At 43.3% G+C, this 54421-nt stretch overlaps 6 protein-coding genes across 9 annotated transcripts; 2 read left to right on the top strand and 4 right to left on the bottom strand.

Moving 5' to 3' along the window:
* Positions 1-5831: 5831 nt before the first annotated feature.
* On the bottom strand, positions 5832-6660 carry LOC124194037 (histone H3.3-like). Its single transcript, XM_046588046.1, has one exon. It carries the CDS (start codon positions 6567-6569, stop codon positions 6129-6131), a length of 441 nt encoding a protein of 146 aa, XP_046444002.1. The 5' UTR covers positions 6570-6660; the 3' UTR covers positions 5832-6128.
* Positions 6661-6793: 133 nt separating this feature from the next.
* LOC124194036 (DNA (cytosine-5)-methyltransferase 3A-like) lies at positions 6794-12264 on the bottom strand. 4 transcript variants are annotated; one of them, XM_046588043.1, is made up of 15 exons: positions 10624-12264; positions 10387-10484; positions 10211-10315; positions 10026-10137; positions 9757-9957; positions 9546-9676; positions 9419-9466; positions 9283-9347; positions 9059-9209; positions 8640-9000; positions 8448-8568; positions 8314-8382; positions 8104-8242; positions 7546-8026; positions 6794-7418 (listed from the first exon to the last, which is right to left on the bottom strand). In XM_046588043.1, exons 1-14 carry the CDS (start codon positions 10784-10786, stop codon positions 7580-7582), a joined length of 2211 nt encoding a protein of 736 aa, XP_046443999.1. In that variant the 5' UTR covers positions 10787-12264; the 3' UTR covers positions 6794-7418; positions 7546-7579. The 4 variants fall into 4 exon arrangements, with proteins under 4 accessions (XP_046443999.1, XP_046444000.1, XP_046444001.1 ...); XM_046588044.1 differs by having other exon boundaries at positions 6794-7415; XM_046588042.1 differs by lacking the exon at positions 6794-7418 and having other exon boundaries at positions 7441-8026.
* A 2213-nt stretch (positions 12265-14477) lies between these two features.
* LOC124194035 lies at positions 14478-15254 on the top strand. The gene is made up of 2 exons (XM_046588041.1): positions 14478-14724; positions 14782-15254. Exons 1-2 carry the CDS (start codon positions 14488-14490, stop codon positions 14959-14961), a joined length of 417 nt encoding a protein of 138 aa, XP_046443997.1. The 5' UTR covers positions 14478-14487; the 3' UTR covers positions 14962-15254.
* A 2333-nt stretch (positions 15255-17587) lies between these two features.
* LOC124194034 lies at positions 17588-19477 on the top strand. The gene is made up of 5 exons (XM_046588040.1): positions 17588-17916; positions 17975-18218; positions 18276-18901; positions 18960-19203; positions 19261-19477. Exons 3-5 carry the CDS (start codon positions 18828-18830, stop codon positions 19438-19440), a joined length of 498 nt encoding a protein of 165 aa, XP_046443996.1. The 5' UTR covers positions 17588-17916; positions 17975-18218; positions 18276-18827; the 3' UTR covers positions 19441-19477.
* Positions 19478-28911: 9434 nt separating this feature from the next.
* Positions 28912-29856, bottom strand: LOC124193929 (NADH dehydrogenase [ubiquinone] iron-sulfur protein 2, mitochondrial-like). The gene is made up of 4 exons (XM_046587908.1): positions 29573-29856; positions 29339-29514; positions 29081-29221; positions 28912-29012 (listed from the first exon to the last, which is right to left on the bottom strand). Exons 1-4 carry the CDS (start codon positions 29854-29856, stop codon positions 28912-28914), a joined length of 702 nt encoding a protein of 233 aa, XP_046443864.1.
* Positions 29857-29867: 11 nt separating this feature from the next.
* LOC124194033 (protein sax-3-like) lies at positions 29868-54082 on the bottom strand. Its single transcript, XM_046588039.1, has 9 exons — positions 53190-54082; positions 45854-46207; positions 35921-36098; positions 34518-34648; positions 33558-33844; positions 31916-33407; positions 31728-31843; positions 30499-31662; positions 29868-30425 (listed from the first exon to the last, which is right to left on the bottom strand). Exons 1-9 carry the CDS (start codon positions 53359-53361, stop codon positions 30009-30011), a joined length of 4311 nt encoding a protein of 1436 aa, XP_046443995.1. The 5' UTR covers positions 53362-54082; the 3' UTR covers positions 29868-30008.
* Positions 54083-54421: the final 339 nt, after the last annotated feature.

Below are 54421 nucleotides of genomic sequence, written 5' to 3'. Positions count from 1 at the left end.
GAAGATTATTTTCCCTCTGTTTTGGTAAAATTCTTTGCCGGCGTTTAAAAGTCCTAGGTAATTTTTTCATAAACATTTTTATTAAGAATTCATATTGTATTTAATTTTGACGTTTGCCAATTGAAAAAGCAGAGAAATCAATTGAATCATTGCAATTGAATAGAATTAAGCAGAGTGTAGAGATGAAAACGTACACTAGAGGGCAGGACAAGTAGTCCAAGATTGGAGAAATCGGAGGAAGGGTAGCAAGAATGTTGGCGACAGTTGGCCATGTTAATTCTCTTATTGAGAGAATCAACCAGTGGTCTTTATCTGTGCTTGAAATTATATCTAATACAAAATAGGATGAATATACTTCTTGGTTAATAAAATGTGGGGATGTTCTGTTTTTCTTGAATAGTTTTCTTGAATTTGAAGTTGGAAAAGCTTTTGAATTTCTATCCTCGAATGTATGGGGTGCCGTTGTACCTTTTTACCAACAAAGAAATATTAAGCAATAAATTAAACATTACAATAACTTAAATCAATCGTGATCTTGTATTCTAACAGAAATCTAACATTCATTACACAATTCTAACATTCATTTAACATTAATTAAATACCAATAACGCCGAGTTAACACTCTTTTAATTCAAATAAAACATACAAAATGAAATGTAAAATTAATCAAACCATCTATCGATTAACATTGGAGAAAACAATCAATCTTTCGGGTAAGCTATTATTTAATAAACCATGTATTGGCAAACCTAACATTAAATCAAACGTCATTCGCAATCTAACAGATAAATTGATTGCGATAAATTAATCAATCATGTAATCAAACAGTTTATTTTAATAACAATTTAAAGGAAATAGATATGGTTAAAATTTTGAAAATGAATATTTAATTCTATTCCTTGAATCAATCAATTAACAAATGAAGTGTAGAGGCTAACCTAAAAATTAGAAATAAAGAATCATTAAAATTGTAATGTAATTGAAGTTTGAAAAACAATTAAGGAATCAGCAAAGCATTTTTTTGTTGGGTAATAGACTCATTAGCTTTGTGGAATACTTCTCTGTCAGGCCACTAGAGGCATCATAAAATAACAGAAGTCCGCAGAAGTACTCATACGCACGTAGTAGCCTACTCATATTATATATACGCAACCGTCCGCAACAAGCAAAATTTGTCCCGCTCATATATAGGGCGAATTAAAATAAACGTGGAAACTCAGCGAGAGGACTCCAACAACAACAAAAAAAAACGAACGAACATGGCAGAATTTCTAGATAGTTCCACAAAATTGTAGGAAAATGCATTCATGCATTTTTTGCCGTGCCGATATCGAAAGCTATCACCGGAAATCTGGAGAAATTGTCCCATCACAGTTGCGCATATTGGTTGCATTTATTCGTTTTTATATCACGCTCATTTTCTGATACAAAATATATTTGGGAACGTGGATTTAAAATTTGTATTCGTTATCAGAAAATAATTTTCATATTAAAACGAATGTGAACCAACACGCGCGAATCCAGGGACACGTTCCACCAGTGCATTTTCAAAAATAAAAAAAAATTGATTGATGACTGACGCACCTTGTTTGCTACTTTAAAAGTTGTCCCTGATCTCTGCGTGAAGCCAGTCAATTTCCCGATTCCTTATTTCTGGTACATGTATACGATCTGAAATAATTTTTCGTAAAAATGATGGGGGCGAATGGGGATGATGGTAGATCGCCATTCTAGACATAACGAAATGGCATGAAATATAATGAAAATCAAGTACAGAAATCAAATTACAAAATTAGAAGTGCAACAGCATCATAATTGGTGTTTTGTGTTGCGTGATTCTAACCGCTAGATGACAAAGTTTAAAAAAGGGGCGGGGAGAAAAGAATGGAGGCAAAACCATTCGCCATATCCCATATGAGTTGTTAATGCTCCGGGGTTAGTATAGGCTACATTATTTCTGAATTTTTGTTTTATTTTTAATTTGCCCGATTGAATAATAGATAAAAGGTTTGATGCAGGTTTACGGAGCTATTATTTTACATTTGATTTTAAGGTTAGGTTTGATTGCAAGTTAGATTTGATAAATCTAATATCCCTTGTTTGACGCTATGTTACCCTTTGATGTTTGTTTAGATAAGTGTTTTATATAATGTTGTTTGTTTAATTATAGATTGATGTTAAATGATAGGTTTGTTGTTAAAAAGGTACAACGGCACCCCATACCCCATACGAATGCGACGTGCTAGCTCAATTTATCCTTGGGCAATAGCATTAGCTACTTTAACATAATGTAATAGCTAAGGAATTTATTTTCTCGAGCCATCCATCATCGAGTAAAGCGCACACATTTTTTAAATTATTTACAATTAAACTGAAGTGAAATAAAACGAAAAAAATAAATAAAAGAAATTGAATTAGGGCATACGGTTATAAACAGATAAAATATAGTTATTGGTAAAAGAAGCGAGACAATGCGGGCAACGTAATCCCACCAAATAGTAGTAAGTAAATCAAAAAGTTTGGCGTATGGTATTGATGGATTTCTCTGTCGTATACTTCGTCTCAACTCTGGTAAAAGCAACGATGTAGAGGAGCCGTCACGAAGAATATAAATCTGCATAACCAAAAAAAAAAGCTACATGGAGACAGAAAAAAGGAAAAACGAAATAAATATTGTAAAAATGTCAATAGCGCTTAAAATTATATTATTTGAAGTTGTCGACGAATCGGCATTACCTTTCATTTTGTCGTAAAGTGACTTTTCCCGGTGAATGGCCCTTTTTAAATTTCATCCGGCCATTAAGAGAAACATTTCTCACAATAGTTTGTTTTACAAATTCGTTACAAAGTCTCGGATAAAGCCATGGTTTTATTACATATTATATCTTGCACGCTATTGAGGATGCTTCTAAGTCCTTGGATTCTTTATTCGGCGACGTTTTCCCGCTTAAATATTCCTTCCCCATTTCCTCGCAAAGGCATTGAATCAGAATAGATCCTATTACATCATATCCATAAATAACTGATAATTTTCGATAAAAAAAAATAAAATAAGATATTCAGACCAACCATCTTCAGATCGGTAAGCATGGAAACCAGGAATAGAGGCTCTGATGTCAAGGAAATCCATAAAAGGCGCTCGATTGTTCAAATTCTCTTGTGCTGATCCATTTCCCTCTGTCTTTGTTGTGGATGTTCTTTCAAAGGTTACTATGTAATAAGGATTTTAGAAGTTATCGAGTGAAATCTTGAGCAATCAAGTTTAAAATGTAGTCATGAATCAAATACTTTTTGGCTCGTAGCTAATCTGAAATCTTAAAATCTGTCCTGATGGGTGATTACCGTCGGTATTAAAATTCGATCGCGATTCGGACCTTCTGTCAGAAGACTGTCTAAAAGGTGGTTGATTTTCAGTGCCCTGGCAAGCTTGTATGATCCAAATTTTGGATTTCCGTTCAATGAAGGACAATCGTTACTGTTGAACTTATATTTAAGTTCGTTGATATTCAAACTTTTTCCATCGGTTCCTTCCACGACATTCTCATCTCCATGGGAGAGAATGCAAACAATGAGACTGGCGTATGTGGAGAAATCCCGTGATCTTAAACCTTCAATATAATATAAAAGATCTTTCTTCTTCAAGTTTTCGAAAATTTCCACGTCAAATCCCAAGCCTTGAATACCCCTGTCAATTTTGTTTGATCACGTTCAGTTCCGTCTCGATTGCTTCTTGACTGAAATAAAAAAAAATTTATTATTATCAATTTTACTTAAAGTGTAAACACTCAAATTATTTACATCATCAAAAATTTCTTGGTTAAAGATGACGGAGAGTCCCGGTTTGACTCCGTCGGTTATGTCGTAAAGTTTTTAATAATCATGGTAATAATTATCCGGCAGAAAATAATGGGAATCCAAGACTTGGATGAGGCTGCACCTTTCCTTAAGAACGAACTTGATCATTTGCTTCAAATTTCAAAAGAAGGTCTGCTTGTTCGTTTTGATTTGGCAGAGATGGATTCCACCTCGGATTCCACGCAGCACAATACACCGGATCAGAATTACTGTTGATTCTTTGCGAGTTGTTAAATACCGAAAGGATGAAGTCCGTTGGTCAAAACGTAGTGAAAAAAACATCCGAGGACAAACACGTCATCTGCAACATAATCCTCTGGCGCTTTTATCGTTCCTGTTTCCGAAATGGGAGCGATCCATCCGTTCGATCCTCTCGGGCCAGAAACTATTGGACTCTCCTTTGGTTGTTTACTATAAGAGAAATCTGACAGCTTCACCTTGTACTCGTCGGGCTGATCCATGTCGCTAATTTTAGCGATCAAAAAGTTACTCGGCTTCAGGTTTCGGTGGACATATTTCAAATTATGCAGATATTCCAGTCCTTTTGTGCCTTGCCATAAGATCTGTTTTGGTCCTAGTGATTTCTTGATTTTTTCCACAAAAATCTGTTCTCCAATCCAATTGGTTCCCTCATTACTTCTGGTACCGTACAGATCTTCCACGGAACAAATGCACCACTCTGTGATGACGTAACTGTATAGCATTGAAAAAGAATTTGAATTTTAGATTACTCTTTGAATATATTAAATAATGTGACGTATCGCGACATATTACATAAAGTCTCTGTCTTCTTCCATTGCGAAGTAGCGGATGAAATTTCCGTGCAAATTCGGTCGCTGTCGAAGAGCCGCGAGATCCCGAATGACTTCAAGATCTCCATCCCTCATCCTTGATCTTTCAAATTTTCGGATAAAGACCTTCAGCGTCTCACTTTCAAAAGTGCCATGTGAAATGCTACTAAATTTTGTCGAATCATTTTCGCCGTTTTTATTACTTTTCTCGTGTTTTGAGCAATATTGAAGTTTGCTCGATCACTCGGTTTGATTTTGTTCAGCGTACTGTCCGTACATCCTGAAACAGAACGGAAAATCAGATTAAGAAACAACTGGGGAAATGCGCACTTGTGTGTGTGTGTGGAATCAAATTCGACACATTTGAATATGCCACGAGTTTAGATTAGATTAGAACATTTGTAATTGTTATACCTGCTGGTGGTTGCCTTCGTTCATTCTCAGTTTCCTCGGCCATTTAGTTTCGTTTGATAGCTGTTTAAGGAGCGCTGAAAAAGAAACTTAACTTATGATGACTAGAACTAGTTCATTGTGTAGTTCGGCCAACAGAAGGAGGGAAGAGAATGACGCAATAAATTTTTGAAAAATCAAACGATATCAGAACCACTATCTCGATAAATGTCCAATTTGTCCATTGAACCATGAAATATTAAATTTCTTGTCGACCGGCTGTTATATCTGCATCAGTCGAGTTCACGAGATAAGAAAGAAAAAAAACAATTTGGTGTGAATATGTGCGGTTCAAGAGCTCCGGCAACACTAAAGAAAGGGAATGACTGAACTACTTATTATAAATAAGTGATTTGATTAGAAAATTTTGACGTCGTCAGCAGTCACGACATCTACTACACTTTTTTCAATCTAATATGTTGACGGTGATATATGTAATGTGAAGGTGGCAATACTATAAACGGTCAAAGACGACGCAGCCAACGTGGAGAAACCATCGTTAAATACGTTATATATGAGAAAAAATTATCAAACTTAATTATTAATTGACAAACAGGAGTTGGGGGATTGAATATCATATGGGTTTGGGTATGAGGTTTTTGTGGACGCTTCAACATGTTTTTGTGATTTAATAATACACTCTGATGAGTGCAAGGCAAGAATGTTTGAGAAAAGAAGAAAATGAATTATTATAAATGTTAGTTATAATTCAGATTAGATTGTGACTACATATTATTTTACTGAACTTATTTATTGACTGCCCAAACATTGGATTGCTCAATTCATTTGTTTTAGTCGCATACAAATTTGAGGAACAAGTTCAACAAAATACAAGTTTTGTCTGGTATTAAATAGCCAAACAGTGCTTTCTAATGATAGAAATGTGCTGCCATTGATATACAAAAATGGGACTTAAAATTATATAATACAAAATAGGATGAATTTACTTCTTGGTTAATAAAATGTGCTGGGGATGTTCTGTTTTTCTTTAATAGTTTTCTTGAATTTAAAGTTGGACAAGCTTTTGAATTTCTATCCTCGTATCCGACGTGCTAGCTGAATATCCTTGGGCATGATGGTGACACGACTGGCATGAAGAGCACACAGATTGGTGTCTTCAAATAGGCCCACCAAAAATGCCTCGCTGGCCTCCTGCAAGGTGCCAATGGCTCCACTCTGGAATCTCAAGTTCAGTTTGAAGTCCTTCGAGATTTCGCGAACAAGTCGTTGGAAACGAACTCTCGGGATGAGAAGATTGGTCGAGTTTTGGTAGCGACGAATCTCCTTGAGAGCCAGGGCACCAGGACGATAGTGATGTAGATGCTTCTTCTTCTTCAAAAGTTCAGTTTTCAAGCCACTTTGATTGGCGATACGTTGGGAGTGCCTTCCTTTGATTTTCTTCTGTGCGGCAAGGGCAGTAAGTTGGCCAGCAGCACGGGTCGATTTGCGAGCAGTTTGCTTTTCTCGTACCATTTTAATCGAATAAGTTCTTTGCAAAACGTTTCTGAGTTCTGACAGACAGTTGTGTTTTCCTATAGGCTAACCAACGCTTTCCCCTTGTTTACGCTTTTGGTTAAAGTTAAAGGCTTTTTAAGGCTATCACTAGGTGGCGTTTGACCGACATAAAAAATAGCAAACTAGTTTTAAAAAAGAATGTGATCTTTGTTCATAATTTCATATTATATTACTGTCCAAACAACTTCGGGAAATATCCATTTTTCAAAAGTATCAAATCTCTTATAAATTTTACGAATTGTATAAAAAAAATTAAAACGAATGCACATTCTTCGGTTCAATTTCTCGATAAATATTGTCGAGCCCCGAATCCCGAAATAGAAATCAAAATAAACTCGAGAAAACAACAGAGGAGGGGGGAAACAAATTTTGTAGAATAGAACAAATTCGAGGTCTCGTGTCTCTGATGATGCCACCGAGTAATAATAACTATGCGAATTTTCTGATGTTTGGCCGTCGCTCCAGAATTTGTCGTGGGACATTCCAGACGTTTGCCGAGCGATGCGTTTGGGTTATCTGGTCGAGTGGACGTGGAATGATTACCCATTGGAGCAATTCAAAATGTCCTCCGGCCAGTTTCGCTTTATTTTAAAATTAAATTTAAAAAAGAAAATACGATTGAAATTCAAGCACATAAAAAAAAACCATTTTCGTTTTCTTTAAAACAAAAAAAAAATTTGTTTGACTGTTCCAGTTCTATTCTTCACGTTTCGGATGGATGCATGGAACCGTTTATCGCTCGCGTTCCGAGTCGATCCCCCAAACTGATGATCCCGATTCCATCCTATATTATGGCATTCCCATCTGCTGAGAAGATAATTGTAAAAATAAATTTCAAATTTTTCCGCCAACAAATTGTATTCTTTGTTCAGGAACAGTCACGATTAAAGTTTTAATTCTTGATTACAAAACAAAATAAGGTGAGAAACGGTACTGAATGGAGCGAAGTGTAAATAAAAATCCACGGCTTATTTCGGGCCAACGACACGGGCCAACTTCAACAGCGGTTGAAAAATGTGAATCCACAACGACTCCGGTAAACTGCGATTCAATCTTTCTTGCACTTCAGCTTCTTCCAAATGAGACACGTACTGCGGAAACGGCTCGGGGAAACCCAGCGATCGGGCGTAAGTGGCGTGATCTGTAAGAGCAGCGATGAAATGGCCCGTTTCGTCACTTATTCCGTCGCTGTTCTCGTCAGCACTGCCGACGGCTTGGCGAAGTTTCCAACACGGGCGGAGATCGCTGCTCAATTTCCTTTTCTTCTTGGCCGTTTTCTGGGTCAGCTGGACGACCGAGTAATGCTCCAAATAGGCTGGAGCTTTAATTGTTTTCATCTTGCTTCTGGTATCGCGCTGGAAAAGCATCCGGTCGTGTTTCTCCTGCCAGTTGGCTGGCAGAGGTTGGTTTATGGCCTGTGAGCATCGCATTACAATGTACAGTAAGACCTTTTATTTTAAAAAGACTCAGGAGCCTTCAAATATGTTTATACCACGATATCTTCAAGAATCCAAGGGTATTTGATGAAAAAAGGCTCTCGGCTGAGCGGAAGACAGGAAATGGACGAATGGTCGTTGTTGATGACTTGCTCCAATTGCGGATTAAAATTCTGTTCCGGAATATTAGTCCATCTAATAAAATCAAAATTCCGCTTTATAGCTTTACGTTTGAAATTATTTTTACGATTTTTTTAAATACGGACACCAGACGATGTTTGGTGGAGCCTTGGGCATCCTTCATGTCAAATGTGATCGGTTCCATCTGGAGAAATCTGAAAAAAAGAAAGAAAATGTATTAGCTCTCTCAGCAGATATTTTCCAATACAGCATTTCAAACCTCGAAATGATTATGTGGTAACAGGCAACATTCTCCACGGCCCACAAGAGTGGCGTTTCCTCGTTGTTGCGTTCGATGCAATTCTTGACGTGGTAGAAATCGAAAAAAGCCTCTCCATACTCTACAGAAATTAGAAGAAACTCAGTTTCATTGTGAATAATAATCAAATATTACAGATACTCGTCAACGTACCTCCTTCAGAAAATTGTCTTCTACCCACTTCTCGGCCGGCGGGTTGGTGACACTTGGGATCGAATTTCTTGGCCGGGAGGCAAGAAACGAGTAAATGAACGGGACACAATTTGGCCCATTGTTCGTCCTTCATTCGATTGGCGTTTTTCAGGACTGCGAATTCAACGCCGTTAAGCTCGTACACTTCGTTCCATCGGTCGTAGGCCCAATACTGATCCAATTCAAGTCTCAGTGAATTAAGGGCGTAGTTGACGGCTCCGAGATTGTCGTGGAGTACGACGACACGAAGAGCAGGTTGCCCTTTCTTGGACAGATGCCGGTTCAGTTGGACGGGTAAATCTTGGTGAAGGAAACTTCTCAGCTGTCGGAGAAATTGTTAAAGAATATTCTTGAAAATACCTAGTGAAAAAGGTAAGTACTTTCAAGGCCCAGTCGGGGCGGGGGTGAAGGAGGCCGTGGGATTCTGCCGTGAAACTGGCGCAGAGGAAGCAAAACCATGGCGTCTTCTGCATGATAACGGACATTGATCCCTCGCCAACCAGCAGCTCAACACAATACGAGCAAAATACTCTTTTAATTCATTAAAAAAAAATCACGTTGAGTTCGTGAAAGAAAAAGTTTTTAAAAAATCAAAAAATTTTACCTGGAACATGAACTATTTTCGCATACCAGACAATTTCCCGTGGAACCACAGATGGCGCAACTCACCTGATTAAAATGAATCAAGAAATTATTCTAAGCAATTCAATTTTATAATTCAAATTAAATAAAGCACTTACGTGAATATCGTCCTCTCCAATGCTGTAACTCGTTGCGAGAAGTTCATTCTGCATAAATAACATAAGAAAAAAAAACAATTATTCAGCGCTCATAATTAATTAGGAAAAAGAGAATAGACTATATCACCTTGCATTCGCGATTACATAAACTTCCAAAGAAGAGCGGATGTTCCATACACGGGCCCATAATTTCCACATGACAACCGAGACAGAAGTAATCCATGTCCAAAGTTCCGGCCTTGATCCTGTCCACCACGGCTATTGTAACAAGATCTTGGCGTGTTGAGATTTGACATAACAATTTTTAAAAAGATGCAATATTGCAGACGAAGATTTACCAATGTCGCAATCCCGCGGGCCGTAAGTGAAATCATCTGCTCCGGAATTTTTTTTCTTCTTTAACTTCATGTTGTTGCTGCCCTGGAACAGTGACAGGCGATACTCCTTTTTCTCGTTGGCGATCCTCTTCAACTTGGTGTTGGTGTCTTTGATCCGGTCCATGGAACGTTGCAGCCATTTCGGGAACTCGTCCAAGACCACTGGAATTATTTTTTTCAGAAATGGGTGTTGATAATAAAGGTTGACGTAATAATAGAAAAATAATTACCATCTCGACTTTTGGTGCTCTTTGACGACGCCAAGAGTTTGATGGCCCACGCCTTTAATTTGTCAGCCGTGCTTTTAACTAATTTCGTGTGATCTCTGTTAAAGGCGAGTGCCTGTGGATTTAAAAAAAATAATACGTTTGATGTCAAGAATTGGCAATATTAAAAATTTATAGTCGTATTTAACCCGCAGGGCTTCTAAGACTCCTCTTTCATAGAGGCTGTTGCAAGCTTGATTTAACAGGCTGGCTAACCGGTCATCTAGAAAACTGCCCAGTTTTTCCGCCGGCATCTATTTTTAACTCACAATAATTACAATTAAAAACTTGCACCAAAGTCGAAAAAGTGTTGGGATATGTGAACCTCTGACACGGTTTGATGGCCGCCGAACCAAAATATCCAGTAACTAGTCGGTTTTCTCGGAGGTGGCAGCCCACAGTCATTGTGAGTTACAACGATTCCTTTGTCGTATATCGAGATTATCGACAAGCAAATATATAAAATAACACGAATAACGATTTGGCAACAATTATGATCAGAATGTCTTAAATAAAAACTAATAAGTAAAAAAATAAAATTTAATATAAAAGCGTGACTTACCGGGCCACCAAGGCCAGCCATCTAGCTTAGCCCAGACGATTGTCCCCAGTCGAATAGATTTACGGGAGGCTAACGTCTTTTTTGGTTCGGCGACTTCACCATTTCCAGCTGATTTTCCTTCACTTTTGCTGCTGCTGTTGCTACCGATTTTGTTATTAGCCATCTTTGGCAGAAATTCAATTGAATCTAAACCAAAACTCGCTCTGCATGACTTCACTGCCCAGTAACGAACTGTAAACTGCACTTGAGGAAATTGCGCAGTTAACTTTTCTCCTTCCCTAACCTCCTGTTTGAAAGAGGTCAAATGAGGAGACAATGCGGATAGAGGGTGAGTGGGGGGAAGGAGGAGGCTATGCTATGCAAGATGAGCCTGGGAGACTTTTGTTTTTTCAACGACGATGACCTTTCGCCATTGCGTTGTTTCAGAGATAAAATTTGCGTTTCTGCCTCTGTTTTCTTTCTGCCATTTTCAATTAAATATGTTACCTAGATGGCTTAATCAGAGACCATTTATTTCGAGAGTTTAAATGGAAATTTCAGCAAAAAATCTCCGATGTCGTAGACAAATCAGAGGATGTCACACGTCAGAAGTTGAGGTGCAATTGGGTGCAAATTGCAATCGATCAAAAGATGTACTGAAACTTAGCATTCCATGATTTCAAGTCGTCGATTTTAAGTATAAACATTGAAATTAACTGTAACGTGATTAATTCTTTGAACATCACCAATTGTTAAATTCCGCTAACCTGATATTCTGATATATTTTCGAGTCAACCTTTATCCACTATGATCGGTCGACCATCACGTCTATGTTAAACGCAATAGCTGTGCGCCTTTTTCCACTCTCGCCCCTATAAAAGCTCCCCAGCAAAAACACTCACAGAAAAAGCAAAATCAAAATCAGATGTGTGCAACAATAGCGTCAAGCCGTCGACAACATGAGAAGAACAAGGAAATTGAGACATTTTGCCCAGCAATGAGGTATATTGGTGGGAAAACCCAGTGATAACTGATAATTACCCTCCTCTCGCAATCCCCGCTCCCGATATCTAGCCTATACCCTAGGGTGTGATGATGAGTTCCATTAGGGATTACCATCGCCAAGACCATCAGCAGAGAGCGGCGATTGACTTTAATAGACCAATCTGTGCTGACACAGCACGCACATACTCAAATTCTGTCAGGGATGCAAACGCGCAAGAGGCAGAAAACAAAAATAAGACCCAAGCCCATAAGGTTCAATGATATCGCGCCGGCTATTTTTTTCTTTTCGCCGCATCACATTTTCTTCTGACTTGATGTGTCTATTTGATGGAAACGTGGAGAAAAGCGTTAGTATATGACGCGGGGTAGTAGTTTGATATTTATCTAATAGTCAATTGTAATATTAATAATGACCGTAGATGAGACCGAGCGAAGCGGGGCGACATAGCCGAGGTAGTGGCCGTGGCCATGTTGGTCTGATTTGTTGGACATCTTGGATGATGTCTCCACTTCGACCTGGTGGTGGAGATTTCACAATTGCACAGGCCCCACGCAATTCAAAAAATGTGATGCTCCTAGGTCATAGGATTTCTGGTGACTGACTCATTTCAATGGGTCCCGACTAGTTTCCAGCAGCAGCAGCTCTCAATTTTTGCGACGCTATATTACAGCTATCTGGTCGTTTTGAGAAGGGAAAGAAAAAATAACTCGCCCCGGTTTAAAAATAAAAAAATCCTTAAAAACTCGGAAAGCAAATTTTTTTTTTTGTCAAACGGACCTGCATAGTCTTGGACCGGTGCCCGGAAGAGAATAACGAAAACAACATTCGGGGACCTGTATAACTCCCACAAGAATTCGGCCACATTTTATGTTGATCCACTTGACATTGTCATTTTGTTCTAATCAGCGAAAGAGTTTGAAAAAATTACAATCGATTTGAATTACCCGCCAAAATGCAAATAAAATAATAAAATTTAAGGTTGGCTAATTGCGAGCCCGAAGGGCGAAGCTAATAATCGCATACGCAGAAAAAAAAAGCCATGTCACTTTGTCTGTATGTATGTATGTCCCGCACCATAGCTCAGGTGTTTCAAGACAGATTTCGGACTTTTTGGTATTAAAAATTAGACAAAAAATATGCGGTGCGACCAGGAAAAAAATAATTTCATTTACTTAATTAGTTTTCCCGTAATTAATGAAAAACTGTTAAAATAATTGTTTTACGACTAGTGACATCTGGCGTTTGCGACTACAACATTTTCATTTTAGATCAAAATAAATCACCACCAGATGACCATAGCATCGCCGTGATGACGCAATCTTTGATGTCCAAACCATGACGCAACAATCAGATTTGCATTTATGTTTTGCAGTAATTAAACTAAAAGATGGTTATTTTTAAATTCAATTATTGAACTTTATTTGCAGTTGGTTACTTTACCTAACCTAACCAAGAGAGTTGAGCAAACTAAACGTAAATAACTTGCAAGGTTATTCAACTGTGATAGGAAAATCCCGTTTTAAGACCAAAAAGTCTGTGAAGAAAAGTGTGAATCGTGAATCAGTCCGAATTAACAATAGGCCCTGATTTTGTCATTTAAGACAGTTTTCAACTGGCTTACGACTATCCCTTCGCGGCGAGCTGATAAGCTTGCTTTTCTATCTTAATTCAGTCGTCTCGTTTATACTGCTTATTATACATTACATTAACAACTAGACTATCTTCTTTTGTATAGATTTCATACTCGGCCTGTGCGCATGTTGTTGGCAGGGTTGTGAGGGGTTGTGCTGTCACGCAGAGGGAAAACAATAGCACTGGCTGGTGGCTTTGTCGAAATCTCAACTGTTGGAACTCTTAAACGAGATTAATGAATGCCGCTCATACCAGGCCTAAATACGTATTACTACATAATGATGATTTAGTTTTGCTAGACCATTCCAGGTGATCGGCGACACAATTGCTAAGCTTAGGTCGGCTTAGGTTCTACCGGGTTGTACAAGGTAATCGAAATGAGTCCTTCAGTTGTTATTTAAAAAAAAGGACATTATAGAGACAATGGACGAGTATAGTTTCAGTGGTTATTGAGCTTCCGTGTGTTGACAGGTGACATGCAGGGTAGGATCGCGCGGATGTAGAATAGGGAGGATGAATCTTTAGCGGTTAAGGTCAAAATGTCAGGATTCATTGAGAATTTTCTATTCCGTCATAGCTGGATTTGATTCGACAATATTTACCGAGAAATTGAACCGGAGAGCATCCATAACTTCCTCGTTTTTATTTTTGTCAAACAATTCGTAAAATAGTTAAAAGATTTGATACTTTTGAAATATTGCTATTTCTCGAAAGTGATTTTCCTCATTAATATGAACAAAGTTCACGTCAAACATCATTTTTTCGCCCAATTAGATTGAAATTGACTTGGCTACTCTATTTTAATGTCTATTTTTTATGTCTTATCTTCAAACGCCATCTAGCGATAGCCTTACAAAGCCTTTAAAATGCGTAAACAAGGAGAAAACGTTGAACTGATTAACAAAGTTCAAACTCACTTCAACGGTTGAAGTGACTACGTGACTGATAAAATAACCGACTACTGGACTGCCTCCCAAGATAAGAAAAAACAGCAGAACTCAGAAACGTTTCGCCAATGCAACTCGTGCGTATAACTTTAAAGAACGAAGGCGGGAAAAGTCTTGGAAATTTCGGATAAACTTTTTACCCCTTTTCTAGTAGTGGTTTGCTGAATGTTATTATCTCCAAAGTCATTATCTAAATCTGATTACATATTCAACATCCGAGAGCTATTTTTGACAGGTACTAAATTATTTACATTATTATAAATATTTCAATGTTTCACAGTGTGTTTTTATAGTTTAAAGATGGTAATTCCGGAACAGCAGCTTCAGGAAGCAACTGCGGTTACCGGCGACGGTTACCACGCCGAACGGATTCGCTCATTTCTATCGTTCTGGCAATATATCAATCGGTTGGTGGATGAATGCAATCTGCACCGTGAGATTCAGCGTTCGTTAAAAGCCATACGCCCACAATTTATTTCTGGATACGAGTACCGCGAAAACAATGAAATATCTCACAATTTCATCTATTTCATCATGGTAAATTTTCTCGTGCATCATTTCCCTTTAATATTATTAATTACATTCTTTATTTAGCAACCCCCAATTTTGGTAGCCGGATGGGACGGACGGAGAGAAGCGTTGGAAGCCATAATGGACATGATGCCAAGAGCTCCAAGAGTTAGGCGTAGGCGATCTCAATTTGTCCAGAGGCAAGTCAGAAAACGCAGACACAACAACGCTCGCCGTCATCTCCGCCGTAACCGTAACCGTTAACAAAAGTCGGGCTAAACAAAATTCGTTTTAAGTTTTTCAAGTCAGTTCAAAATTGCATTTAATTGCATTTAATTGCTTGCATTTTGACAGAGTTTGAAAAAATTACAATCGATTTGAATTACCCGCCAAAATGCAAATAAAATAATAAAATTTAAGGTTGGCTAATAATTCAGTCGTCTCGTTTATACTGCTTATTATACATTACATTAACAACTAGACTATCTTCTTTTGTATAGATTTCAGACTCGGCCTGTGCGCATGTTGTTGGCAGGGTTGTGCGGGGTTGTGCTGTCACGCAGAGGGAAAACAACAGTGTTCAATAACGCGCGGGGTTGGGAATCAGTTACTTGTATTTCACGAATAAGAATCACTGACAATACAAGGGGGAAACTAGAATGAGTGTCACGGCTGCCGGCTGGCAGGCGACCTAGTTTGCCCTTCAAAACTCAAACAAAAACGTGACTTGACTTGACTCGATCTTTTCTCTCGACTGACTGCCTTCCGACTCTGCTACTACGCGCGAGGTGGGCGCAAGGCCGCTGCGGCTGGGGAAGCCCCATCTGGCTCGTTTGGAACAAATAGCACTGGCTGGTGGCTTTGTCGAAATCTCAACTGTTGGAACTCTTAAACGAGATTAATGAATGCCGCTCATACAGGCCTAAATACGTATTACATCCGAGAGCTATCTCAACATCCGAGAGCTATTTTTGACAGGTACTAAATTATTTACATTATTATAAATATTTCAATGTTTCACAGTGTGTTTTTATAGTTTAAAGATGGTAATTCCGGAAAAGCAGCTTCAGGAAGCAACTGCGGTTACCGGCGACGGTTACCACGCCGAACGGATTCGCTCATTTCTATCGTTCTGGCAATATATCAATCGGTTGGTGGATGAATGCAATCTGCACCGTGAGATTCAGCGTTCGTTAAAAGCCATACGCCCACAATTTATTTCTGGATACGAGTACCGCGAAAACAATGAAATATCTCACAATTTCATCTATTTCATCATGGTAAATTTTCTCGTGCATCATTTCCCTTTAATATTATTAATTACATTCTTTATTTAGCAACCCCCAATTTTGGTAGCCGGATGGGACGGACGGAGAGAAGCGTTGGAAGCCATAATGGACATGATGCCAAGAGCTCCAAGAGTTAGGCGTAGGCGATCTCAATTTGTCCAGAGGCAAGTCAGAAAACGCAGACACAACAACGCTCGCCGTCATCTCCGCCGTAACCGTAACCGTTAACAAAAGTCGGGCTAAACAAAATTCGTTTTAAGTTTTTCAAGTCAGTTCAAAATTGCATTTAATTGCATTTAATTGCTTGCATTTTGACAGAGTTTGAAAAAATTACAATCGATTTGAATTACCCGCCAAAATGCAAATAAAATAATAAAATTTAAGGTTGGCTAATAATTCAGTCGTCTCGTTTATACTGCTTATTATACATTACATTAACAACTAGACTATCTTCTTTTGTATAGATTTCAGACTCGGCCTGTGCGCATGTTGTTGGCAGGGTTGTGCGGGGATGTGCTGTCACGCAGAGGGAAAACAATAGTGTTCAATAACGCGCGGGGTTGGGAATCAGTTACTTGTATTTCACGAATAAGAATCACTGACAATACAAGGGGGAAACTAGAATGAGTGTCACGGCTGCCGGCTGGCAGGCGCGACCTAGTTTGCCCTTCAAAACTCAAACAAAAACTTGACTTGACTTGACTCGATCTTTTCTCTCGACTGACTGCCTTCCGACTCTGCTACTACGCGCGAGGTGGGCGCAAGGCCGCTGCGGCTGGGGAAGCCCCATCTGGCTCGTTTGGAACAAATAGCACTGGCTGGTGGCTTTGTCGATATCTCAACTGTTGGAACTCTTAAACGAGATTAATGAATGCCGCTCATACCAGGCCTAAATACGTATTACATCCGAGAGCTATCTCAACATCCGAGAGCTATTTTTGACAGGTACTAAATTATTTACATTATTATAAATATTTCAATGTTTCACAGTGTGTTTTTATAGTTTAAAGATGGTAATTCCGGAACAGCAGCTTCAGGAAGCAACTGCGGTTACCGGCGACGGTTACCACGCCGAACGGATTCGCTCATTTCTATCGTTCTGGCAATATATCAATCGGTTGGTGGATGAATGCAATCTGCACCGTGAGATTCAGCGTTCGTTAAAAGCCATACGCCCACAATTTATTTCTGGATACGAGTAACGCGTAAACAATGAAATATCTCACAATTTCGTCTATTTCATCATGGTAAATTTTCTCGTGCATCATTTCCCTTTAATATTATTAATTACATTCTTTATTTAGCAACCCCTAATTTTGGTAGCCGGATGGGACGGACGGAGAGAAGCGTTGGAAGCCATAATGGACATGATGCCAAGAGCTCCAAGAGTTAGGCGTAGGCGATCTCAATTTGTCCAGAGGCAAGTCAGAAAACGCAGACACAACAACGCTCGCCGTCATCTCCGCCGTAACCGTAACCGTTAACAAAAGTCGGGCTAAACAAAATTCGTTTTAAGTTTTTCAAGTTAGTTCAAAATTGCATTTAATTGCATTTAATTGCTTGCATTTTGACAGAGTTTGAAAAAATTACAATCGATTTGAATTACCCGCCAAAATGCAAATAAAATAATAAAATTTAAGGTTGGCTAATAATTCAGTCGTCTCGTTTATACTGCTTATTATACATTACATTAACAACTAGACTATCTTCTTTTGTATAGATTTCAGACTCGGCCTGTGCGCATGTTGTTGGCAGGGTTGTGCGGGGTTGTGCTGTCACGCAGAGGGAAAACAATAGCACTGGCTGGTGGCTTTGTCGAAATCTCAACTGTTGGAACTCTTAAACGAGATTAATGAATGCCGCTCATACCAGGCCTAAATACGTATTACATCCGAGAGCTATCTCAACATCCGAGAGCTATTTTTGACAGGTACTAAATTATTTACATTATTATAAATATTTCAATGTTTCACAGTGTGTTTTTATAGTTTAAAGATGGTAATTCCGGAACAGCAGCTTCAGGAAGCAACTGCGGTTACCGGCGACGGTTACCACGCCGAACGGATTCGCTCATTTCTATCGTTCTGGCAATATATCAATCGGTTGGTGGATGAATGCAATCTGCACCGTGAGATTCAGCGTTCGTTAAAAGCCATACGCCCACAATTTATTTCTGGATACGAGTACCGCGAAAACAATGAAATATCTCACAATTTCATCTATTTCATCATGGTAAATTTTCTCGTGCATCATTTCCCTTTAATATTATTAATTACATTCTTTATTTAGCAACCCCCAATTTTGGTAGCCGGATGGGACGGACGGAGAGAAGCGTTGGAAGCCATAATGGACATGATGCCAAGAGCTCCAAGAGTTAGGCGTAGGCGATCTCAATTTGTCCAGAGGCAAGTCAGAAAACGCAGACACAACAACGCTCGCCGTCATCTCCGCCGTAACCGTAACCGTTAACAAAAGTCGGGCTAAACAAAATTCGTTTTAAGTTTTTCAAGTCAGTTCAAAATTGCATTTAATTGCATTTAATTGCTTGCATTTTGACAGAGTTTGAAAAAATTACAATCGATTTGAATTACCCGCCAAAATGCAAATAAAATAATAAAATTTAAGGTTGGCTAATAATTCAGTCGTCTCGTTTATACTGCTTATTATACATTACATTAACAACTAGACTATCTTCTTTTGTATAGATTTCAGACTCGGCCTGTGCGCATGTTGTTGGCAGGGTTGTGCGGGGTTGTGCTGTCACGCAGAGGGAAAACAATAGCACTGGCTGGTGGCTTTGTCGAAATCTCAACTGTTGGAACTCTTAAACGAGATTAATGAATGCCGCTCATACCAGGCCTAAATACGTATTACATCCGAGAGCTATCTCAACATCCGAGAGCTATTTTTGACAGGTACTAAATTATTTACATTATTATAAATATTTTAATGTTTCACAGTGTGTTTTTATAGTTTAAAGATGGTAATTCCGGAACAGCAGCTTCAGGAAGCAACTGCGGTTACCGGCGACGGTTACCACGCCGAACGGATTCGCTCATTTCTATCGTTCTGGCAATATATCAATCGGTTGGTGGATGAATGCAATCTGCACCGTGAGATTCAGCGTTCGTTAAAAGCCATACGCCCACAATTTATTTCTGGATACGAGTACCGCGAAAACAATGAAATATCTCACAATTTCATCTATTTCATCATGGTAAATTTTCTCGTGCATCATTTCCCTTTAATATTATTAATTACATTCTTTATTTAGCAACCCCCAATTTTGGTAGCCGGATGGGACGGACGGAGAGAAGCGTTGGAAGCCATAATGGACATGATGCCAAGAGCTCCAAGAGTTAGGCGTAGGCGATCTCAATTTGTCCAGAGGCAAGTCAGAAAACGCAGACACAACAACGCTCGCCGTCATCTCCGCCGTAACCGTAACCGTTAACAAAAGTCGGGCTAAACAAAATTCGTTTTAAGTTTTTCAAGTTAGTTCAAAATTGCATTTAATTGCATTTAATTGCTTGCATTTTGACAGAGTTTGAAAAAATTACAATCGATTTGAATTACCCGCCAAAATGCAAATAAAATAATAAAATTTAAGGTTGGCTAATAATTCAGTCGTCTCGTTTATACTGCTTATTATACATTACATTAACAACTAGACTATCTTCTTTTGTATAGATTTCAGACTCGGCCTGTGCGCATGTTGTTGGCAGGGTTGTGCGGGGTTGTTCTGTCACGCAGAGGGAAAACAATAGTGTTCAATAACGCGCGGGGTTGGGAATCAGTTACTTGTATTTCACGAATAAGAATCACTGACAATACAAGGGGGAAACTAGAATGAGTGTCACGGCTGCCGGCTGGCAGGCGCGACCTAGTTTGTCCTTCAAAACTCAAACAAAAACGTGACTTGACTTGACTCGATCTTTTCTCTCGACTGACTGCCTTCCGACTCTGCTACTACGCGCGAGGTGGGCGCAAGGCCGCTGCGGCTGGGGAAGCCCCATCTGGCTCGTTTGGAACAAATAGCACTGGCTGGTGGCTTTGTCGAAATCTCAACTGTTGGAACTCTTAAACGAGATTAATGAATGCCGCTCATACCAGGCCTAAATACGTATTACATCCGAGAGCTATCTCAACATCCGAGAGCTATTTTTGACAGGTACTAAATTATTTACATTATTATAAATATTTCAATGTTTCACAGTGTGTTTTTATAGTTTAAAGATGGTAATTCCGGAACAGCAGCTTCAGGAAGCAACTGCGGTTACCGGCGACGGTTACCACGCCGAACGGATTCGCTCATTTCTATCGTTCTGGCAATATATCAATCGGTTGGTGGATGAATGCAATCTGCACCGTGAGATTCAGCGTTCGTTAAAAGCCATACGCCCACAATTTATTTCTGGATACGAGTAACGCGTAAACAATGAAATATCTCACAATTTCGTCTATTTCATCATGGTAAATTTTCTCGTGCATCATTTCCCTTTAATATTATTAATTACATTCTTTATTTAGCAACCCCTAATTTTGGTAGCCGGATGGGACGGACGGAGAGAAGCGTTGGAAGCCATAATGGACATGATGCCAAGAGCTCCAAGAGTTAGGCGTAGGCGATCTCAATTTGTCCAGAGGCAAGTCAGAAAACGCAGACACAACAACGCTCGCCGTCATCTCCGCCGTAACCGTAACCGTTAACAAAAGTCGGGCTAAACAAAATTCGTTTTAAGTTTTTCAAGTTAGTTCAAAATTGCATTTAATTGCATTTAATTGCTTGCATTTTGACAGAGTTTGAAAAAATTACAATCGATTTGAATTACCCGCCAAAATGCAAATAAAATAATAAAATTTAAGGTTGGCTAATAATTCAGTCGTCTCGTTTATACTGCTTATTATACATTACATTAACAACTAGACTATCTTCTTTTGTATAGATTTCAGACTCGGCCTGTGCGCATGTTGTTGGCAGGGTTGTGCGGTGTTGTGCTGTCACGCAGAGGGAAAACAATAGCACTGGCTGGTGGCTTTGTCGAAATCTCAACTGTTGGAACTCTTAAACGAGATTAATGAATGCCGCTCATACCAGGCCTAAATACGTATTACTACCTAATGATGATTTAGTTTTGCTAGACCATTCCAGGTGATCGGCGACACAATTGCTAAGCTTAGGTCGGCTTAGGTTCTACCGGGTTGTACAAGGTAATCGAAATGAGTCCTTCAGTTGTTATTTAAAAAAAAGGACATTATAGAGACGTTGGACGAGTATAGTTTCGGTGGTTATTGAGCTTCCGTGTGTTGACAGGCGACATGCAGGGTAGGATCGCGCGGATGTAGAATAGGGAGGATGAATCTTTAGCGGTTAAGGTCAAAATGTCAGGATTCATTGAGAATTTTCTATTCCGTCACAGCTGGATTTGATTCGACAATATTTACCGAGAAATTGAACCGGAGAGCATCCATAACTTCCTCGTTTTTATTTTTGTCAAACAATTCGTAAAATAGTTAAAAGATTTGATACTTTTGAAATATTGCTATTTCTCGAAAGTGATTTTCCTCATTAATATGAACAAAGTTCACGGCAAACATCATTTTTTCGCCCAATTAGATTGAAATTGACTTGACTACTCTATTTTAATGTCTATTTTTGATGTCTTATCTTCAAACGCCATCTAGCGATAGCCTTACAAAGCCTTTAAAATGCGTAAACAAGGAGAAAACGTTGAACTGATTAACAAAGTTCAAACTCACTTCAACGGTTGAAGTGACTGCGTGACTGATAAAATAACCGACTACTGGACTGCCTCCCAAGATAAGAAAAAACAGCAGAACTCAGAAACGTTTCGCCAATGCAACTCGTGCGTATAACTTTAAAGAACGAAGGCGGGAAAAGTCTTGGAAATTTCGGATAAACTATACTTTTACCCCTTTTCTAGTAGTGGTTTGCCGAATGCCGCTAAGAGGGTACTACTGTATATCCGGGGTACGAAGGAAGGGCCTAGTACAGTACCCTACCTACGAATCCATTTTTGCTATTTTTAAAAAAGATTGTCTGAGTTTGGACTCGATCTTTCATCCCATCGCACGTTTAGTCAGTCGCACAACCACTATACTACATCACACATACCTAATCTAGATATAAATAATGATTAATTAAAATCCATATATAATAAAACAGCAAGCTTTTGGGGGAGGAGCCTGTGTCTGTCACGGACATTTTGGGGGAGGAGCCTGTGTCTGTGTCAACACAGGCTCCTCCCCCAAAATGGAACATGCCCAAACATGCCAATCACCACCAGATGTCGTTGCCGTGATGACGCAACAACCAGCATCACCGCCAGATGTCTATAGCATCGCCGTTATGACGAAATCTTCAAGTACTGGGCAGATTTCCCACGAAAAAATCTATTACGGGCAGATGATTAAGCTACAGAAAAGCGAATAGCAAAAGAGTCCGAATTTACGCTAGACAAAAGTTCCCCGGATTTGAACGGGGCTCAGGTTACTCGTAACCGCTAGATTTCCCGACCAATTTTTTCACAAGTCTGGACGAGCCCAGACGAGCCTAGACAAGATTAATTCAGTCAAGGGCGTTAAGGGCAAATCTTGGCCTCAACCGTCATCCACTAATAAAGACCTACTACCGTGGTAATATTACGTCACGATTGCGTACTATTGCCGAATTCCCTTCGTACGCGTATCTTCGTATCGCTTCGTATGGAAATGGAGGGGTACGAAATTTCTTTGTGAACACCCCTACGAAGACGGTACTACTTACTACGCAGCACTCATGTCAACACCCAGAACAACGAGTTCAAATTCAAATGACATTTTTTAGATGTCATTGAGAACTCGAATCGCCTAGATGTGTTCCGTTACCTTACAGTCCAGTGCCGCGCTAGTAGAAGAGTCGAAACTGACAATCACGGGGATCAAGCTTCCTCATCTCGATACTATAGCCAACACTTTCCTGCTCGGAAAACATGGCAGAGCACTAACTGGGATGCCTGATGACTCTCTCTCGGCAACAGCAGCTAACGTATAACGGGTGGAAAATGGTCATTTCCGGATTCCGGCTGGAAGGTTATAATAAGCAGATAGCAAAAAAAAAAAAAAAAAAAAAAAATAATAACAAATAAGAAAAGTTAACTAGTTTATTTCTGAAGGGTTTTAGCTTTCTTTTTCAGGGCTTTGCCTTTTGCTTTTAAATTCGTTTAAATTAATTGCATGATCTCGCAGATTTTTGGCCCTTGCCACCATCTTGAGCCCTGTAGTTTTCAGTAGATTGGCGAACCCATCTTCGTACTCTGACTTTTGAGTCTTGCGCTTGGCAAGCAGTTTGCCAATCCATGTACGTTTTTTCCGGTCCGGTGCTTCGGTCGCGCCATCAGAGTTCATCAATTCCCGTTCGGTTTCCGTCGCTTTATTAGCCGAGTCTTCGGTATCGAAATGAAGTGGCTAATTTGAAAGCTAATTCAACGCAACCTCAGAATGAGACCCTATCGGAGGAGCTGAAACGCTTCAAAGACCTAAACAGCCAATTAAGTATCCGTAATTTGGAACTGGTAGGCAAAAACTCTTTGCTAGAAGAGAAAAATGAGACCCTGGTGAAGGAGGCTAAAGATTTCCGAGAAAAACTCGAGCGACAAAAAAAAGAGATTCAAGATGTATGGGAAAATCATTATGCAATTTTGGAATCAGCGTTGAAATCGGGTCAAAGAGAAAATCTTTAGTCTCCTCCGATAGGGTCTGGGTCTCATTCTGAGGTTGCGTTGTATCAGCTTTCAAATTGGCCACTTCATTTTGAAGCTGTAATTCGGTGTCTGCCCACGTCGAGGCATTGCTAATCTGAACTGCTTTCTCCTTCTTGAGCTCGTCGATTTGAGAATCGGATGCAGTTAACTCTGTTTTTAATTGAGTTATATTCGACTGAAGGAGATCGATTGCAACTTGTCGTTCTTCGGCTAATATTCTGGATTCTTCCGCGGACAGGATAGCAGCATCGCGTGCCTCGGAAATTTGTTGCTTTTCCGCCTTCATTTCCGTCAACTCAGTTAAAAAAAAGTTAAGTTCCTGTTTGTGGTTCTCCTCGAGCATGTGATCGGTAATTTTTTTTTCCTGTAACATTAACTCCAGAGTCACTTCCTTTTCTTCCAGCAGTTTCTGCTGGATAATCAACTGAACTTTCAACTCTGTTAACTCTTTGGTTAGTTTTGATTCTGTCTCGTTGAAATCGGATTGACTGGTCGAAGCCATATTTCTCGTAGTAGCCAACTTCAGAATTAGCTCGTCGTTTTTCAACGAGGTTTTCTGTAATTTCTGGTTCAGTTCGTTTGTCACAGCCGTCAGTCGCTGTATTTCCACACATTTTAAACTCAACTCAGTAGCTGACGTCTCCAAATCGATTTTCAGTTTCGAATTTTCATCTTTGATTTTCTTAATTGTTTCATCTGATGAATCCGGTTTCTCTTCATTTTGTGGCTGGAATTTCCGGCCATCTGATTCGCACTCGGGTAAGGCAGTTAGGCCTTCTTCAGAAAAAGACTCAGGTATTAAGACAGTGTCAGGTAAGGTAGTGTCAGGTAAAACAGTGTCGGGTAAGGCAGAGACTTGGTCAGGTTTCCACATAATATTAGGTAGGGGTAATATTATGCGGGTCTGGCCAGTTTGCTCTTGCATCAGGTTTGTTGCCGAAACCCGATTTTGGGAAGCTTCCTCATTAGATTCTGGTTCAATTTCTGTTTCGGTAACAGATTCAAAATATTCGACCATTTCAAACCAGATCCAATCAAGAATGGCGTGAATGCATGCGATGAATGCAAGAACGACATTTAAGACTTGAACCATTTTTGTAAATATTTCAACAGCACGAATATAGTCAGTAGTAATAATCAGTGGTCAGACTTTACTTATTAGACTCAATGAGCATGTATAACCTTTGTCCCTTCCTTATATAGACTCCGACTAATAAAGAACTTACGCAACAGCACAATCGGCCTATTTTTTTGCGAATATTTCTATTTTCAATGTAATTATCTCAAACTTTTTAATCGTTAATGAAATCAGCGGAATTAATCAAAAAATATTCAAAAGAATTTATGACGATAAAGTTAATTTTAAAGTTTATATCGACGATTTGAAATCATGGATTTAGGTATTCGAAGAGCGACTAGTGCGCACCCTAGTGGTTGTCAAGCAAAACTTGCAGCAGCAGTCCCACCAACCACCACTACGGTGCGCAAAAAGTTGCACAATTTACATTACAAGTTTTGCTTGACAGATCATCCATATATAATAAAACAGCAAGCTTTTGGGGGAGGAGCCTGTGTCTGTCACGGATAATGTCACGGATAATGTCACGAACATTTTGGGGGAGGAGCTTATTCATGTCTCAAGGGGGAGGAGCTTATCCTGCCCAAACATGCCCAAAAAAATCACCACCAGATGTCGTCGCCGTGATGACGCAATATTTGATGACGCAACAACCAGCATCACCACCAGATGTCTATAGCATCGCAGTGATAACGAAATCTTCAAGTAAGGTACTGACTGGGCAGATTTCCCACGATAAAATCTTTAACGGGCAGATGATTAAGCTACAGAAAAGCGAATAGCAAAACATTCCGACTTTACGCTAGACAAAAGTTCCCCGGATTTGAACGGGGCTCAGGTTACTCGTTATAGATATATATTGTTAGATCATTATAGGTGACTGTCGACACAATTGCTTAAGCTTAGGTCGGCTTAGGTTGTACAAGGTAATCGAAATGAGTCCTTCGGTTGTTATTTAAAAAAAAAGGACATTATAGAGACGTTGGACGAGTAGTTTCGGTGATTATTGATCTTCCGTGTGTTGACAGGCGACATCAGGGTAGGATCGCGCGGATGTAGAATAGGGCGGATGAAAGTAAAACGGAAAATCCGATCCAGCCATTCAATGGCATCAACTGCTGTTGCTGGCTTTCAACGGGAAAACAATTGACGACCAAACAACCATCAGATGGATGAAAACGGAGCACGCTTCCGCAATAAACGCAACGCTTCGTTTGATACAATCGGGGCGATAAACAATTACAGGAACGTCCGTGTCGCTGTCCTTTTATTATTATTTAGAAACGAGAATACAAGAGACAAGACGGAGAGATGCCAGCGCAATCGAATCAACTCGGCACAAGATGGGAGGGAGAGAGAACATAGTATACCGTACACGTCTACAGCAGGATAGAATATAGAGTTATATATCTAATATTATTGGATATGCTCCCCTTCTTCTTTATTTGTTTCGTCGAAGAAGAAGAAGAGGAGCACAGACGGAAGATATGGTGGCTGTTGAGAGACCAGACCCTATAGTTATACTATTATACCTTGAGCACAATTCCATCGTCAAGCCTCGACAGTTTTATTCGATCCGCAGAGCAGAGACGCCACATTATTACAACAGACAATCTTTTCTCTCGTCCGCACCGCCGACTTTATTGTATGAAGGTGTTGGATGTTTCTCCTCTCTGTGTGTCTGAGGTACATAAATCGAGCAAAGAGTTGGATGTAGGCCCTAATCAAAACAGGTGTTTTAAATATTACGATTTTGGCGCTCTGGGCGTCAAGTTGGCAAACCCTTGTTGGCAGACGTGAAATAGGCCTATTTTTAAAAACATTTGTGGAACCAGCACCTTAAAAGGAAATGCGACTGGCCAAATTTTTATCAGAACCATCTCACGACAATGGCTACTTTTTTATTGGTTCTGTTCTGTCCGCTGGCTTATTGTACGTACATTCGGGAATTTTTCATGAAAAATCACCAGGCAAACGTTCCCAGTTTTTTCTTTTGTTGGACAAAAAAGAAAAACGACCAACACACCATAGACGTGGCGGATAGATTGTCTATAGAACGTGGTGCAGCAGACGTTCAAGTGCGTGTACGATAACAACAACAACAACCACCACCACCCAAAAGAAAAAGTGATGAAAAGAAGAAGAAAGGGAAAATTTCATGCTTGGCAGACTATATGGTCGTTGCATAAATTGGTGTTGCGGGTACTATTAGATGCCATGCAAAGAGCAAGCGGCCTCATATCGTTAAATCACGACGCAGAAGCGGCGGCCAGGCCGTCTTCTCCTCGCGATAACTGGGCCCAGAAATGAAACAACCCTCCGTCACCGCCGCCCGACCGACCCATCAAACGTCCAACCGCTTAGACGTCTCAGAAGAAACGATAATGAAAAGAGTCACCACAATTTACAAGCTCACAGGAGGGGCTTGGTATATTATCTCTTGCGTGTGTGCGCCCCAACAAAAGAAAAAGTAGAAGAAGAAAGAAAGAAGGACGATATGCTTTAACCATCTTTCTTGTGTGCGCGGTGATATCGGGTCTGACGTGTCCCCCCTCCCTACCGGCCGTCTCTTCTACATATGCCCGGCAATAGTCATTATACAGTTACTCTCGCCCACCCCCGGCCATAAGGTCCCCCCGCGTCTATTCGGCTGCTGTGTATGGGCATGCCTGGGTTACATGCGATATATCTCATCAAAGATGGTGGCGCAGCTTCACGTCCGAAAACTTAATTCCCACCTATACACCACGTACAGTGTTGTCCGCCCCCTTCATTGCAGCCGAAAAATCGATACTCTACCACCAGGTCCTTTTCAAGGCAAACTAACTGAATAGAACAACACCGACGTACGGCAACGGCGGGCAACGGTCGACATATATTACTCGACTGCCAGCAATTTTATAGATATACAAACCCAAAAGCCAAAAGCCAAAATCCCAATTGCTTTCCTATACCTTATGCATTATAATAGATGCTGTAATTATTATACATGTCAAAAACAAATTCTTTAAAAAAAAATTTATTTCTTGGGCTGTTCCATTTGTTGATTCGAGTCAAAAGAAATGAATGATATTGCATTAGATTAGGCCAAATTCCATGCGATTCGATGCATTTAAATCAAAAGACGGTGGGTAGAATTATTAGGAGGAGGAGAGAGAGTGCCGGGCGTGGGTTGGCGGCGGCGGCGGCGGCGGCGGCCGTCGAGTATCGATCTCGTGAACATGAGTGCGTTCCCTCGGGCACTGACGCTCGTCTTTCCCCCCTACGGATAGATCACAGGATCCTCCTTGCTGATACTCCTACTGCCTAAACTGGTGATCCCAGCACTTTTTTTTCCCGAGTCCACCGAGCCACGCCATCGAGTCTACTACACCAGCGATCTAAACATTGTGAATCGATTCCTGAATGCTAGTTGAACAGTGCCGAGCTAAAGAAGAACCAGCAGCCCACCCTTCTCCTCCTCCTTATCCGGTTCAGATAAAAGGAAGGAGGAAAAATATATCTAAGAAAGAGCTTACACCTCAATGTCAAGATTACATTCGATCCAGTGACAGCGTCGTCGTCTTCGTCGTTGCAATGGAATAAGCAGTAGCCAACTGCATTAATGGTGTCATGCAACCAAGTAATGAAGCTCAAATACACATGACTCTCGCGTGCACGAAAAAGCTAAAAGGCACCATTACCGAGATTACGCGTCGACCCTCTTTTAAAGAAAGCGCCCAAAAAGGAGGAAAACCCAAAGATTTTGTGAATAAGAAAAATAATTTTAAAAGAAAACAGAAAATCTACTTTTATTTCCTTGAAGAAATAAAAAAAGGCTGAATATACCTATCCTCCCACGAATTACTTTGACTCGGGTTCTCTAATATCCAATGATCGTGTTTCTAAGTCATCACAACACGAAACCAGGAGGAAAATGAATACATTTTCGAACCATTTCTGCTTAAAACTTGAACATGAATAGCATTTTACGTCATTACGTCAACAAAAGTCCAAGAGTTTCATGGTAGAGGTTGAATGAAATTTTCCATACACATTTCAACCACTGTATGTGTATTATATAATCACCTAATTCAACTCGGCTTTACATATACAACTCCATTTCCAGTAAGTCACCGGTGTGGAGATAAAGAGGGCGTGGAACGCATTCAGCGATCAATTTCTCCAAAACCACATCCAGTGTACCTGCGAAATTGAATAAAATTAGACGGTCATATATTCCAGGACGAAATTTGCATATAATTAAAACGAACCAATGATGGCAACAATATCGGCGAGTATGTGGTTGCGGCCGACTTTCTCCAACGCGGCCAGATGGGCGAAACCTGGCGCCTTGATTTTGCAGCGATATGGGCGTGAAGAACCGTCAGAAACGAGATACACACCAAATTCACCTGGAAATCAACAACAAATTAGATTGAAATTTGGTTCAAGCCCATAGACCACTATTGTCTTAATAAGAAGATACCTTTGGGATTCTCTACAGCCGTGTAAGTGGCTCCTGGCGGAACGTTGTAGCCCTGTGTGAACAACTTGAATGAGAGCTTCCATCGACGTCTTCATTTCGGATCGCTTGGGCACCATGATCTTGGCATCGTCCACACGGACCTCACCCGCCGGCATTTTATTCAGGCATTGATCGATGATGCGGAGAGATTCCCGCATCTCTTCAACACGACACAGGTATCTAAGAAAATAATGAAACTATTGTCTTGTGGTGCGACGACGAGGTGATGTGACTTTACCTGTCATAGCAGTCGCCTTTTAGTCCCACGGGAACGTCAAATTCAACCAAATCAAAGGCGTCGTAAGGTTGAGTTTTCCTCAGGTCCCACTTGATTCCAGATCCGCGCAACATGACACCACTGAAACCGTAATGAAGTGCGTCTTCGTCGGAAACGATACCAATATCAACGGTTCGCTGTTTCAAATGCATTCGGAGGATTCCAATTATCTTCTCACGCTCTTCAAACAGCCAAAAGAAGGGCGTCAAAGCACCGATATCCAAGGCGTGAGTACCGATTTGCATCAAGTGATTTAGAATGTTCGTAAGTTCGGCAAAGAGCACTAAATAATTGAGAAATATTTTTGGGAGGAGGCCAATTCGTCGCCGTCTGAATGGCTGTCGTCGCCGCCACCATGGCTGTAATCGACTCCGTGGCCGCCGCTGATGCTGCGGCTTTAGTCGTCGACGTCGTCGTCCCAGTGGGTTGTGATGTTGTCCAGGGGATTCAATTGGTAATTCATGGGCGCCGTCGTGTAGCAGCTGCCCGGCGGGAAACTTCGCTCTGATCCCGAATCCGAATATCCCTTGAGAGCCGGTTGATCGAGTTCCGTGTGCGATCCGGAGGTGCCGGATCTCTGGGACCGTGTCGACCTCATGGCTTTCGTCCGCCCAGTTCGGATTGCATTCCGGTTGACGTTCGGCGCCGTCTCTTCTCCTCCGAGACTGGCATTGTACCGAGGCGATGGAGGTTTGAACGTACTGGAAATTCCAGTCGATCCTGCAGGAGCACTTCGCTTCGACAAGGCCGGACTGGGATTGGCCGAACTGAATTTCAGCGACGGTTTGACGGAATTTGGCAGCGGAAGCGATCCCTAAAAAAAACGTTCAGATTTAAAAATTTAAAATTCGCGCGCTAATAGATGATCATTTAAAAAATGTCCTTACGTCTTTGGAAGTGGAAGTGGAGCGATCGCAATTAGGTGCTGGACTAGGTGGCGGCGGATGTCTCGGTGGCGGAGGCAAAAGTTCGGCCCAGTTGGGAATTCTCTGCTGCTGCTGCTGATGGCCGTTTCCATGGTCAATAGACAAAAATCCGCTGCTGTTCTTCCGACTGTGGTGACTGTTGTTGTTGCTGTTGCGGCTGTTGCTCCCGCAGCCCATTCGATCTTGATGCTCGACCACGTAGCTGCCACTGCTCGAGTCGCCCGACGACTTGCTGGAATAAGGGCCGTGGATCTGCCGCTGCCCTCGCATCGACGGATTGACCAAAGTTGTGGTGGCGTAGGCGGACGGAGGCGCCTGCATCTGGGCCTGCATCAGCATCATGTTGTTGGTGTTGTTGCGACGCGGCAGGAACGAGCTGAGACTCAGTTGGCTCTGATCCGACTGGTGCTGCTGCTGTTGGGAGCCGTGCTGGTTGAGCAGCTCGGCGTATTCCGGCGGAGCGATTCCGCTGCTGCCGTACTGCTGCGGCTGTTGGGGTAGTAGCGAGGCCTGGGCTTCCAGTTCCGCCTCTTTCTGCGAAGCCGAAACCGTCCCCGTTCGCGACGGATGGTGGTGGTGGTTGCCAGTGCTGCCGGAATGCCATCCGCGTGACCAGAGCAAATCTCTGGCGCCGCCGCTGCCACTGCAGACGCTGTGGAGTAAATTGCCGTCCGTTCCGCTGCCCAGCTCGACTTTCTGCACAGAGGACATGGCCTTGTTGCGGACCCATCGGCGACGGACAATCAGGGCGGCCACCAGAAGACACAGCGTGGCCAAAAGAACTCCGCCGATGGCAAGAATGAACCACGTCTCCTTGACCATCTGCGTGGTCACTTCGCCGCTGGGCGGACGATTGTCGCTGTCGAAACGAGTGAACGGATCGTCCAGGTCGGAGTCCAAATCGTCGTGAAGGGCCGGGACCTGTGGATGCTGCTGGAAGCTCAACACCTCCATGCTGAATGAGGCGGGCTCAGAAGCCGGGCCCACTCCCGCCAGAGTCCACGCTGCTGCCCGGATCGAGTAGGACGATCCTGCAACGAGATTGCCGATAATGACGGAAGTCGGAGTCGGCGGCAACGTCATGTTGGCCAATAAGGTTTCCGAATCGTCCATAAACACGTAAATCTAACATAAAATTGAATTAATTATTAATGGCAAAGGACAAAAAAGATTAAATTGATTTGATTTACTTGATATCCGGTGATGATTCCGTTGCGTTGGTTATGCGACGGCTCGCTCCATTTCACCAAACAGCTGCTGGAATTTAATTGGCGTACAATCAGATCCCGCGGAGGTCCTTCGGGAGCTGCACAAAATCAAACAAGAAATTGAAAATAAAATCAATTCAATTTAAATTGCTGGAAGGAATGAAACTTACCGGCTTCCAAGGTCGTCAGCGTTTGACTGTTGGACGGTCGGCCATCGATATTCCGGTAGAACGGGACCAAGAAGAAGAGATAGCGGGTCGAGGGTAGCAAATTGGCCAGCGTGTAAGTCGAGCTGGACACGGCCGGCTGGGACACTTTGACCACCCGGAAGGAAGCCAACGTCGAGGCTGAGGATCGTTCTTGATGGATTTGATCCTCCTCTGAGCCGGAGCGGGAGCTGCGGATGGGCCGGTACCAAATGTGAAGTCCCTCGAAGGCCGACTCGGTGGGTTCGCTGCCATCAGCGCCATCTAACCAGCGCCAACTCAACCGGACCGTTGTGGCATTGAGCGGGCGGACGGGCTCCAGCCGGAGCCACGCCAGAGAAGAAGAGAGCCGCTGTCGGCCTTCCTCCAATTCCTGGATGCCGCCGCCGCCGCCACCGCTACCGAAGGATCCACCCGACGGCAGAGTCGTGAACCAAGGAGACACCGGACTGGGCAGGGACAGGCCGTGCGAGTTCTCGGCTCTGACGAGCACCGCGTAGGACGTGGTGGGTTGCAAGTTGGTCAAGGCAAGCTGATCCGCTTTGAGACGACGGGTGATGATCCGCCAGCTCCGTTGGTTCGGTATCGTCGGTCCAGCCCACGTCCAGCTGTTTTCTTGATGCGAATCGGGATCACCGCTGCTGAAGATTTCGACCGTGTAGCCCAGCAGAGGCGAGGCGCCCATTCTCAATCCGCTCTGCCAGCCGACCGTCAAAGAGTTGGCCGTCTTGTGGAGGAGCCGTGGCTGGGACGGAGAGCCGGGAAGAGCCATTGGATCGCTGGGGCTGCGCGAGAAGGCGACGTTCGAGTTGCTCTGGCTGGCCACAGTCAGGGAGGCCGTCCAGGCCGCCGACTGATCTCCGGATCCGATCCAGCAGGTGTAAATTCCGGCGTCTGAAGGCTGTAGATCTTCAATGCGCAGCATGCCCGTCTCGCCGGATTGGGTCATGCGGACGGACAGGGCCAGCGGGGCGCCGTCCTTCCACCATCGCAGCGGCAGATTTTGGCTGCTGGGCTCGGTGGTGCTGCAGGCCAGCGAGGCAGGTGAGCCCAGCGGTAGGGTCTGATTGGCCGGGCCGACTTCGATGACGGGCGGCGGCGGAGCCGAGATGGTGACAATCTCCAGCCGAGTGCGGGCCACCAGGCCGCCGGCCTCGCTGACGGCTCCGCACCACAGGCCGCCGGCGTCCTCGCGCCGGAGTCGGTTGATGACCAGCGTTCCGTTGCGGAACACGTTCCACCTGGCGCTGGGGCCGGAAGAGTCGGATGTCAGGAGCTCGACGGTCGAGCCAGCGCCATCGCGGCCTTGTCCTTCCCTCTGCCAAAAGACCAGCGGGGCCGGCGACCCGTGAACTGGGCAATCTAAAAAGACGCTCTGCTCCAGGAATCCGCGCACCTCCCGCGGCAAAAAGGCCTGCCCGCTGCTGCTGATTCCGGCGCTGCTATTCCACGTGGGCTTTAAATTATATAAAGAAAAATCATTTTAAAACATTCGAATGATTTAAAAACATAAAACCAAATGCATAATTTTTTGTTTAAATAAAAATTAAGCGGGCGAAACATTCGTGAATTCCGCCGGTGGAATGAAATATTCATGTGTACATACCGGGATTAAGATGGCCAGCTGGGCCGAGGCCGAGCTGGAGCCGACCGAATTCTCGACCTCGCAAACGTAACGGCCGGCGTCGGAGGCTACCAGTCGCTCCAGCCTCAAACTGGTTCGCGTTTGATCGTTGGAGGCCGGCCGGATCCGGTTGATGGGAATTTTGGCGCCGTCCTGTCGACGCCACTCGACGTGCGGCGGCGGATCGCCCGTGACGCCGCACTCGAGGCTCACTTCACCGCCCAGCAGGGCCGTTGTATCTTGAGGCGGGCGAACTATGAACGGCCGAACTGTAAAATTGGGTTTCAGAAAAATAATTTGATAACATGACGCAACTGTTGAATGACGGGCTGATTCATCTAACAAAAGGAAAACTGGGCAATATTCTCCAAGTCCAATTTGGATGAGACTGCCAGACATTTTTCTATTGGGGGATACAGGGACCTATAGATTCAATATCATTCCATTGCTGCGCCTGGATGGCGCAATGGATTTTGAACTGGAGAGAGAGTAGTTCAAAAGATATGAATTGGTGTGGACTCTTGTGCTGCATCAATCCGCTCGGATGCATTAGTCGTAGTATCTAGTCGTAGTATCTCCCCCTCCCGCCATCAAAGTATGTACACACAAAGAGAGAGAGAGAGAGAGCTGCTATTATTATTGAAATATGAGAAATCCAATTTGACTCATCTCAAATCATTCAATATTCTTCTACATCTTTTTTTCCCCTCCTGGAACGCTGAAAGTCACCCACCCCACCCTCCTTTTATTCCCCTTGATCCGCAGTGGGTGGCAGACATGTAGGAGACACAAGAGTTGCTGGGTACTTCTACGTATGTAGATAGATAGAAGATCAATAGAGGAATTGATAGAATATTGGGATGAATCATATCAAAACGCTGGTGTGTGTCATCCCTGGTGGTGGTGGCAGTACAACAAAAGCAAAGTGTCAGCATAACCTACCGTGAACCGATAGGAGAACGGCGGCCGTTTCTCTGGTGGCCACGACGTTCTGAGCCGAGCACTGGTAACGGCCCTCGTCCGACGACATGAGTTTGGCAAAGATCAGGTTTCCATTTTCGTCCATCCGGATTCTAAGATAGAGCAGAGACAACAACAACAACCAAACAGTTAAAACAAGTTAAAACACATCTATAGGTAACAAAGTCACAAACAACAAACAAACACGAAATAAATATCATTTAGTTCCATCGTAGAGATTCAACACGCAGGCCTGCGTTCTATTTGTTTATTTAGCGAGATGTGTGTGTGTTGTTCAAGCCGGAATGAGAAACTGGAAGCTCGATATATGTCGTTTTGTTTTTCTAGACCTGTGCTACACATGCAGTCAACGCCTAACAGCTAGTCGTTGGGCCTTCTTCTATAAATAAAGAATTTGGGGGCCCGTTTCTCTCTCCCGTTTGAAATAGAAATTCCGGTCGGTCGCTTTTGATCGCTGGGTCATTTCGATGTGCTGTACTAGACTAATACTAAAGGGAGTAGGGGGAAATCGCTGGGCCGTACACACACACTAAAATAGAACAGGCATTGAGATCTGGGTTTTTCTTTCCTGTTTAGAAAATAACGTAACCAATTTGTTGTCAAAAAGGTTTGCCGACGATCGCCAGTTTTTTCAACGACTTGTCTAAGCTGGGTTAATTGAAAAAACTTCATTTTTTCGATTGCTTTCCGACTCGATTTCACGCTCGGACATGGCCAGCGCAAACGATGGGATTCACTCTATTCTTAAAGGTCTCGTGTCGGTTGCAACGTATGAAATAAGAAATCGTAGACAGTTTGCGGATGACCGCATATCAATTTCCGCTGAGAAAAAATAATAAAATGAGAAATGGGGAAACTCCAATGGACGGCGTATATAGGTGCAACACTATAGAGAGAAGAGAATTTCCTATTCTTTTTTCTGAATACGGTGGGAACCCTTTTTTTACTATTTTTTAAAACATGCGAGAAAGGCTCAGCTGGCCCGTTTCTGATCCAACATGTTTATAAAGAGAAGAGAAAAAAGAAAATGAATAACCAAACGCGGACCACATCCGGTGCAGCAAAGCTATGCGGATCAAAACTTTCGAGCCAAACCCAGCACGGCGCACGGTGTTCACTTACTAGACGGGCTAAACCATAACAACAACATTTTTCCTTCATCTTTTTTTTTTAAAGAAAAAGATAAAACATTTGAAAGATATCGAGGTACTAAGAACCAAAGTATATCGAAAGAAATAAATATTAATGGAAGCAGTTTGGTGCCCATCAGACTGGGAAAAAAAAAAATTCTTTTGGCCAGTCATTTTTTAAAAGTTATATGTAAAGTAGTTTAAGAAGCTGCCCGTAAACCTTGAATATAGTACCTGGAAGAATGATCGCGCTGAGGTTGTCCAACTGCGAGGTTGTCCAGCGGCTGGCCGTTCTTTTTCCAGCGCACCTGCGGCTCAGGATGTCCGCGAGGCGGCTCGCACTCCAACGTCGCCGGCTCGCCAAGAATCCCGCGTGTCGCCAAAGGAACCGTTCGGAATTCCGGATGCAAATCTAATGATCAATAAAAAATAAAAAATAAAATGGGCGCGGTTAATTTATTGTTTCAAACTAAAATAAAAAAGATCAAATAAATTCGGCTAACTAAAGCCAAAAAGAAAACAGATGAAACCAACATGACAATAAGAGTCTCATTAAAAGATACGAAAGAGTAGCGCCATCAATCCGGAAGGAGAGAAAGCAGCCAGTGGGGGGTAAATAGGCCGGGAGCGATGGAAGCAAAAGAGAACGACCCAAAATTGAGTGAGAGGATCTCTGATATGTTGTGCACTAGGGCAGGAAGAAAAAGATGTCCCCAACGAAGGTTCTGTTGCCGAAGAAAAGTGACTTAACGATCCTCTTTTGTTTGTTCTGTTTGTCTTGTGTGCGTGTTTTTTGATCCTGTGCAGCGATACACATACACAGCTGAAGGCATCGTGTAAGCTAAGCTAAACCCGCCAGCAGCCAGCCAGCCAGCAGCTCCTGATGGTCGTCATCATCATCAGCAGCCGTCACATATATATACGTATACAAGCATTTGATATGTAGACGGGGGCACACACACTCACGGGGGGACGACACTCGCCATGCTGCCCGTCTGCTCCGGTGATCCATTAAAATAAAGGCAGAGCAATAAAGAAGAGTGAGAGAAAAAGGGATTGAGAGATGGGCCAGCACAGCACAGCCAATTGGCTGCTGGGGGAGGATATTTACGACGACGTCCGGATCCTCTGCTGCTGGGCTGCTGGCTGGCTGCTGTGGGGTCCGTCTCATATTTATCGAAACATGGCAGCTGTTTCGACAGCGTCGAGTGCTATGTGTGTGTGTGTGTGTGTGCGCGATATATCTCCGTATATAGTCTATACGTGGGATGTGACTGTGTACTTGATCCCCACATCAGTAATGGGTCACCCGGTTGTTTTCTCTTCTTTTTTTTAGCCGGGCGAGAGGGTCAAGTTCAGCCATCCGGGGAGCACAGCAGCAGCAGCACGGCCAACCCGTTGGCGGTTCGCTGCATTAGCCATCCGATGAACCGTTTTGTCCCCCATCGACTGGCGAAACTCTACACTGTGTCTTTGCTCAGCTCTCTGCACTTATCGTCAACGGTAACGACTCTGCGGCTATGACTGCCGATCGTAAAGAAGAAAATAAGAAAAAAGAAGAAGAAAAACGGCCGCAGAGAAAATGCGACAAGAGTTGAGCGCCAGTCAAATTTGTCAATTGGCTATTATCGAGGCAACAACCTTTTCTCTTATTCTCTTTCTGCTGTGTGGGGGCCCTTGCTGCTGCTGCTCATTATATAATATGACAGTTGCAGCTGCAACCCAAACTTTTGCTGGCACTGCCTTCGGTCTAAAAACGAACGGGCTCCCAAAAAAAGGAAAGAAAAAGGATTGAAATAAACCAAAAATGAAACATGGGTTAGTTAGTTGCCATGTTGAGCCAACATCTCACAGCCTCTTGTCACACAACAGCACTGCTCTGCTCTGCTTTTTCCTCAAGTCGAAATTTCAATGAAGGTGGACGGATGCTAATCTCTGAGCCCAAGTTTTTTCCTATTCCCATCACTCCCAAATGAGGTGGTAATAAATCATGGCCCATCTTATCGAATCTTCATACCTGCAGCAACAACCCAAACGAAGAAGAAGAAGAAGCCCAAAATAGGAAGAATGATAACAGCCAACAGAGCAGAGGAATGAAAAGATAAAACCCCGAAAAGACTCGGTGTGTCTCTTCAATGGCCAACCAGGAGAGATAGCGACCAACAAAAAGGGACAAAACATTCGACAGCTCACACAACCAACCCAAAAAGAAAAAAGAAAAAAAGGAATTTGACAAAAATTCAACTCTAAAATAAATCAAGAAAATGTCGTTGACGGAAAGGTTTGTCGTCAGCTATTGCCGCCTCATCCCATCAATGCGCTTCTGTTCATTAGAGTCTGACCGGCAAAAGATAAGATATGGAAACTGTGAAAAAAGACAACGTGCCGATCTCCAGCTGCTGGTCCAGCTGGACGCCAGAGATTCAAGGGTGGGAAGAAAAAAGGAAATTGCAAAATTTGAAATCAAATTCCCCCAGATGGCTGTATCTAAAATGTACACTCCCCTAATGGGCATACAAATCTAAATTTAAAATGGGACGCGCTTATTGCGCAAAATTGAAATTCAAAAGAGAATAGGAATTTCCTGTGACAATTCTAAACGACGCAGCATCTTGTCGCTCTCATTTCGCCTGCTGGCGGATCATCCGACAGACACACCCACGTTTCATGACTCTCTAAACATGTAGGCACCTTGAGATGATTATTCATGAGGATTTGTCGACTAATAATCGTCATCCATGTGGGCACGTGGGAGAGATGAGCGCAATTCTCCTGGCGTCGCTTGAGCGCCAGACGACGAGGCCATCAACAGTTGCAAGGGAATTGAACGGTGTGATGGTCGGTGTGACGAGATAAATACCTGACACGCTTCTCCAATGAGCGATATGCCAGAGCGCGTTATTTTGGCAAAGAACAAGGTTTCACAATCAACGCGGGAATAAATGAAGAGCTCAGCAGCAGACGACCCATCCATCACACAGCAGTTGCCGTTTAATCCGATTAGCTCATTTTCTTCTCTTCTTCTGTCCGTCTCGGGAGATTGAGTCACTCAAGTTGGGAGAAACGGCGCCGTGCCGGTAAGATTTGAGTGGGGGCGACGCTGGGCGACGTCGTCGGGGGATACGGCGACGCGTCTGTCGGCGCGTCTGGCTCACATCCAGACAATGACAAATGAGGTTGTCCATATTATAAGATGTATAGACATTTAGACACACACATATTCCGGCGGCTTATATACATGTGAGCAGCAGCAGCGTCGTCATCCATCGTTTCAAGGTTCTCTCTCTCTCTCTCGGCCAGCGCCATCCATCGCATCCGCCGGCGCTTCGACTGATGCCGCCGCCGCCGCTCGTCACAACTGGCCGCCGCCGCCGGACGACCAGACTTGGAACGACATCAAAGCGCGTTTTCATTTTCATTTTTAAAAAGAAAAGAAAGAAATAACACACATCCATCGTGCGCGCTCTTTTTTACCTGGCGCCCCAGCAGTCATCTAAATCCGTCGAATTTCACATTCATTACGCAATAGTCGTCGTGAAATGAAATGCAAAACCAAACAACAAAGCGAGAGAGAGAGAGAGAAGGACTGCCGGACAGCATGAAAGTATATCGATCCGTCTGCTATATACATTCAGCTCGAGTGCCATTGTGTGTCGGTCATGACATCGTGTGCCTGGCAACTTTGGCTTTATAGTCGAGACGGGCGGACGGGCGAAAGAAAAGAAAGAAAAGAAATATATAGAGTGGACTAGAGAGATGATTACCTTCATTATCTGGGCCCCCATTCCACTAGCTCTGTGTGTGTGTGTGTTTGTGTGTGTGTGTGTGTGTGCGTGTGTGTACATACTTGTGTCGTTCCTCCTTCTCGACGTCTATTTGTATATCTACGTATAGTATTTATGTTTATGTGTGTACGTGCGGAGATGGGCCGGCGAGAGCTTTTCATTCCGACGCCCGACACACACGAAATATCTAAGGACGGGGGAATGACTTTTAAATAAAAACCAAATAGACCTTAAATATCTTTCCTATTATTGGGTTTTGCGGCTGGGCCGAGAAACTGGACGTGAGAGAATCGGAGATTTCCTGAAACACACACGACTGGCAATTAACAAGAGAGCGCGAAAAAGATAAACATAATAAACAAATAAAACGACAACAACATTTTCGGTTCAAGATCTTGGGCCTTTGATCGTCAAACGTCCGCTAACGACGACGGTGGGACTCTAAGTCTCTCTAATCCAGTTTTGAAGGAAAAAAGGCTATAGACGGAAATAGGAGCGGCTGATGAGTTGACGTAGAGGACCATTAGTGCCAACGTCATATAATTTAGTAGAGCAGCCAAAGTCCCGCCGTGATGGGCGCACGCGCATTGCTGGACTATAATAATACACACGGATATAATTTAAAAAGAAATGGGGAACTGGTGATCGTTTGGCATGGGCTCGCGATCGGTCGATGGGTTCCACAGTTTTCCCATAGCCAAGATGTTTCTGGCCGTCATTTTCGCTCGTTTTCTCCCGACAAATGACGGATGTTAATGGGCCGAGTCCGTTGGTTGGAGGGTAAATAGATGAGGGGGTCTTTTTTCGAAGAAGAAGAAGAAAAAAGTTGTGATGATATTCCAAGAAGAAAATGGGGCCTCCTCTCTTTCTCTCTGGCTAGTAGACAATTAACAGCCGTTATATTGACTTGTACTCTGGGGTGTCTCTCCAATCTTCTTCTTCTCGACTCGGCTGGTACTTTTTTCTTCTTCTTTATCTTTCTGACTAATTTTTCTTTTCTTATTGCCTCTTTCTCTCCTTCCTTCCTTCCTCTCTGTAGGAGGTAAGAGTTAATAGGCCATCGTCAGCTTGGTTATTTTCTCCGCTGGAACAATATCGCCGACTGGGCTATTCCCTTTTCCCTTTGCGCACAGTTTAACAAACAGGGTCGAAAAAATAAAACTGGCGACTTATTTTTAAAAGTCTGACTCTATTTACTCTTTTTACCGCTGACGGACATGCACCTGTCTATTTAGGCGTACAGCTGTTTTTGTTTTATTTCCCCCCTTCATTTGGGAAAAGAAAATCGACAAACGGCCGGAAAAAAGTTTTCTCTAGTCTCTACGGGCGGATAACAAAGTCGTTTGGGAAAAAAAGGCAAAACGGAGAGACTCTCGAATCGAGCCAATAAATCTTGAGCGATTCCGATCACCCGAGTCGATCGGCATCTTGTCGTTTCTTTCCCATCTGCAAAACGGGTCTATTTTTTCTTCCACGGCTGGACAGCACAGCCGGCCCTTTAAAAGTCATTCGTCCCCAGCAGAAAAAAAGTAAAAAAGGCCCATTCGATGTGAGGGCCATTAAAAACCCAAAACGAAATAAAATCGTGGGGGACGAAAGAAATAAATGTACAACTATATTACACACACACAGCACGCCGGATAGAGGATAAGAGGAGGAGGACAAAGCGGCCTATAGCCCAGCATTTATATATCGGGGAAATGTGATTCTGGATACACGTCCTTAAGCGTCTGGCGGCAATGAAACACAACCGAGGATGAAAGATTAGAAAGAATATAGAGGAGAGCAACAGCGATAAAATAAAAGAAATCCCCCCACCATAATATACATTACAGCTTTATATATTATACGGCCCATCCACAAGTTATACTATTTGGTTGTTTTTTTTTTTTGTATAGAAGAGAGCCGGCACACGTTGAAATATGTATCCGCCACGCCATGCCACATGAAAGTCCGCGATAAAATTGGTGGGGGGATTTGCGTCCGCGTGTAGTAGATGCGTCTGGGCGCTGTGATCTGATAGATATTTCGGCTGGCTATTTTACTACATGCAACCGCAAACGCGTTGCTGATGAGGGGAGGGAGGGAATTCAATTATACTTGCTGCTTGGCGCTATTTATGTTTTGAATTGTTTACACACAGGATTTACGATTGCGCCATTTCAAATGGATTTTACGACCCGGCGTCACTTGGCGCCAGAACTTTTCTATTCTCTTCCTCTTTCGAGCGTATAAGAGAATAGCAAAAGTAGTAAGGAAAAATTCAATCAATAAAATGGCAAGTTGGTTAAATTACATTAAATGATAATAGATATAAAGGGGGGCCTTAATATTTATTATTGTCATTCATTGTGTCGAACTGTGCGGAATCGATTCGTCGTGGACAGTTGTCCAAATCGATGGACCCCCGATAACATCAGAAACGAGAGACCATCTGAACCAATACGACAAACTTATTTCTATTATAATACCATGGATTATATGTACACATATCATCTTGATCGTCATCATCGAGCTGCTCCCCTTATATCATCCACAAAGAATATATAAGAGGAGAAAGCGGCTTTTGTGTGTGCTGCTGGCCATGTCTATTAGTTGCATTCAGAAAATATAGACTTGTGTGTACACACAGAGAGCGAGTGTCATTGCAATCTGCAAACCCCAAACAATCACAGCAGCAGCGCCAGCTTGGTCATATCAATTATTCATCCGGGTGAGGGGGGACACCCACAAGGGGGGTAAAAGTCGAGAGAGGGAAGGAAGCCCAGTGACACAACTTGGCTGGACTTGGAGGAGCCCCACACACCAAATAATTCTCTCTCTCTCTGTCTGTGTTTCCCTATATTTTTCTTTCAAATGAAAATCCCGGCTGGGCATGTTGCTGGACTGCCGCTGTGCACGGGTGCAACCAAACAACAGCAGCAGCAGCGGCCAGCTGTTTGTTTGGCGTGCGCGTGTCACATTCTGGTGCCCAGACGGTCATAAATTGCCAGCCAGGAAATACAGACACACACACAGACACACCTCTGACATTCGCCAAACTTTTGAGATGATTGCGCATCCAAACTTGTTGATAATAATCGATTGACGGTATAAATAATGACACGCGGCGCACTTTGACAGTGACGTAATATCAAAGAGAGGCCCGCGATGTAATTTGAAACGTTTGAAAGTTGGCGGCGGCGGTGGCGGGGGAGCAAACTTGTGCTATTCCGTCAATCCCGAAACTTGCGTGATTGAAAACCCGACACCGTCGTCTTTTCAAAGTGTAAATTGGTTTGTGTCGAGAGAAGAACCTGTAAAACCTTTGATCTCGACCGAGGAAGGCGCTGCTGGATGGGCGGGAATAAGAGATGGGCGGGCAATTAGGGCGGACGAAATAAAACTCGTAAAGGGTGTACATGTACATATCGTGTGCGCCCATCAGCGACATACACTTGCCTAGGTGTATTCACCTTGTATAGTAAGAGACGGGAGCGGCAAAATAAAAGAAGAAAACAAGCGCACGCGCGGGATAGAAAAAGAAAAAATAAAAATAAAAGGAAAGCGGTCGTGTCACAAGCGGCTGACAGCCTCCCGTTCACTTCGTTCGCTTCCCTTTCTTCTTTCTTGTGTTTGGGGGATGATCACGTTTCGGCAGACACCTCGTCTTCTTTCCTTCTTTTGCCTTGACGAGATGATTGCTGTTTGGCTGGAATAGGGGGCAGCGCTGCACGATAAGCCCAATCCCTCCGGCCCACCAAACTTCATCACAGCAGTCCCGTTTCTGCTGCCCAAAAGGATCCTTCATATTTAAACGGCCAGGAAAAAACTTTTTTCGATTGAGTTTGGCTTCAGCGGAAAATACAAAAAGTTTGTCTTTTATTTTGGACGCCATCGGCACACGCAAAAGTTGAGGGTAAATAAAAGAGTCGAGAGTTGCGCGCACTGCAATTGCCGAATCTCCCATAAAAGTCTGTTGGTACTGGTCTAATCGCATTATCTTTAGACTAACGAAATGCCTTTCAACCTTTTTCTGTTTTGTTTTATTGGTAAATAGGAAAGTTGGGAAAGAGAAGAGTAATCAGAGGGTCGGACAGGTCGGTAGTTTGATGAATGTCGGCACAGCAAACGCGCGCGGTCAATATATTCTCTAATAATAGATGACGCGACGGGGAAAAACGGGCGATGATAGAGACGAGAGATTGTGCGGGGCCGTTAGTTTCATTTTTTGGCGAGGGACCTGGCTGGCTGGGCTGGCGGTCCAGCCGTTCCAATCATTCCCGACCCCTCACATATTTTCCTCTGGGCCAAATGATGAATGTCTTGTCTGTCGACTGCGTCGCCACGTCTATTCCCTTTATTTTTATTTTGTCCGTGATCGGTCGTGATCAAAAGGCGAGATGAGGTCACGAATCCAATGAAGAAAAAGGGGAAAGAATAGACGCGCGCGCGCCCAGTTGTCGAAACGATAGGACGGCCCTTGCATAACTCTCTCATTCAAATTAGACGCGGACACGGCACAATATACAAGGGCGGCCAGGGGGCGCTGACATCACAAAAGAGAAAGAAAAATAGAAATAGGAAACACAACTTATCTCTTTACCTCTCTCGGTTGTTGCTGCCCTTTTGGTGAAGAGGGAAAAGAAAAGAAAGAAAAGATCCCGATGATTTGCAACCGAAACGGGCACCGGGGTCATCATCAACAGCCGATCCTTACACACATTTCTTTCTATACCCTCCGCCTATTATTTAGACCCATATTTTCTCTCTTCAAGATATTTTTTCTCTTTGAGTTTACCGTTTAGGGGGCCGATAACGATCATTACATGTCCTCCTTTTTTATTGTCTTTTTTTAAATAACACTGAAATGGGACAGGGAAATGAGAAGAGAGAGAGAAAAACACGCCGGAGACGATAGTGTTGATTTTATTAAAAGATTTTTTGGTTGTTTCCCTGTTTCAACTGCTCAAGTCAAGGAAAGCCAATCGAGTTCTTTTTTCTCACAGAGCCCACACAGCCATGTCTGAATGGACTCGCCGAAAAATGTGGAGAACCTACGTCTATCCCCCCACTTTGAAATTAAATGCTGGTGGTGGTGGGGGGGGGATGTGGCCGGCGTGTGTACAAGAAGAAGATTTAAGAGGCGTGACGACGAGTCCGCGTAGTGGAACCGACCCCGAAAATTCTCTCACCTGGACCCGGCCAAGCGCATCTCTTTTTCCCTCTCACTTCTTCTTCTACGACTGACTATTTTATTTAATTTTATTTATTTTTCCTTTTCAGATGTTACGTGGAAATCTAATTGCTGGCCGGGATGATCAAGAACTCTCATTGCTAACCGACTGGCCACTGCTAGAGCTGAGCCCATAAATCGCTCGGCTATTTCACACGTTGCACACACGCACCTGTCCCCTGCGGTCACTGATCTTAATGGGCCGTCGACTCTCCTTCTCTCTCTCTCCTTACGGACGAAATCAAGCGGCAACCCGGGCGTGCGCAAAAAATAAATATAAATAAAGAACACCGGACTGGACTTTCTCCTACATCGAGTCCTACATAACGAAATTTGACTGCTAGCGTTGCCTATACGGTTGAGATGCCAGCAATGAAATATATGGCCACCGGCTCGAACGTGAACAATACTGGCACTTTTCTCGCCAGACCATCCGCAACACAAACCAACGTCAGACGAACAAACAAGATGGAAAATCTCTTGATCGGCGGCGGTTCTTTTACGTTTGAAAAATGGCTGAGGCGGAGGTGATGGGTCTAAAAGTTGATTGTTATCGCCTCTCATTAAAGTTGGTTATTCGTCGCTGCCCAGGGATTCCCTTCTTCTTCTTCTTCTCAACCGACTGATGCCGGCCGGGCAGCCGCCGGATGGCGTCAACGTCCTTAAATTCCTCCAGTTGGAAGAAGAAGCGACTACGCAATATGCAGCAGCACAGAAGCGTTTTTTTATTTCCCCCCATCGACATTCTTTCACCTTCCATCTTGTCTCTCGAAATGCAATTATTTATTCATTCGAATTTCACATCAGGCTCCCGGATCTTTTCTCTTCATCTCTACTCACGCAAACGTTTCTCTCTTCCTCATTTTGGCCAGCCATTAAATGACGTCCCACTCTCCACTCGTGCTCAACAATTGACCACCAGAGTTCACCCAACTGGTCAGCAGCCCGTTGCGTTTGATTCGGGAGCCGAAAAAATAAAAATTTGATCTAACGAATCCCGACATCCACCCCAAATGCAACTTCTATTCACAATGAAAATCTTGTCCAGCAGCACATGGGCAATCGCCCATTTCTCACGATCGTAGCACGCGGGAATAAAGTCAAGAAAGAAGGAGGGGAAAAACCAACAAAGGATAAATTGAAAATGAGATTCGACACTGCACTTACATGCGACGGTGAGAGTGGCGTTGCGTGATCGGGACGAGCCTTGCGGGTTGCGAGCCAAACACCAGTAGAGGCCGGCGTCGCTTTCCTTGCGTCCGTGGACGACACGGAAGAAAAAGAGATCGCCGCCCGGCAGCATCACCCGGTGGCTATTGCCTCCACCTCCACCTCCGCCTCCTCCGCTTTTGCTGTGCTGCTGTTGCTGCCCGTTGGAGCTGATGATGAGCTCGCCGTCGCGGTACCATTCGATGGTCGGCGCCGGACTGCCGTCGGCCGAGCACTTGAGCGTCACGGGATCGTTGCGCGCCACCGTCATGTCTGTCGGGTGTTCGGTGATGCGCGGTGATCGCATCATGCCTATATGCCACAGAAAATACACACAAAAAAGATGATTAGATATTTATCCGTTATGCCACTTGAATCGTTCACGAAACCCCCAAGAAAAAAATAAAATTCAAACACGAACGCGCTGGCGCATGAAACGGCCAAAATGGAGATGGATTGCCGCCATCTTCAAATGACAAAAAACTCCTTTTTTCATATCCATCAAAATGATCAAGTTGGCCATTTCCCCCCTTTTTATTTGGTCCAACAACCCGGAATCAACTTGATTGAAAAAAAATACGACAACGACGATGGATTGGATGTTTCTCTTTCTAGTATACTCCGCACTTTTCATTAGTCGGCATTGAATCAATAATCGAATTGAATGAAAGCTACAAGTTACTACATGTACGAGTTCTTTTTTTCATTTTGTTCCGTATAGATTCGGACAAAAGAGAGTCGGGAATATCCAGTGACTCAATACTCAATAGTCGAAACATGTTTGGAACTGTAAGGGGGGCCTCTGTCGAGTGTAGTTGTACAGATATATATTACCAAGTTGAAAACATCTGCTGTGCCCCACTCTATACACTCGGATGATGAACCCCTCCTCGTCGTCGTCGACTCCACCCCAAACACACAAGAGAAGTCGCCCAGTTCTCTTCTCTCAAAGAGTCCCAACTGACTTCATTCATCACGACGACAGGGAGGGGGGGGGGGGGGGGGGCAGCTAGAGGCCAGGGCTATACACGATGATGTTGCGTGTGTGTCCGTGTGTATAAATATACACCGGCGCCTATTTTTTCTTGTTGTGCTGCCTCCTCCTCCTCCTCCCTTGTCGTCATCGATTTCACGAGACCCTCCACCCCTCCTCTCAGCTGTAAAAATGCACGACGACGACGGTTTTTCTTTCTCTCTTCTCCGACCAACCAATTCATCCCCAATCCGTTCCACCCCACACACTTTCTCTCTCCACTTCAACTTTTTCTCAGTAGAAGAAGAAAAATCGTAATAATAGCAATATCTAGTAATAACAGTTCGATATTGAGTGTGTGGGTTATTCCTTCCAGGTGAGGTACTTGACAAGAGGTAAAATATATCGAGGGGGATCATATAGGAAGAATAGAAGAAAAAAGTCGTTTGAGGGCCGTCACCTCAGACAACTCTGGGAGATATGCGTGTGTGTATTATTCGGCCAGCGGGAGAGTCGCGACTCTCTCTTGTATTATCTTCTTTTATGTCTATGAGCGTGTCCGATATGATCCAGGGAAAGGAAAAATACTCCTGGACGAGAAATAGGGAGAGAGAATGAATGAGCTGCTGCTGCTGGCCCCTTTTTACCTGAAGTGAACAACTTGCGCATTTTCGAACCTTTTTTTATTTTACTTTTGTCTGCGCCCGATTCTTGTTCAACACGAAGAAAGATCAAAAAAGAAAGAAGAACTCTCCAGATTTTTTCCTTTTTTCCTAGGCACTGGAGAATGACATTCCATTGAAACTGGGTGCTGGCTGGCTGGATTGTCAGTTGCCATCGTCATTTGCTCTTCTAGTCTATACGACCGCTATATGGCTTCCACCACGTTATATAACTCGTCTCTTCTTCTTTACGTCGTGTGGTTGTTCTTTCTCTCTCCCTCGTTTAGTTTTTCGCCCCCCCCCCTGTCTCCTTCCGACCTGAAAATGGTCCCCATTCACTTCCAGACACCTTTTTTTTCTCTAAAAGGTGGTTGTGCTCGCTAACAATAAAAGAAGTACCAGTTCCCATTTTTTAATGAAGCAATTCATTGCTGTACAGTATATAGGACCAGGTATAATCCAAACACACACACACCGAAATGTGTGTAACGCATTGAACCGTAAACGAGGGTGTTAAACGATCACGGCCACATGGGAAATAATAATAGAAATAGCCTCTATCTTTCGACGTGTCACATGCAGAGCTTCTCCGGCAGAGACATGTACAGTTGCACAGTGTTGTGGACGGTGTCGTGAGAGTCTTGGATGGGCTTTTATAAGAAATGCGCACTGTATACAGTACCAGCAGTCGCTCTACTATGTATCGATCTGATCCGAAACATTTACAAGACGACGGCCATGATCTCACCCATCATCGCCCCACAGCTGCATTTTCATGTCAAAACATAAAATTCCAAAAGTAGAAGGAGAAGAGCTGGCCGGCGTGACACTCGGGCGGCCGAGAGAGGCAGACGACATACAAGTACCGGTACAGTATCTAATATTATCTGCATCGAATTTTTCCACTTTTTTTCTGGGGAAGAAGAGAGCGAGTAGGAGCAGCAGATCGATAATATCGAGTGGCGATGCCAACACGCTCCAGTAGCTCCTACACATAAATGAATCGATGAACAGACATGAGAGACTAGACACAGACGACGACAGCGCAATTAGACGCTCCGTTTCTCTCTCGTCTCTCCCATTCGACTTGGCACTTTTGTCATTGTGTGTCTGTCCCCACCCACATCACCCACCGATGCAATCGATTTCCTTCGACTCACTTACGCACACAACACCCAACCACCCACCTATAGTCGGTTTCTACAATCAAATATTTATATCAATAGGCAGAGAGATATACTGTATCTTTTTTTACTTTTGGCGGAAAAGAATGTTACAGGGGGGCCTTGGAAGACACACCGGAAGATGTACCGAAGAAATCGTGAGCTGAGAATGGAATCAATTCAATTCACGTCGTGTTAGTCACAGTCGACAGTTGATCGGTGCATGTACACATTTCCGGTAATGCACTTTGAATGTGTAGACGGATGAATGCGACCAATGCGCATGTCGTGCTTTATAGCCGAATTTTCCCTCGAGAGAAAGAATCCGGGACGACAAAAATCGGTACCAAGTGCGACCCAATGGCCTCACTCTCCTCGATATCGCCCAGATAAATAAAAAATAATAAATAAATAAAAAAACAAAAAATCAGACGACAATTTGATGGCGTCATAACAATTGGAGAAATGAGCCACTGCCATTTATATTAGCCAATTTTCGTTTTTTTTCTAAATGAAACCATTTCACAATCGGTGGTCTATTGTTCGGGCGACGTAACGACAACAGGAAGACTTGACTTACAAATTATACGACCCACGTTTCTTTTATTTTTTAAAAATAAGATTTTATTGAGACGAGGGGGCCAAGTCGTGAGCTCATATAAAATATCCCAACCCCACCCACTATACCCCATTTCATGTGAGACAGAAAGTCAACGCCACCGGTCACCATCGCGACGACGGAGCTATTGATATTCCAAGGCAACCCACAAACACACACACGCCCCTTGTGTTGTAGCACAGCACGGCAATTATTGCGTGTGCCACACAAGCACGTCGTTCGATGTGTATACAAAAAGCTATACGGCAATCAGAGTCTAACCTTTTACACGACCACACAAAAGAGAGAAAGAAAACGCAGCTCGTCGTTCCAACACCAAAATGCATTTTTTTGTTGCCATTAGACACGCGCCCATGTCGATGTGTGTGCCTTTGATTAGCTGTGCCTTCGTAACCAACAGCTGGCTGCTTTTTTACAGCAGACGACCGCTGTCGCTCACATTTATTCACAAGAGTTATTTATGGATGTATCGACTAGACATGTAGATTCTCCCTCTCACACATACTCTCACTCTGGTGTGTGTGTGATCCGTATGCAGATGAATTATTCAGTTGCGTTCAACTCACGCCGGGCTGCTGCTGCTGCCCATCCGGTCGGCACATGATTCATACATCTATAATAGACGTTGGCTCCAACAAAATTCGTCCAGCCCCCAAAACACTTGACAATTTCGTATAGGAAAATTGCAGAAAAACAAAAAGAGACTCGGCCATATAGATGAGGTTGGAGTGAGTGTCGAGTAGTTGCATTGGAAATGAAACGACTGTAGAGAGTTAGCCTTGTTCTATGGGGGGGATTAGGGGATAGTAGGCCCTATGCATAGATAGAGACCCGCCCGTTTCCTTCACGCCAAGGCACCCCCCACACTCTCGTCCTTTTTGGGCGTACAAAGGGTGTACATACTTGGTGTTAAATGAAAGTGGGTACAAGCTTGTACACCCGGGTGTACATAAGGTGTACATATTTTTTTTGTACACCTTTTGTATACCCGGCACGAGGTCATAACGTCTTTGTTTTATCAAATTCGCGCGACCACCGTTTTTCTCACCCATCCCCCACTTTCAAGAATGAAAGGAAAAAATTTTTGCTTCCCTCTATTTTATCTCTATTAATCTTTACTTCATTTAATCTGATATTTTCCTCCTTCTCATTCTGTAATTTATGGCTTTCTAATGTCTTTCACCAATTGCCATTAACGTATTTGCTTTTACCGGGAGTCGAACCCGGAACCTCAGATTTACAAGCCAGTATTTATCCGCTGTGCCACCAGCTATTGATATGTAGTAGGGAAGCTTGTAATACCAATTAATTCTTAGGGCAGAGAAAGAAACTTCTAATTTCAAGATTGCTATTGATTGCAATCATTGTTGAATTAAAGAGCTTGCTAACAATATATTAAGCCAACAACTTATCGAGTTTTCATCTAAAAGCACCATTGAATTTCGGTGATGGGACTTAGAAACATTTTTCGTTTTTAGCCGCCATTATGGATTTCCATCGCGCGGCTTTTCAAGAAAGAACTTGAGATTAGGGCGGTTAGGGATGGGAGAGAAACGAAGAAACGAAGAGAGAAAAAAAGATTTTTGGGTCTCTTCCTTTCGCTTAAAGAGTGAAAAACTCGAAAAAACCTAATTTGCATACTTGTAAAGGAGGCGTACAAATCGTTTTTTCCTTTACAGTATATACAAAAGGTGTACAAAAGGTGTACAAAGACGAATTTGTACACCAGCTTCAAATATGTAGCCTAAAAAAGGACGAGAGTGCACCAACTCTCAATTGCAATAAATCAGGAGCAGCAACAACAACAGCAACAGAAGAGGAGGTTCGTAGAATCACGGCTCGTTCCCAATCAGACGAGGGCAGACAGCTCACGAAGAAAGATATCCAAGAGTGAGGTACGAGCCAGAGTCAAACGTCTTGATTTGGGCCTATAGAGAAGAAGTAGACAGAAGGCATATCCGCGTGCCAATTGTTTCGGTAGTTTATTGGTGAAGCCAAATCGAGTCGAGTTCTACTGTTGCTATAGTCCCGTGCCAAAAAGGAAAAAGAGTTGGAAGAAGAAGAAGAAGAAGGGGACCCGTCGCAGTTGGTTTGACGGAGTGATGACCGTTTCTCTGCGCTTGTCACCTCGAGTCTCCCCGTCAGAGCGTCACGACACATTTCCAGGGTGGCAGCAGCAGAGAAGGTGCTGGGCACGGCTCCACCACCGCCGATGTATATATCAATAGCACAAGAGTTATTATATAACTGCTGCTGGGCATATTTGTATTCCCAACTCGCTTAGCAGCTCACGGCCAGCGTAGACCTTCTCCCCTACTATCGTGCAAACGGACGACCGACTAATATACGAAGTGTGGAAATGAGGAAAGATGGAGAGGGGAGACTAGACAAAGAGCGAAAGAACGTCAAAGAGACAAGAGAAAATAAAACAAACAGGAAAAATTGGAAAAAAAGGAATTTTTTTAGCTGGGCTGGCCGCCCAAAATCGGTCACGAGCTCCTAGTCCGTCCACGTTTTTCTTTTGGTCCCGCCACCCTTCTTTCGAGGTTGTTTGGTTCTTAATGACTTCTTCACTTTGGCTCGGATGCAGAAGAGCATGTCGCGTGTCAGCTAACGACTTGCGTTGGGCAGAGAGACTCTCTGCTGGCGCACACACGAGGCTCAACACACAAAAGTGGCTAAAGTAGAAGAAGAAGAAGAAACGGACTGATTTGTTGGTTGCTTTTCCCATCTGATCCCCGAAAGCCAGTCCCGAAAAAAGAAAAAGACGTGACCGGAAACGTTCCTTCACGAAGAAAAAGAAAAATCCCTCGGAGCACAAAACATGCGGATGGCTTTTGTTTTGATTTTTGATTCTTTTGTTTTTCTTTGTTTTTCTGGTCGAGGGAAGAATCACGTGAATGCAGACGAGACATCGTGATGAGGCATTTAAGAGGAGCCGGGGCTTTAAGTCTCTACACGGCGGCGGAGTTAGTGGGGGAGGAGGATCTGTTGCTGAGGTAACCAACGGCCATTTCTCGTCCCGGCACGTCGACAAAATGTAAACGCCGTTTGTTTCTTATAGGCAAACAATCGAGGCGATTGGACGGGAAAAACAAAAAATGAGTCAAAAATTTTTCACGAGACCGTGTGAATAAACTGCTCGTGAAAAAACGTGGGCGATCCAACGAGGAAAAAAAACAAACAAACTGATCAGCCAAAATTAACTGTTAATGAAGAGCATGAGGTACATACAAGAGCCGTCGCTTTAAAAAATAAAGAGACGCTCTTTTCTATACGACGTCGAGCTGGGAAATGAAATTGGATTTTCTTATAAAGGTTCCATCAGAATCTCATCTCTGTGTGACTGGCTGACGTCTCTCACGGAATCTGAAAAAAGAAAACTACCTGCGCCTGTGTGTAATTACCTATTGATTATGCAACCATTTTCATCCGAACGAGCCGTGCGGAGGAAACGTTGGAATTACCAACAACCCTGAGAGAAGATGAACTTTAAAAAAACTTCCATCACCACCACCACCACCGTGGTGAGGTAAGAATCAAAGAAGATGGCCACAACAACAACAACAACAACAGACTAGCGGCCATCGATCCATCATTATTGTGAACATGAGTCTCGCGTCAGATTGGAGGGTCCGGCCCATCACCACCACCACATCAGATGCCCATCATTGGAGCGGCCTAATTTCTGAATCTTTTCTTCATTTTTTGATTCGAAATTTCTCTCGTGTTTCTCATTAACTGAAGTTGGATAAAAGGGAGGGAGAGCATCTTCTTTGGACATGTCGGGACAGATCGAAAATTTTCTTTTGCCCGAACGCGCCCAGACAATTGAAAAAGAAGAAATAAGACAAGACAAGACGAGACGTGACCTTACCGTTGGCGTCAGATGACGGGATTTGATGGAGGAGGAGGAGCAAGATGACGAAACGGTTAAGTAATCCGGCGGGCGTGAGTCTGCTGGATGATGATGGTGCATGCGACATTTTCGACCTATCGATGGCGATGTTTGGACGATTGTTGGCAGCAAAAACGTCAGTCCGATGCATATCACCTGCTCAAGTCTAGTGCCAAACCCTCCGTTGCGTCATGTAATAACGAGAGCCCAGGTGAACGCCGATTCCAATCTCCAGTTCAAAGTTACAATCGCAAGTGGTGAAAATGGCCAACTAGTTGGTATAAACTGCACACACACACTACCTGTTTCACTCGGCACAGGTCTCAACACTCGGCACTCGGCACACGCAACACACAGACACACACACGACAGACACACAACTGACAAGTTGTTGTTGTTGTTTTTCAATCGACAACACTGCTGATGAGCCGCTCAAACAAAACGGCTCAACGACTAAAAGAGACACAGCCTAAAATAATGAGAAAAATGGAAGAAACCCCCGCGTGTGTGGACAAACAGAGAAAAACAAATCCGTGTCCAAACTGAAACTATTACACTCAGGTAGCCATACTTTCGACTCGTTCACTCACGCAACACTTTTTTGGCAAATCCCCTGGCACAACCGAACGATAATGTTTTTCTCCTTTTTCTCTCTTCCAAATCGCCCAGCAGATTAGATTAAGAAGTTGTTTTGTTATGTCCCTGGTTGCCTTTTTCTTTCTACTGCTTCTTCTTCTTCTTCTTCTTAGTTGATTGGATTAAACTCGACACACGACGTCTGTCCTTGGCTGGGGCTGACGGCCGACTGAACACTGAAGTCTGAAGGAGTGAGGTCCGTCCGACAGTTCTTCTTCTCCCTCTCAAAACGATTGGCTCCTCCCAGTCAAGACGCTAGCGCCACTCTACCGGTGTGGTAAGAATGAGCAACCGTCTCTCCGGCCAGCGCCCGCCTACAACACACATACATTATGATCTAATCAATAAATCAATCACGATTGAACTTTTAAAAATAAGAAAAAAAGAGAAATAAATTTTCGCAGGAAATGAAGTCGACACTGATGTAATTGAATCGAACAACTCTCTCTCGCTCGGATTAAATTACTAAATAGTCCTTGATTTGGATTCATCACTACTATACATGTCCAAGACAAAAGGCACCGAAAACTCTACCCTGCTGGCTGGCCCCGTGGGCGTAATACGCGCCGATGAGT

This window comes from Daphnia pulex, chromosome 5, assembly GCF_021134715.1.
Source record: "Daphnia pulex isolate KAP4 chromosome 5, ASM2113471v1".
Lineage (NCBI taxonomy): Eukaryota > Metazoa > Arthropoda > Branchiopoda > Diplostraca > Daphniidae > Daphnia > Daphnia pulex.
This window is presented reverse-complemented; position numbering and strand designations above follow the sequence as displayed.

Excerpts from the sequence above, each read along its gene's own strand:
- LOC124194036 (XM_046588043.1), bottom strand. The coding sequence starts at position 10,786 with ATGGCTAATAACAAAATCGGTAGCAACAGCAGCAGCAAAAGTGAAGGA. Across the intron at positions 9,348-9,418 it reads TTGGAGAGGACGATATTCAC|GTGAGTTGCGCCATCTGTGG; the intron begins GTAAGTGCTTTA and ends CATTTTAATCAG. Across the intron at positions 8,383-8,447 it reads TACCACATAATCATTTCGAG|ATTTCTCCAGATGGAACCGA; the intron begins GTTTGAAATGCT and ends TCTTTTTTTCAG.
- LOC124193929 (XM_046587908.1), bottom strand. The coding sequence starts at position 29,856 with ATGCAAATCGGTACTCACGCCTTGGATATCGGTGCTTTGACGCCCTTC. Across the intron at positions 29,515-29,572 it reads AAAGGCGACTGCTATGACAG|ATACCTGTGTCGTGTTGAAG; the intron begins GTAAAGTCACAT and ends TTATTTTCTTAG. Across the intron at positions 29,222-29,338 it reads TGTTCACACAGGGCTACAAC|GTGAATTTGGTGTGTATCTC; the intron begins GTTCCGCCAGGA and ends GTTGATTTCCAG.
- LOC124194037 (XM_046588046.1), bottom strand. The coding sequence starts at position 6,569 with ATGGTACGAGAAAAGCAAACTGCTCGCAAATCGACCCGTGCTGCTGGC.
- LOC124194034 (XM_046588040.1), top strand. The coding sequence starts at position 18,828 with ATGCCGCTCATACCAGGCCTAAATACGTATTACATCCGAGAGCTATCT. Across the intron at positions 18,902-18,959 it reads CCGAGAGCTATTTTTGACAG|TTTAAAGATGGTAATTCCGG; the intron begins GTACTAAATTAT and ends GTGTTTTTATAG. Across the intron at positions 19,204-19,260 it reads ATTTCATCTATTTCATCATG|CAACCCCCAATTTTGGTAGC; the intron begins GTAAATTTTCTC and ends TTCTTTATTTAG.
- LOC124194033 (XM_046588039.1), bottom strand. The coding sequence starts at position 53,361 with ATGCATCGGACTGACGTTTTTGCTGCCAACAATCGTCCAAACATCGCC. Across the intron at positions 34,649-35,920 it reads CAGCGCGATCATTCTTCCAG|AATCCGGATGGACGAAAATG; the intron begins GTACTATATTCA and ends GCTCTATCTTAG. Across the intron at positions 31,844-31,915 it reads GCTGACGACCTTGGAAGCCG|CTCCCGAAGGACCTCCGCGG; the intron begins GTAAGTTTCATT and ends GATTTTGTGCAG.
- LOC124194035 (XM_046588041.1), top strand. The coding sequence starts at position 14,488 with ATGGTAATTCCGGAACAGCAGCTTCAGGAAGCAACTGCGGTTACCGGC. Across the intron at positions 14,725-14,781 it reads ATTTCATCTATTTCATCATG|CAACCCCCAATTTTGGTAGC; the intron begins GTAAATTTTCTC and ends TTCTTTATTTAG.